The 67,602-nt window shown below is 55.0% G+C and overlaps 3 protein-coding genes across 31 annotated transcripts; all 3 read left to right on the top strand.

Moving 5' to 3' along the window:
* Positions 1–19,960: 19,960 nt before the first annotated feature.
* Positions 19,961–52,775, top strand: FAM193B (family with sequence similarity 193 member B). 24 transcript variants are annotated; one of them, XM_070076474.2, is made up of 13 exons: positions 20,868–21,006; positions 21,150–21,334; positions 25,850–25,910; positions 33,275–33,517; positions 35,268–35,499; positions 36,525–36,900; positions 41,233–41,434; positions 41,678–41,925; positions 42,357–42,596; positions 48,696–49,710; positions 49,863–49,938; positions 50,736–50,833; positions 52,384–52,775. In XM_070076474.2, the coding sequence occupies exons 8-12, from the start codon at positions 41,710–41,712 to the stop codon at positions 50,830–50,832; spliced, it is 1,644 nt and encodes a 547-aa protein (XP_069932575.1). In that variant the 5' UTR covers positions 20,868–21,006; positions 21,150–21,334; positions 25,850–25,910; positions 33,275–33,517; positions 35,268–35,499; positions 36,525–36,900; positions 41,233–41,434; positions 41,678–41,709; the 3' UTR covers position 50,833; positions 52,384–52,775. The 24 variants fall into 24 exon arrangements, 21 of the variants coding, with proteins under 21 accessions (XP_051699619.1, XP_051699618.1, XP_051699623.1 ...); XR_016235585.1 differs by lacking the exons at positions 20,868–21,006; positions 25,850–25,910 and adding an exon at positions 19,961–20,312 and having other exon boundaries at positions 33,275–33,380; positions 41,678–41,722; XR_016235584.1 differs by lacking the exons at positions 20,868–21,006; positions 25,850–25,910; positions 41,678–41,925 and adding an exon at positions 19,964–20,312 and having other exon boundaries at positions 33,275–33,380; positions 48,696–49,127.
* Positions 52,776–54,316: 1,541 nt separating this feature from the next.
* Positions 54,317–58,831, top strand: DDX41 (DEAD-box helicase 41). Its single transcript, XM_051843680.3, has 17 exons — positions 54,317–54,351; positions 54,449–54,559; positions 54,772–54,931; positions 55,011–55,085; positions 55,162–55,222; positions 55,324–55,460; positions 55,755–55,827; positions 55,930–56,083; positions 56,162–56,298; positions 56,931–57,093; positions 57,218–57,349; positions 57,506–57,577; positions 57,686–57,782; positions 57,905–58,054; positions 58,147–58,218; positions 58,334–58,444; positions 58,525–58,831. Exons 1-17 carry the CDS (start codon positions 54,325–54,327, stop codon positions 58,659–58,661), a joined length of 1,869 nt encoding a protein of 622 aa, XP_051699640.1. The 5' UTR covers positions 54,317–54,324; the 3' UTR covers positions 58,662–58,831.
* Positions 58,832–59,822: 991 nt separating this feature from the next.
* Positions 59,823–66,308, top strand: DOK3 (docking protein 3). Of its 6 annotated transcripts, none has more exons than XM_089335143.1 (6): positions 59,823–59,976; positions 60,411–60,699; positions 61,427–61,732; positions 63,910–64,009; positions 64,109–64,281; positions 64,415–66,308. In XM_089335143.1, exons 2-6 carry the CDS (start codon positions 60,634–60,636, stop codon positions 65,099–65,101), a joined length of 1,332 nt encoding a protein of 443 aa, XP_089191269.1. In that variant the 5' UTR covers positions 59,823–59,976; positions 60,411–60,633; the 3' UTR covers positions 65,102–66,308. The 6 variants fall into 6 exon arrangements, with proteins under 6 accessions (XP_089191269.1, XP_069932576.1, XP_008253697.2 ...); XM_070076475.2 differs by having other exon boundaries at positions 59,824–59,976; positions 60,510–60,699; XM_008255475.5 differs by having other exon boundaries at positions 59,824–59,976; positions 60,407–60,699.
* Positions 66,309–67,602: the final 1,294 nt, after the last annotated feature.

The raw sequence follows: 67,602 nt of genomic DNA, 5'->3' as shown, positions 1-67,602 counted from the left end.
CCCCACCAACCTCTCCACAGTGCTCTCTGCATCTTTGGTCTGTGAGAAGCAAAATTCTCTGCAGCCTCAGCCTCTCGTGTGCATTTTCCATTCACTGCTGTCTGAACCACCTCCAGAGTCTCCTCTGACCTCCCTCCTCCCTGGGTCTTCCCAAGTCAGGCCTCCCTGTTCCCCTCACTCCACCTTGAACCTGGGGCCTGGAGTGGGACACACTTCTCACTCCCAGCACTCCTCCTGCTCCACGCATGCTCACACTCCCCCACTGTCGCCTCTGTCTGTACTCCTAACAGTGGGCACTGCCAGGCCTTGCACTCCCATTCCCTATTTTCCTCCCTTGTCAGCCTCTGTTTTAATTCTGGAAGACTTTTGTTTGAGTTTCATGAATCAATCATTCCCTGAACATTCCTCCCCATCCCACACTGATCTCAGAGCATCTTTTTATTTTTTTAAGAGTTATTTATTTATTTGAGAGGCAGAGTTAGAGAGAGAGAGAGAGAGAGCGACAGAAAGAGAGGTCTTCCATCCACTGGTTCACTCTCCAGATGACCGCAACAGTCAGAGCTGGGCTGAGCCGAAGCCAGCAGTCAGGAGCTTCTTTCGGGTCTCCCACACACTTGAACCATCTTCCACTGCTTTCCCAGGCCATCAGCAGGGAGCTGGATCGGAAGTGGAGCAGCTGGGACTCAAATTGGGATGCCAGCACTGCAGACGGAGGCTTAACCCACTACGCCACGGCCCCGGCCCCTCAGAGTATCTTAATTCTGCTTCTGTGTCATACACTTACTCACAGCCGTCTTCCCAGCACCCAGTAGAGGCCCAGGTTAGCAGTAGATATGCAGGTATTTTCTGGATGAATAAACCACCATGGGTAGGAGCAAAATGGAGAAAGAGATGGACTCAGGTCTCTCTCACCTGCTTACTGTTCCAGCCAAAGGCCCTTTGCATCTGGGCTGTCAGAAGAGCTGAGGAAGACCTGTGCCTCTCCTGTCTGCCTTCAGCCCCACAGGCAGCCACAGTCATTCCCACAGCCTAAATGTAAGGACTCACCCTCCAGAGACCCCCAAGTTCCCTTGAGACCTGGGGTGGGATGGAAGATGCCATCAGCCCGGACACAGAAGACCAGAATTATCTTGGGGAAGCCCTGAACTGGGCAATCTCTCCCACCCCCGCCCTCATACCTGCAGAACTCCTGGGAAAGGCACAAGGCACTTACTTGGTGTCAAGGTGGCCCCTAGCATTTCACAGGCAAAGACAGATTTGTTTCTTCTCTCTTCTGAAGTTGATGAACAACTGTGCCCTCACCTGAATCCCTGAGAGGCAGCACGGGGTGCAGAAGGGAGCCTCGGTGGAGAGTTGGGGACCACCCCGAGCTCTCTGTGGTCCTTCCCCATTCACCCACGCTTCTCCCTTCCAGGCTGCGGCGTGGGTTCTCTTAGAGGACTACCTGAAGACTTGGCTCAGGCAGCCATGCTGGAGTCCAGGTTATGGTACAGATTATGGTTGGGGAGTGTGCCCAACCCAACACACCACAGCAGCGCACCTGTGGGTGCTCCCAGCCTCATACCCTCCACACACCATGTTGCCTGGCAGGGGAAGTGCCTGTCTTCAGAACAATTCCCATTCTCCCCAGCAGCTGGTTTCAAAGACTGTCCTTCCCCCTGCGCCGCCCGGCATCATGGAAAAGCCTTCCCTCTGCGTCCCAGAGCCTTCCCTCTGAGCAGCATCTTCTCTCCATCTGCTATTTCTGTGTTTTCTCCCCAGCTGGCTCAACCAGCTTTCACTGAGCTGTAATCCAGGCTCTGTAAAATTCACCGCTGAAAATCTTTAATTCAGTGCCACCTTCACTATTATTTCATTCCAGAAAATGGTCATCACCCCCCAAAAAAGAAACTCCATACTGTTAGCTATCAACCTCCCATTTCTTCCTCCCCCCAGTCTAGCAACTCATCTAACTTCTTTTTGTTTTAAGATTTATTTATTTATTTGAAAGGCAGAGTTACAGAGAGGCAGAGGCAGAGAGAGAGAGAGAGAGAGAGAGAGAGAGAGAGAGAGAGGTCTTCCATCCTCTGGTTCACTCCCCAATTGGCTGCAATGGCCAGAGCTGTGCCAATCCAAAGCCAGGAGCCAGGAGCTTCTTCCCGGTCTCCCACATGGATGCAGGGACTCAAGGACTTGGGCCATCCTCTACTGCTTTGCCAGGTCATAGCAGAGAGCTGGAGCAGAAGTGGAGCAGCCGGGACTCAAACTGGTGCCCATATGGGATGTCGGCACTGCAGGCGGCGGCTTTACTCAATACACCACAGCACCAGCCCCTCATTATTTATTTTTTATTTATTTATTTATTTATTTATTTGGGGGGGGTGTCTCTTCCATTTACTAGTTCACTACCAGCTGGCTGCAACAGCCAGAATTGGGCCAGGCTAAAATCAGAAGCTTCTTACAGGTCTCCCATATGGGTGCAGGGGCCCAAGCACTTGGGTCATCTCCTGCTGCTTTTCCCAGGCCATTAGCAGAGAGCTGGATCAGAAGTGGAGCAGCCGGGACTCGAACTGGCACTCATATGGGATGTCGGCACTGCAGGACAACTGTATTGTCCTAGTCAGCAGGTGGACTGCGTTTGAGGTTTTTTCTCTAGTTATTCTCCAGTGCACTACAAGCTTCAATTCACTTAGCCTGAACTATCTTTGGACTTTGAAACCTGGAAAGATGATAACCCGATGATAATAGTGGGCATCCTGGCAGCTGGAGGAGCGGGTGGAGCAGGGCGCTAAGTCATGTGATTCTTTGTTGTGAGGGGCTCTCCTGTGTACTGTTTGCACTTAGCAGCATCCCTGGCATCTGCCCTCTAGGTGCCACTGGCAGCCCTCCACTTGTAATAACCAAAAATATCTCTCCACCGTGCCAATGTCCCCTGGGGCCAAAAATCACAACCCTGTAAGAACCCCTGGCCTCGATAATTCTCTCAATGCCGTGTGATCTTCAAGTCACCCTTGAGCTGCTGAACCACCGTGAAAGAACAGATCCATGCCTGTTTAATGGCTGCTGGGTGCAAGTGGAAAATGTGTGTATGGGGGAAAAAAAACCTTGGACGGTGACTAGGGCACGGATAAAGGAGTGATCCAGAACATACCTGGAAGTTTTCCATTTGATACTGTATCCAACCCCTCAAGCCCATGCTGATGATGTTATAAGGTTATTCATAAGGTTTAGGACTTTCTGTTAATACTGATCTGGTATCCCAGAAGCAGGTGTCAGATGGGAAGCTGTAGCGTTTCTAGGGTGGACACTGGCACATTAGGTTAAACCTCACTTGGGATTCACATCCCAAATGAGGTTTGGGAGTGCTAGTTTGAGTCCTGACTCCCCTGCTTCCCACTCAACTTCCTGCTAATGTGAGTGGGATGGCAGCAGATGATGGCCCATGTGGGAGACCCGGTTGGAGTTCTGAGCTCCTGGCGTTGGCCTAGCCCAGTCCCAGCCCCAGCCCTTGCAGGGAGTGAACCAGCAGTTAGATCTCTTTCCCTTGGGCTTGGCATTGTGGTACAGTAAGTTAAGCTGCCACCTGTGATGCCAGCATCCCATATGAGTTTGAGTCCTGGCTGTTCCACTTCCAATCCAGCTCCCTGCCAATGTGCCTGGGAAAGCAGCAGAACGTGGTCCAAGTGCTTGGGCCCTTGTGCTCTCATGGCAGACCAGCCTCCTGGTTTCAGCCTGGCCCTGCCCTGGCTATTATAGCCACCTGGGGAGTGACTCAGCAGATGGAAGCGCTCTCTCTCTCTCTCTCTCTCTCTCTCTCCCTGTAAGTCTGATTTTCAAATAAATAAATAAATCTTTAAAAAATAATACTGAGCCTAGCCCAGTAACCGCTGTAGACTCCCTGTCTGGTGTGTGGACAGCATCACTCCCCCGACTTCCATCCTCTGTGCTCGTCTTAGTCTTCCCCAGGACCCTGGCCACCTTCCCCCAGCATGCTCTATTCCTGTGGTTGTGCGTGGGGTTCCTGAGGTGACTTACCGCAGGCATAGCTCCCAAACTCTCCCTTGACCTTCCCCCTCAACCAAGCATCCCATCTTTTCCCGCCTAAGATCCCTCAAGTGCCCCCCTTATTCCAAGCATAGGACACCTGAAATAAATGTCCCCTCCCTGCTTGTAACACTCTCCTGAAGCTGACGGAGCCCACACGTATCTCTGCTTGCCAACGGCCCACCACTGGGCCATGAATTGGGCAGGACGTTCCTGGGCCCGCTCCACTGGGGTTCGGAAGGTGCCCCAAGTTCAGAAACAGATTTCTTAAAGCCCTCTTGTATTTGCATGTTCAAGTCTAGTTATACTTGAATAGTTGCGAGTCCTGTAGCATTGCCCTCTGTAATGAAAATTAGCTCTTGCATATTGAGTTCTGACCACAAGCTCTGCTTCCAGTGTCCCACTAGGGCTCTGGATGTGTGAGGTGCGAGCAGGTACGTGACCTGCCTATCGGCACAGTGCTGTGAGATCTGGAGCCTGGGAGTCAGTCCAGGTCTGATCCAGAGCCCTGACTCTGTTCTCTGCCCCAGAGGCCTGCAGGTTCTCCGTTACCAGATATAGCAACCTACTAGTTCCCAAAACTCACAGAGGAGACCTCGGGATATGTTTGGAGATCTGGAGAAGCCCTATGCAATAAAAATAGAATAAAATTTGTGCTTATCCTAATTTAAAAATTTTCAGTAGCCATATTTTAAAACACAAAATGAAACAGGTGAAATTAATTTTCATAATATAATTTATTTAGCCAACTATATTGTAAATATTATTGTTTTAACATGGGATGTTTTGTATTCATTATCTCATAGCACATCTAAGTCTGGTGTTTGTTTTCTAATTACAGCCCTCTCTATTTGGCAGTCAGATTTCATTGGAAAAATGATCTGTGTTTATATTTTGCAAAACTTAGGGTTGGAAAAGTAGATTCCCATAGCAAGTTGTTCCAAGTAAACGTACCATTTTTTAATTATGTAAACAAGTGGGGCTGGTGTTGTGGCATAGTGGGTAGAGCCACTGCCTGCGGTGCTAGTATCCCATATGGGCGCTGATTCAAGTTCCGGCTGCTCCACTTCCAATCCAGCTCTCTGCTATGGTCTGGGAAAGCAGTAGAAGATGGCTTGAGTCCTTGGGCCCCTGCACCCACATAGGAGACCTGGAGGAAGCTCCTGGCTCCTGGCTTTGGATCGGCGCAGCTCTGGCCGTTGCAGCCAATTGGGGAGTGAATCAGCAGATGGAAGATTCTCTCTCTCTCTCTCTCTCTCTCTCTCTCTCTCTGCCTCTCCTCTCTGTGTATAACTCCAACTTTCAAACAAATAAATAAATCTTTTAAAAATTATGTAAACAAGCCGGCGCCGCGGCTCACTAGGCTAATCCTCCGCCTAGCGGCGCCGGCACACCGGGTTCTAGTCCCGGTTGGGGCGCCGGATTCTGTCCCGGTTGCCCCTCTTCCAGGCCAGCTCTCTGCTGTGGCCAGGGAGTGCAGTGGAGGATGGCCCAGGTGCTTGAGCCCTGCACCCCATGGGAGACCAGGAAAAGCACCTGGCTCCTGGCTCCTGCCATCGGATCAGTGCGGTGCGCCGGCCACAGCGCGCCGGCCGCGGCGGCCATTGGAGGGTGAACCAACAGCAAAGGAAGACCTTTCTCTCTGTCTCTCTCTCTCACTGTCCACTCTGCCTGTCAAAAAAAAAAAAATGTAAACAAGTTTCTTTTTCTACACTTTAAGTTAATTAAAATTTAATGATTTGGGGGCCAGCACTGTGGCACAATAGGTTAAGCCTCTGCCTGTGGTGCCAGCATCCATATGGGAGCTGATTCTAGTACCAGCTGCTTCTCTTCTGATCTAGCTCTCTGCTTTGGCCTGGGAAAGCAGTAGAAGACGGCCCAAGTCCTCGGGCCCCTGCACCCATGTGGGAGACCCAGAGGAACTCATGGCTCCTGGCTTAGGATCAGCACAGCTCCAGCCATGGTGGTCATTTGAGGTGTGAACCAGTGAATGGAAGACCTCCCTATCTCCCTCTCACCCTCTCTATGTCTCTCCCTCTCTCCCTTTCTCTGTCTGTAACTCAACTCTCAAATAAGTAAATAAAATCTTTAATGACTTGGTTCCTCAGTCACATTAATCCTCTGAGAATACTTCAATAAGTTCATGGGAAATAAGGTTAAAATATTTTATTTTGTTGACATCCACGCATAAAGGGAATCTTCAAAAACTTTGTTGAAAATGTGTATTATAGGGGTGGCGCTGTGGTGCAGTGGGTTAACGCCCTGGCCTGAAGCGCCAGCAACCCATTTAGGCAATAGTTCGAGACCTGGCTGCTCCACTTCTGATCCAGCTCACTGCTGTGGCCTGGGAAAGCAGTGGAAGATGGACCAAGTCCTTGGACCCCTGCACCCACGTGAGAGACCGGAGGAAGCTCCTGACTCCTGGCTTCGGAGCAGTGCAGCTCCAGCTGTTGTGGCCATCTGGAGAGTGAACCATCAGATAGAAGATCTCTCTCTCTCTCTCTCTGCCTCTCCTCTCTCTGTGTTACTCTGACTTGCAAATGAGTAAATAAATCTTTTTTTTTTAAGAAAATGTGTATTATTAAAAAACTATGCATGGATTTAAAAAAAAATTTGCACCAAGACCGGCGCTGCGGCTCACTTGGCTAATCCTCCACCTGTGGCGCCAGCACTCCAGATTCTAGTCACAGTTGGGGCGCCGGATTCTGTCCCAGTTGCTCCTCTTCCAGTCCAGCTCTCTGCTGTGGCCCAGGAAGGCAGTGGAGGATGGCCCAAGTGCTTGGGCCCTGCACCCGCATGGGAGACCCGGAGGAAGCACCTGGCTCTTGGCTTCGGATCGGCACAGCGCGGCAGCCGTAGTGGCCATTTGGGGGTGAACCAATGGAAAAGGAAGACCTTTCTCTCTCTCTCTGTCTAACTCTGCCTGTCAAAAAAAAAATTGCACCAAAATAAATGTATCCTTTAAATCCATTTTCCACGAACTTTGTAAGTTCATTCCCTCATATTTCAAGTATTCATGTGACTGGTGGCTACCATATTGTATAGCACAGATTTTGGATTTCCTTCTAAACCAGGGATGGGAGAGGAATTGGGACTGTACTGGGAAAAGCTACATTAAAAAAATTTATTTATTTATTTGAAAAACAGAATGACAGAGACAAGAGAGATCTTCCATCTACTGGCTCACTCCTCAAATGCCAGCTGCAGCCAAGGCTGGGCCAGACCAAAATCAGGCACTCAGAACTCCACCCAGGTCTCCATGTGGCTGGCAGTGGCCCAAGCATTTGGGTCATCTTCTGCTGCTTTCCCAGCAGCATCAGCAGAGAGGTGGATCAGAAGTGGAGCAGCCGGGACTTGAACTGGCACTTGGATATGAGAAGCTGGCGTTGTAGTTTACCTGACCCACTAGTCACTTTCCTATAATTTACCTCCTTTAGCTCAAGCCCATTTTTCATTTGTCTTGTCATAGTTCCATAATTTATTGCTCTTTGTTAAAATGGTATATGAGCCAACAGATCTTGTGTTTTTTTTTTTTAATTTGGATATTCATTTCTTTTCTTTGAGGGCTTCTATACACGTGTAAAAATTAAAATATTAACAATAAAATCTACATGATTTTTCTGTTGTTATTCTAACTTTTGTCAGTTCAACACAAAGGTCCCAGTTGCAGAACCTAACAGGGTAGAAGGAAAGTCTTTCTTCCCAGATGAGCTAATCAGCTCAACCTCATGGGGCTGCTGAACCAAGAAAATAATCTCCTCTAAACCTTCACATCATGCTTTCTCTCAAGCCTCATAACCCCCTTGGCTGTCCAGCATCAATGCTCCATATCCTAGAGGAAGCAAAGTTCAGACAGCGTTCCCATTATCAGCCTGTACCTCCTTCCACACCCCTCTATGGCTTCCACCCTCTGCTGGTCACAGTCCCCCCACCCCCCACCCCCGCAGAGGACAAGGAGATCAGACCTGAAAAACCACTGCATTGGCAGAGACCCAGACTGGGTTTGTGGAGCAATTTCCTCCCTCAGGTTGGATGATATCTTTTCCAAGTTCTTTAAAATAAATAAATAAGATTTAGTTATTTATTTGAAAAGCAGAGTTAGAGAGAGAGAGAAAATACATCTTAATTTTTTTTAAAAAAAGATTCTATTTATTTAAGAGGCAGAGTTACCCACAGAGAGAGGGATAGAGAGAGATCATCATTCACTGGTTCACTCCCCAATTGGCCGCAACAGCTGGAGCTGCACCAATTCAAAGCCAGGAGCCAGGAGCTTCCTCCGGGTCTCCCTCGTGTGTGCAGGGGCCCAAGGGCTTGGACCATGTTCTACTGCTTTCCCAGGCCACAGCAGAGAGCTGGATCAGAAGAGGAGCAGCCGGGTCTAGAACCGACTCCCATATAGGGTACCAGTGCTGCAGGCAGAGGACTAACCTACTGCACCACAGTGCAGGCCCCAGCAAGAAGGTTTTGGAAATAATCCGTTGTGGGATTAGGGCTCCTGTTAAGATTCAAGGTGAGAGTTCAGGGAAATGGGGCTTTGCTGAGGGGAAATTCACACTGTTCCTCTCTGCTGATGTCATCCACATAGCAGAGCGCTGTGATGTCTGAAGTCAAGGTCCCAGTGCACTGCGCAGAGCCAGAAAACAGACACATCCCTGGGCAGCAGAAGGTCAAGTTCATGAACTCGTTGGTGGCTGATACAAGCATTTGCTCTTTTCTCCCAGCCCTGAAGATGCCCTGTACTTCCTTTCGATCTGTACAATGTCTAAGTTTGGTAGAATATTTTGTGTCTGGAGTGTCTTGGCAACCCACAGACGCTTGAGACAACATCTCTCCAAGATGGCCCCTACCAGTTTTCTGAGCTTATGCTCCTGTATGGCCTCATTTGACCTGAGGACATATGGCTTCCAAGGCCAGGTCAGAACAGATACCGTCAGGGCCAGCACTGTGGCTTAGCTGGTAAAGCTGCCACCTGCAGTGCCAACATCCCATATGGGTACCGGTTTGAGTGCCAGCTGCTTTACTTCCAGTCCAACTCTTTTATGGCATGGGAAAGCAGTAGAAGATGGCCCAAGTACTTGGACTCCTACACACACGTGGGAGACCTGGAGGAAGCTCCTGCCTCTTGGCTTGGAATTGGTGCAGCCCTGGCCATTGTGGCCAACTGGGGAGTGAACCAGCAGATGGAAGACCTCTCTCTCTCTCTCTCTGCCTCTCTTTCTCTCTCTGTGTAACTCTGACTTTCAAATAAATAAATAAATCTTAAAAAAAAAAAAAAGAAGAAGAAGAAGAATTGGGGCCGGCGCTGTGGAGCAGCGGGTTAAAGCCCTGGCCTGAAGCGCTGGTATCCCATATGGGTTCTGGTTCTAGTCCTGGCAGCTCCTCTTCCGATCCAGTTCTTTGCTGTGGCCTGGGATAGCAATAGAAGATGGCCCAAGTGCTTGGGCCCCTGCACCCGTGTGGGAGACCCGGAAGGAGCTCCTAGCTCCTGGCTTCAGATAGGCGCAGCTCTGGCAGTTGTGGCCATTTGGGGAGTGAACCAGCAGATGGAAGACCTTTATCTCTGTCTCTGCCTCTCTCTGTAACTCTGTCTTTCAAATAAATAAAATAAATCTTAAAAAAAAGAAGAAGAAGAAGAAAGGTTAAGGAAAGGGAATTTTAAAAAGAACAGATACCATGAAGGGCGGGTATTTGACCTAGTGGCTATGTATCGGGCTGTTGGGGCTCAATTCCTGGCTCCAGCTTCCTGTTAATGCAGGCCCTGGGAGGCAGCGATGAGGACTTCAGTAACTGGGTTCCTGTCACCCATGTGGGAGATCTGGACTGTGTTCCCAGCTCCCAGTCTGGACCTGGTCCAGCCCCGGCTGGGAGCTGTGTGTGTGTGTGTGTGTGTGTGCCTGCTGTCTGCTTCTTTCTCTGCCTCTTGAGTTGCTTTTGTTTGTTTCTTTGTTTTGTTTTTGTAATTTCAAAAATAGGAGCAGGCACTTGGTGCCATGGTTAAGAGGCAGCTTGTGAGGGCCACATCCCATTTCAGAGTGCATGGGTTCAAGTCCTGGCTTCACTTCCAATTCTGGCTTCTTGCTAATGTGCACCCTGGGAAGCAGCAGGTAAAGGCTGAAGTACTTGGGTCCCTGCCACCCAGGTGGGAAGTCTGGACTGAATTCCCCATTCCTGGCTTTAGCCTGACTCAGCCCCAGATGTTTCAGACACTTGGGGAGCAAACTAGCAGAAGAACAATTTCTGTTTCTATCATCTATCATCACTCTATCATCTATCTCTGTCTCTCTGCCTTTTGAATAAACAAATAAAAATAAGAAAAAATATGCCTCAAACTTTAAAAAATCTGTTAAAGTTTTATTTATTTATTTGAAAGTCAGAGAGAGAGAGAGAGAGAGAGAGAGAGAGAGGCAAACAGAGCTTCCATCCACTGGTTCACTCCTCATATGGCCACAGCAGCCAGGGCTGGGCCAGACTAAAGCCAGGAGCCAGAAGCCAGGAACTTCATCTGGGTCTCCCATATATGTGGCAAGGGCCCAAACACATGGGCCATCTTCTGCTGCTTTTCTCAGGCCATTAGCAGGGAGCTGTATCAGAAGTGGAGCAGCCAGGATTTGAACCAGCACCCATACGGGATGCCAGCATTGCAGGAGGCAGCTTTACATGCTATGCCACAATGCCAACCTCTAAACCTTTTTTTAAAGATTTACTTATTTGTTATTTGTTTGAAAGTCAGAGTTACAGAGAGAGAGAGGGAGAGACAGAGTGAGATCTTCTATCCACTGGTCACTCCCCAGATACATAACCAGAGCTGGGCCAGTTCGAAACCAGGAGCCAGGAGCTTCTTCCAGGTCCCCCATGTTAGTGGCAGGGGTCCAAGCACTTGGGTCATCCTCCACAGCCTTTCCCAGGCCATTAGCAGGGAGCTGGACAGAAGTGGAGCAGCTGGGACACGAACTGGCATCCACATAGGATGCTAGCAATGCAGGCAGTAGGTTAGCCTGCAATACCACAATGCTGGCCCTGAACTTTATTTTTTTTACATGAAATAAATTCTTGTCTACTAACTCTAATGTCTAGGTCATCTCTGTTTATTTATCTCAAAAAAAAAAAAAAAGAGGGGGGAGGGAAGGGAGGGGAGAGGAGGAAAGGAGAGGAGGAAGGTGCTAGTGTAAAGGGTAGCACACACTCAGAAGTGAATGTGGGCTGCCTTCCTCCCTGAGGAGATGGGTTGGGTGTCTGCTGCCACAGCTATGCTCCTCTGAAGTTTGGGTCGCCACTTTATTGGTCAGGGGGCGGTCCCCTAATTGAATATACAAATGGGGTAGAGAGTGCGTGGTGATCTCTGGGAAGGTTTCAGCGTGTGTCCACACGGTGCTTGGCATACATGTGGTCAACATGACATGATGGGGGAGTGAGGCTCAGGTGCATCACGGGAGAGTGGCTATGCTGAATAGGCTGGGATTTTCATGGTGGGTGGCTCCTGCAAGGAGACTGCTGGCAGTGTCTTGGTTCCTTTTGTTCACTAACTAGCTCCCTGCCTCACCCTTATCAACATCACCACATTGAAGCTTCCAGCACAGAAGCCTTGGGGGATGTACTCAAACCAAACCACAGCACACAAGTATGATAAAGTTTAAATCACAAACCAGGCCCAGGGAGCGATGAACAGCATCACTGATAACAAAGTAGAACAGTTATAACAGCAGACTTATAGAATTTATTAAAACATATGGATTATTTATTTCTGGAACTTTCAACTTAATATTTCCTTTCTATGGTTGACCACATACAGAAACTAAAAGTGCATAAAATGAAACTGCAGATAAGAGAAACTGCAGATAACTGTACTAGATGAGACTCCTGAGCCTCAAACACAACCCCAGGGAACCCTAAATTAGCCAAGATTAAGTTTCTGCCACTCCAGCAGAATGGAGTTCAAAATAGAAATTAAGGTGAGGGCTTAATTACACTGCTTGCGCATGAGGATTTAGGAACAGAGACTCATCCTAGCTGGAGTAAATATTTGGGGGCAGAATTACTAAGAGGGTCAGGTGGATGAGGGGGTGGCATAGGTTCAGTTGGTCTTTCCCAGTTAAGGAATGGTCCAGAGACATGCTTTAATCTGATAAAGCAGTCTACTTCACTAGCAATTTATTATTCACGTCCTAGGAAGAGTATCTTTAAAAAAATTATTTATTTGAAAGGCAGAGTTACAGAGACAGAGAGAGAGAAAAAAAGACAGAGAGGTCTTTGATCTATTGGTTCACTCCCCAAATGGCTGCAACAGCCAGGGCTGGGCCAGGCCAAAGCTGGCAGCCAGGAACTTCTTCCAGGTCACCACATGGGCACAGGAGCCTAAGCACGTGGGCCATCCTCTGCTGCTTTCCCAGGCACATTAGTAGGGAAATGGGTCAGAAGTAGAGCAGCTAGGACATGAACCAGTGCCCATATGGGATGCCGGCATTGCAGGCAGCAGCTTAACCCGCTCTGCCACAATCCTGGCCTCAAAGAGTAACTTTTAAAAAATGGACCATTAAGGGACCAGTGTTGTGGCATGGTAAGTTAAGCTGCCATGCCAGCATCCCATATGAGTGCTAGCTATATCCATTTATGATTTAGTTCCCTGAAAATGTGCCTGGGAAAACATCAGGAGATGGCCTAAGTGCGTGGGCCCCTGCCACCCATGTAGGACACCAGGATGGAGTTCTAGGTTCCTGACTTTGGCCTGGCCCCAGTGCTGGGGACTGAACCAGCAGATAGGAGATCTCTCTCTCTCTCTCTCTCTCTCTCTCTCTCCCTGCCTCCATCTGTAACTCTTTCAAATAAATAAAATAAAATTTTTTAAAAATGCATCAAGGCCAGCGCCGTGGCTCAATAGGCTAATCCTCTGCCTTGCAGCGCTGGCACACCAGGTTCTAGTCCCGGTCGGGGCTCCAGATTCTGTCCTGGTTGCCCCGCTTCCAGGCCAGCTCTCTGCTGTGGCCAGGGAGTGCAGTGGAGGATGGCCCAAGTGCTTGGGCCCTGCACCCGCATGGGAGACCAGGATAAGCACCCTGGCTCCTGTCTTCAGATCAGCGCAGTGCCCGGCCGCAGCGCGCCGGCTGCGGTGGCCAATGGAGGGTGAACCAACAGCAAAGGAAGACCTTTCTCTCTGTCTCTCTCTCTCACTGTCCACTCTGCCTGTCAAAAAATAAAAAAAAATAATAAAAAAATGCATCATTAAAACTCCTCAATGACAGTTATGGTGACATGTAAGTCTGCAGAGCCTGAAAGAGGTCAAGGCAAAGTCCAGCTCACTTTGCCTCCCCTGGACATCTTTCTCATCCCCTGCTTCACCTGGACATCCTTCTCTCTCTCTCTCTCTCTCTCTCTCTCTCTCTCTCTTTGTTTAAGATTTTATTTATTTATTTGAAAGACAGAGTTACACAGAGAGAAGAAAGGCAGAGAGAGAAAAAAAGAGAGAGAGAGAGGTCTTTCATTTGCTGGTTCACTCCCTAGTTGGCTGCAATAGCCAGAGCTGCGCCGATCTGAAGCCAAGAGCCTCTTCAGGGTCTCCCATGCAGGTGCAGGGGCCCAAGGACTTGGGCCATCTTCTACTGTTTCCCAGGCCATAGCAGGGAGCTGGATTGGAAGTGGAGCAGCCGGGACTCAAACCGGTGCCCATATGAGATGCCGGCACTTCAAGCAGTGGCTTTACTTGCTTTGCCACAGCAAAGCTTTGCCCATCATTCTTCCTCTTGACCCAGGTGCATGACCCTCACGGGAAGGCCCAGTTTCAGCCTGGAATCAACATCATGCCCACTCCGACCACTTCTCTCACCCTCTCCAGCCTTGTTTCTTCTCCCCTCTGTCCATAGAGGTGGAAGAGTCCAGCCCAATTCTCAGGGTTAGAGGATCAAGGAGAGAGAATTGGTGTTCTCCCTCCCCAAAAAAATGCTTAATTAGGCCGCAGCCCAATTCCAGTTCAGGAGGAGATCTGGGAGAGGAAGGGACTCTGGATCAATGAATTTTCCTTTGCTATAATGAAACACCTGAGGCTGAGAAATGCATAAGAGGTCTATGTAGTTCACAGGTCTGAAGGCTGAAAGTCCAAGAAGTCCATTTGAGGAGGAATTGGTGTGTTTTTTATTGCAGGATCCCTTTGTGATTTTCTCTTTTCCATGTCCTTAGGCCCTCTCTGAGGAAGACTGGATCTCCTAAGCAATCCTATAAAAACAGGGATGCAGGGCCGGTGTTGCGGCTCACTTGGCTAATCCTCCGCCTGCAGCGCCGGCACCCAGGGGTTCTAGTCCCGGTTGCTCCTCTTCCAGTCCAGCTCTCTGCTGTGGCCCAGGAAGGCAGTGAAGGATGGCCCAAGTGCTTGGGCCCTGCACCCGTGTGGGAGACCAGGAGGAAGCACCTGGCTCTTGGCTTTGGATCGGCACAGCGCGGCCATTTGGGGGTGAACCAACGGAAAAGGAAGACCTTTCTGTCTCTCTCGCTCTGTCTAGCTCTGTCTGTCAAAAACAAAACAAAACAAAACAAAACAAAAAAAAAAAAACAAAACTGGGATGCAGATTTTTTTTTTCCTTTCAACTCCTCATTAACAACTCTCCGCGAGCCCACCGCACAGGTGAGAGGAGGCGGACAGGACAGGAATGCAAGCAACATGGCCAGGCAGCAAACCTGCGCTTTAGGACTTGTTTGGACGTGGGTCATAAATATCGCTTCCTCTTGGTGATGGAGTGTTGGCAGGCATCCCCAATTTTATGGCTGAATGGATCAGGTAACAGGGAGCTTGGGGGTGATGGTGTGGGGGCGGGCACATGGCAGGTATCCAATTTCAGCAGACCCTGGAGCGAGCCAGGAACTACTCCTCAAAAGGAGAGTAAGTAGTTGCTGAAGGAGGGCCTAACTTTGATCCAATGCTTGAGCATTTAAAAGCCAAAGCTAGAACTACTTACTCTACAGCCTGACCCACTCAGAAAATGTTCTCTCCCTTACAAGTCCTCCCCTAATGTCGGCAGTGTTTAAGGGACCCCGCAACTGGTCAAAATAATGTCCTTAGATATGGAGGTGTTACCTCCTAAGTGCACCAAGTACTGCACCTCTTTTTTTAAGTGGTGGGAACTTCGTGTTGCAGGGAACATCTCAGCAGACTCCAGACCCCCAGGATGTTCACCGAGTAGACAGGTGGCTGTGTGCCAGTGGAATTTATTGTCCACTTTCTGGCACACACGTCATACCACACAGGCACAAGGCATACCTGTTACTGCCTGCTTTCTAGGCCCATCAGAATGATGTGCCAGAGCTGATTAACCTCATGGCCACGGCACTGGTGACTTGATCAAAAATTCGTATGAAGGGAGGTGGCAGAGAAAGTGGCTTGAGAGGAGGAAGAAGCATGGTGGTTTCAGAGGGAGGGGATGTTGATGTGCAGCTGAAAGACTTCACAGGTTAACTTCTTCCTTAACCCACATGATCTACTTCTATTACAGACTCAAAACTTGTTTCCTGAGCAAGTCTTGAAACTATGGTTGATTTTTGACAGCGGATCTGTCAATCTCAGGTGAAAATGAGTACAACAGAATAGTCCGTTTTGATATATAAGAGTATGAACAAGTCTGTTCACGTTTTGCACAGTACCTTGCATTCTGTGAGTGCTTAATAAATGGGCGGGAGTTTTCATTTGAAACATATTTGAATTTTTAAAACAAGAGATTTTGTTCCTTTAGGGCAGGGGTGGGGAACCTTCTTTAATGCCAAGGGCCATTTGAATATTTATAACATCATTTGCGGGCCACCTAAAATTATCCATTTAAAACTTAGCCTGCAGGGCTGGTGCTGTGGCGTAGCCTGTGAAGCCACTGTCTGCAGTGCTGGCATCCCATATGGGCTCCAGTTCGAGTCCTGGCTGCTCTACTTCTGATCCAGCCCTCTGTTATGGCCTGGGAAAGCAGTAGAAGATGGCCCAAGTCCTTTGGTCCCTGCATCCGTGAGGGGGACCCGGAAGGAGCTCCTGGCTCCTGGCTTTGGATCGGCGCAGCTCCGGCTGTTGCGGCCAATTGGGGAATGAACCAGAGGATGGAAGACCTGTCTTTATCTCTCTGCCTCTCCCTCTCTCTGTGTATTAACTCTGCCTTTCAAATAAATAAATAAATCTTTTTTTAAAAAAATCATTTGGTCCAGGGACTCAATCCAGGCCTCCCATGTGACTGAAAGGGATCTAAATACATGTACCACCACTTGCTGCCTCCCAGGGTGCACATTAGCAAGAAACTATGATGGAGAGCAGAGGCATGGACTTGAACTCAGGCACTCTGATATGGAGTGCTGAGCCCTAAGTGCTGCGTTAACTGCTGCACCAAACGCCATTCCCAAAGCAGGGGTGGGGAGTGTCCGGTGGGCTATATTTATAAGCCTGCAAGAATCATTTGGTCCAGGGGGCTGGTGCTGTGGCATAGCAGGTAAAGCCGCCGCCTGCAGTGCCAGCATCCCATGTGGGCACTGGTTTGAGACCTGACTCCCAACTTCTGCCTCGCCCAGCCCTGGCTATCCTGGGCATTTGGGGCGTAAACCAGCAGATGGGAGATTTTGCTCTCTACCTTTCAGAGAAATAAAATTAAATAAATAAAATAAGGGGCCAGCCTTGTGGCACAGTAGGTTAGGCTGCGGCCTACAGTGCTGGCATCCTATATGGGTCTTGGCTGCTCCACTTCTGATCCAGCTCCCTGCTAATGCGCCTAGGAAAGCAGCCAAAAATGGCCCAAGTCCCTGAGTCTCTACACCCATGTGGGAGACCTGGAAGAAGCTCCTGGCTCCTGGCATCAGCCTGGCATGGCCCTGGCAGTTGTGGCCATTTGGGAAGTGAACCAGCGGATGGAAGAGCTCTCTCTCTCTCTCTTTGTCTCCCTCTCTGTAACTCTACCTTACAAATAAATAAACTTTAATAAGTAAATTAATTAATTTTTTTTTATTCCTTGAGCTGGTGTTGTGGCACAGTGGGTTAAGCTACTGCTTACGTAATCAGCATCGCATATTGGAGCACTAGTTTGAGTCCCAGCTGCTCTGCTTCTGATCAAGCTTCCTGCCAATGTGCTGGGAAGGAAACCCAAGGGCTTGGGCTCCTGCCACCAATGTGGGAGACCAGGATGGAGTTCCTGGCTCCTGGCTCCACCCCAGCCAAGCCCAGGTTGTTGCAGCCATTTGGGGGAGTGAACCAGCAGATGAAAGATCTCTCTCGGGGTGGGCGCTGTGGCGCAGTAGGTTAATCCTCTGCCTGAGGTGCCAGCATCCCATATGGGCACCAGTTCTAGTCCCAGTTGCTCCACTTCCAATCCAGCTCTCTGCTGTGGCCTGGGAAAGCAGCAGAAGATGGCCCAAGTCCTTGGTTCCCTGCACCCACGTGGGAGACCGGAAAGAAGCTCCTGGCTCCTGGCTTTGAATTGGTGCAGCTCTGGCTATTACTGCCATTTGGGGAGTGAACCAGCGGATGGAAGACCTCTCTCTCTCTGTCTCTCCCTCTCAGTGTCTGTAAATCTACCTCTCAAATAAATAAAAATAAAATAAGAAAAAAAAAGAAAGGTAACTTTATCTCCTTTTTTCTCTCTGTTGCTCTGCCTTTTAAATAAATAAATAAATAAATCTTTCAAAAAATACTTTTATTAATTTTTTACAAATTCCCCCCAAACCAAGTGCGTCTAGAGCACAGATATCCCTGGAGCCAGAGGGTGTGCTGCCCCTGTCACACAAACGCAAGCCCTGGCTGATGTTCGGTGTAGTAGTTCCCTCTTACCAGAGGCTTCCCCTCCCCATTGGCTGTGGTTAGAAAATACCAGGTTGCAGAAGTACACAAGTCGTAAGCTCTAAGTTGACACTGATCTGACTCAATCAAGACTTCAATGATGAAGTCTCAGCTGTCCAGCGAATGCACACTGCATATACCACCTGCCCAACAGGCACTCAGGAGCCATCTTGGACACCAGACCCACTGTGGTGGTACAGAGTGCTTGTGTTCAGGTAGCCCTTATATTACTTAGCAACGGCCCCAAAACACAAGACCAGTGATGCTGGACATTTTATTACATTATATTATATTTGCTCTATTTTATACTTGGTAATTGTTCATCTCCTATCGTAGCTAAGTTACAAATTAAGCTTTGTCTTAGTTATGCATGTATAGGAGAAAACAGTGTACACAGGACTTGGGACTATCTTGGTTTCAGAGGTCCACTGGGGTCTCAGAGCGTGTTTCCCAAGGACAATAGGGGACCGCTGCATGGAACAAGCATTGACTATCCACTGGTTGTCTGTCGGATGCCAACAATGGTGCTCATGTGTTACCAGGGTGACCACACTATACCTCTGGCTGCCTGTCGGATGGCAACAATGTGCCAGTGTGTTCCCAGGGTGACCACATCCAGATGAGTGTCAGTAACTGGGATCTGACCAAAAGGCTCTGTCCTTCTTCAAGGCCATTTTTCTTCCACTCTGGCCACACAGAGTGTGACTCACCTGCCTCGTTCAAACTGTTGATAGGGCCACTAATAATTCCTGTGCAGAATGAAGAGCTATTTCCAGTCTATGTTCTTGATTGTGAAGGAGAGCTCCAGAGCCTTCCATTTAGCTCTTCAGGATCCTGCCTCCGATGAGAGGGAAGCAACTCTACACAGCAGTGCAACCACCACGCCGTTTCAGAACACCACTGACCTGCACCCAAAATGTTCTACGGCTGTGTACCAGGAGCTGGCGCTGTGGCGTAGTGGGTTGAGTCTCTGCCTGGGACCAGTGCTGTGGAACACTGGGTTAATGCCCTGGCCTGAAGCACAGGTGTCCTATGTGGGTGCCGGTTCGAGGCCTGGCTACTTCACTTCCAATCCAGCTCTCTAATATGGCCTGGGAAAGCAGTAGAAGATGGCCCAAGTCCTTGGGCCCCTGCATTTGTGTAGGAGACCCGGAAGAAGCTCCTGGCTTCTGGCTTCAGACATGCCCAGCTCCTGTTGTTGTGGCCATTTGCAGAGTGAACCAGTGGGTGGAGGAACTCTCTCTCTCTCTCTCTCTGTAACTCTGCCTCTCATGTGCATATATTACATACAAAAACAAAGGGAGGGGGAAATCCTTTTTTTACAACTACACATATAATTATTAAATTTTAAAAAATGCATTTTATTTATTTGAAAGGCAGAAACACACAAAGAGAGAGGCAGATCTCCCTTCTACTGGTTCACTCCAAACGCCTAACAGCCAGGGCTGTGCCACGCCTAAGCCAGGAGCTCAGAGCTCAGGCCGCATCTCCCACGTGGGTGGCAGGCACCCAAGACATCTCCTGCTGCCTCCCGGGGTGAACTTTAGCAGGAAACACCCCGGCAGCTGGAGCGTGGGCGTCCCAAGCCTGGGCCCAACCGCTGCGCCAAACGTGCACCTCATCACTATGCCATTCTGAAGGCTCCTTTGTGTCCTCCAAACCCTCTCTGCTCACTTCTTGAGCAGGAGCCCGGGCACCCGCACTGATCAAACCGGCGTGGCTCGCCCCCGCCGACTCAGGCAGAGCCAGCCGCGTCTGGAACCCGCTGTCCCCGCACGCTGCCCACATGGGCCAGGAGCGCCGGCTGGAAAATGTCCCGCAACCTTCTCTATACAAGGTTGGCGACCAAATGGGATAACTCGTTACCCGCTTCTCTGTGTTAAGAGAGGAGTCAAGTGAGGAGTGTGAAAGTACCGCAGAAATGAATTCACTCATCCATTTAACGGGCAATTATTAAGCGCCTAAGGGCACATGGACCACCACAGCCTCGCCCACGTTCCCCTCGCAGGTCGCTAGCTCCAGTCCCGCCATGGGGAGGGCGTCTCCCCACGCCCCGCTTTTCTCCCACGGAACTCCGGGTGATGACCTTATTCAAAATGGCGCTGGCAGCCTCGGGGGCTAATGCGGCGGCGCGGACTCCGCGTGCCCTCTGACCTGCTGGCAGCGGGTGGAGGGGAGCCGGGCGCCGCCATATTGGCTGTTGTCCTGTGTGGGGAGCGGCGGCGGCGGCGGCGGCAGCGGCAGCGGCGTGAACGAAGCGAGGGAGCGGCAACGCGGCAGCATGACTCGGAGGCGTAGCAGGCCCAGCGGCGGCGCGGGCCGGCGCGAGCGGGCGCGGGCCACGGGGCTGCAGAAGCCCCAAGCGCCCGAGCCCCCGCCGCCGCCGCCGCCGCCACCGCCGCCGAGCCTAGAAGCGGGAGCGGGTGCAGGGCCCCCGGAGGCGCCAGCCGAGCCCGACCGCGACGGCCTCAGGGAGGAGGACGAGCCCCAGCTGGCGCCCGGCCCGCAGGTAGGAGCGAGCGAGGCGATTCCGGCGGCTCCGGGCTTTCATCTTCCCGGAGCGGGGCGGGGCGGGACCGGGACCGGGGCCGGGGCTGGGATTGGGATTGGGATTGGGATTGGAGCTAGTCGGGGGCTGAGGCTGTCTCTCCCTGGGCAGGAGTGGAGAATGGACCCTTCTCCCCAGAGGCGAGGCTCTGCCCGTCCTCCTACGACCAGGTTGAAGCCGTTCCCCACTGCCAGAGGCTAAACGTTCTGGCTGTCCACCCACCCCGGGACTGGGCTGTGATCCCGAGGCCACAGCTCAACTATGCGCCCGCCACCTCCCTCGGCCCACCTGCACCCCCACCTGCCCACAGGCCGTCTCCGGGCGCTGGAGCTTGCAAGGCTGCAGTCCCTGGCCTCTCCCATTGGGAGCAGCTCCACTCCTTCCCCCGCACTGCCTGCAGCCACTGGCCCCTGAGCAGCTGTGCCCCTGGCATCCAGAGCGTTTGGAGCAGATAGCATTTGGTGGGGTTCCTGCCCTGAGGTGAAACCTGCCCTCTCTCCCCAGTACCCATGTCCCACAAGGCGGCCCACTCCGACCCTCAGATCCCTGGTTTGGCGAATCCTGCTGAAAGGGAGCAGTAGGAGGATTCTCCAAAGCTTCCAGCTTGCCACCTGGAAGAAGGTCACATTCTTTTGATCACAGGAGATAATAGGAGGTACCCTGCCAGTGTTCACATAGAGGCGGGGTTGGCACGGGCCACAATTGCCGTGGGAGGGTTGTGGCCCCCGGGGCGGGTGGCTCGCCCTCAGCTTGCTCTGACAAAAGAGTTCTGAGTTGGTCTTTTGGCTGAGCCTGCAGAAGGAGGCAGGCTCCTGCAGGAGTCTTGGAGGGTCGGATGCAGCGCCGGATGAGGATGAGGCGTGGCGGAAGATGCGTTTGGCTCTGCAGACACTGCATCGGGCAGCAGGGGACTCTGGGAGGCTGGTGCAGCCAGAAGGCATGGCTCTTGACAGCCTTCTAGTAGAATCTCTGGAATTGTGCATGTGAGTGGGGATGCCGCTTGGGGTCCCTTTCCCAGAAAGCCTTCCCTGACCTCCCCGGTTAAGGCAGGCACCCCGTCCGTGTCCACAGCTCTCTGCTTCCCGCTGGTAGCTCTTGATGTTTCTGTCCCGGCACTGGACTGTGAACTCCACGGGGACTCAATGTCTTCCATCTCTGATCCTTCACGCCTAGCCCAGAGCCTTGCTGATACGGGGTAGAAATAACTAGGAGAATGAGAACGCATGACTCAGTCCAGGACCTGGGCTGATTGTAACCCAGTTTCTCTGCTGGTCTCCTTTGGGTCTCAGATCACATAGAGGTTTTTAACTAATGAAAACCACCACTAATTAAGAGTCAGAAAACTGACTTCCTACACCCCCTCCCCCAGGGAGATACCCAGGTTGGACCCCACACCTCCTGGGTCCTGCTTCCAACCCTGGGGCTGCTTCCCCTTCTAATCAACAAGGGGAGAATAAGGGGCCCCGGGGAGCTGACATTGTCTCCTTCCAGTTTGGCCCATATAACATTTTAGGGTCCCTGCCACATAGAGGAGCCAAAAAGCTTGGCTGAAGACTTGACCGTTCCATTTTTATTAAGGTCATGCCTTTTCCCAAGTGCTGTTAAGCTCCATTCACTCCGTGTACCTACCCCACTGCTTGACCTGCTAGTTGATTCATTTATTCATGCCAGGCACTTCACACACCTTACCTCTAGCTTCCTGCCACCCGGCTATTTCTCCCCAGTGTTTAGCACAAATGTGGAGTTGACTATTGATCGAATGATTCGTCTGCTTTTGTATATAAACCATGAGAGCGCAGGAAACATCTCAGTCACCATTGTAGCCCTTAGCCTGGTGATTAACAAACTAAATTAACAAAGGATCTACCTATTATTACCCTATTTTTCAGATGAAGAAACAGAAACCCAGAGCAGCTAAACAAATGACTCCCACTATAGGTTTCAGGCCAAAAAGCCACTGCCCAAATGACTCCCACTGCAGGTTTCAGACAAAAAAAAAAGGATGGGGGGGAACCCACTTCAGAGTACTTTGGGGGATTTTTACAAGGTATTTAAAAAAGAAAAAAAAAAGAAACACAGCTACAGAGGTGAAATAAACGGGCAAACTCTGTTCTGACTGTGCCCCACTGTGGATGCAGGCATGCCTTTGATGGGGATCTCTGGCTCCCACAACCCTCATAACCCTGTCTTATGTCCACAGAGCAGGTAAAGGAGACAAAATACAATGCCAGGTGCCGAACCAAATCCAAAGGCAGCAAATGAGACCACTTCCAGTCCACAGACTTGCGATGAGGTCTCAGTATACACATTGTTCTGTTTAATTTTTATTTTAACTTGAGTCAATATTTTGAAAACTACAAGGTTTCTCACAGGTCTGGTTTTGTGCCTCTTCTTAAAACTCTATAAACATCTGGCGATGCTGGGTCCAAACCCACCAGGCAGTCACTGCAGTCTGGGCAGCATCTGCCTTCGTTGGGTCCCATGATCCCACAGGCCTCGCTGGTTCTCTTTCAATGACCCAGAGGTGTGCAAGGTTAATTAGGGTTCCCAAAGGCTGTCCTTCTGTTGTCTCAGGCCACTAAGCCACATGAAGCTGTTCACTGAGAACCCAAATTTTCTTTAATGATGTAACAAGACCAAAACAGGTGCTGCCTTATTAGTGCGGGAAGAACAAAACCAGAAAGCAACTTAAGCAGCAGTCGAGGGAGGGAAGGTGCAGGCAGGGTTGAACTCCCAGCGCGCTCTCCCACCTTGGTGGCTGTGGGCCCATTTCCCCCTCTCAACCTCATCAACAACTGTACAAGAGTGTGAAGCAGCCCACTGAGACCTAGGAAGCAGAGGCACTTCCCCAAGAGGTGTCGGGGCTGTGCCAGTGGGACATCCGCAGCTGAGTGCCCTCGCCTGCCAGCCCTGCCCGCTGTCTTTGGTCTCTCTTGGACCATTCAAGAGTCCAGGTGCACAGTGAGCCCCTAGGAGACTTGCTAGACTATACACCAGTACTGGGGCAGGTGTGGAGACATCGTGTGGGCTCAGCTTACCCTTCTCCACCTCGTGTTCCCCTCCTCTAAGCACTCTGCAGCATCCCCTGGGACTTTGCCCAGGCTCGTTTAAAGGGACTCTTGAGACCCAGTTCTTCCATTGCTCAGAGTAAAGCTGCTCCCTCAAGGAATTGGAGCAGGTGATCAGTCAGTGTCTTTATTAAAACCATCTCATTAAGTGTAATTCACTCAGCAAGCATCAAAATGACCTCTGTGCCAGGGCCTTTATTTGGGGCACAGGTGGATGAGGTAGGCCCTGTCCTCGGGGGCCTTCCCCTTATAATCCCTGCCCACCCAGCCTGCGCCACTTCCATTGCCCTTGGAGGGAGTGATACAGAACAGGGGATCCTGCCAACTCTGCTGCTTTTTTGTCAGCCAGTAGAAACTGCAGAAATGCCAAAGGTTTTAAGATGACCCATCCACTCAGGGTTTTCAGTTTTTTATTTCCTTAAAACGCCCCTGAGCTATAATCTCAATGTCTGATATCAGGTGGATGATTAGGATCCTAACGCTCTCATTTACTACACCTAGCATTTTTGAGAGCAGGGATTTTAAGTCATTTTTAAGGTATGTGCTGTACATGGTTCTTAAACTATAATAAGAGAAGTTAGACTTCTCCCACTTTGCTCTTACCTGCCCCTACTGCTTTGCCAGGCTGGTGGCCACCATTTAGGCCAGCCATTGCACACATGCTGTGATACCCTGGCTTCCTCTCGCCTGGCGTTTGTGTATTGTGCAAACTAAGTGACCCCTCATCTGTCCCAGGTCCTGGGCTAGCTGGGAATGCAGGGAGGAATCAGACACAACCCTTGCCCACCAAGAGCTTTTAGTCTGGAGAATATGTATATGATAACTGCGTTGATGCTGGAAGAAGGTATAACTTCTGCATCCTCTGAGTCCTGGGTCCTAATAAATGACCTTTGGAAGTGTTTCAGCCTCTCCATTTGTTTCCTTAGGCACAGGGATGACAGTGAATCCAGGCTCACAGGGTCAGTGGTAGGGTCCAGCAGTACAAGTACCATGTGTCATGTGCTTCGCACAAGTGGGAGCTGTGATCAGTGGTGGCTGTGGATGCTTGGCACTGAGCATGCCCACGACATGGTGACCTCAAGGATAGGTCAGGGAAGGCTTCTCAGAGCCTGCAAGGCTGAGCACAAGTTCTCCAGGGGACAAGGCAGGAGAAGGTGTCTTAACCAAGGGATGATAGATACAAAGACCCAGAGAGGACAGCTGCCCAGCTCATTTTTAGAGTGCTGGGAGATCAGGCTGAAGAGGTTAGCAGGTTTGGGCTGCATCCTGTAGGCAGAGACGAAGCCATGAAAGGTTTTAAGAAGGAAAGTGAACACAAAGTTCTTTCTGATAGCAGGTAAGGAGGTAATTCTCTGTGGGAAAGGCAGTAGTGACTGCTTGATGCCATTTGTCCCTCAACCCAGCCTGGCTGTCATAGCCTCTGCTTTGCTGGGCACTGTCAGACCTGAAGAATGTGCCTCCAGGCCTGGATCTCAGGAATCTATTGTTGTCCAGTTGCCCCAGGTGATTCTGAGTGTGGCTGGATCTGGAAACTGAAGAGTTGAGGAGGCCCAGAGTGTTCCTCAAAGAATGGGACTCCCCAGGGAGGGCTTTTCCACAAGCAGGCATAGGAACACCCTTAGTTTAAGAAGAAACATGCAACCTTCCTGCAGTCCTCCAGGTGTCCTGTGAACAGAATGCTCCAGCTGCTAAGATTCCGTTGTGTGCCCAGTTCTCCCCCTGCCCACTGTGTGCCGTAGCCTCTGCTACAAGACAGGAACACAGTGACTCATGGGACATAGGCTTTGCCCTTGAAAAGTCATTTCTGTGGAAAGGATGGATTTCAACCACTAGAATCATCTCTTCCAGCAATATGTTTAAAAAGTGTTAGAACATTCCAGAACAAAGTCCAGTTCATTCTACCTGGGACGGAGGAGGAGGAGGCAGAGAGCAGCATGCATGGTGGTGTGGCTGGGCAAAGGGATGTCTCACTGTCCTCCAGGGCAGGCTGTGGAGAGGCTGAGGAAAGACATGCTCCGGGGGGAGTGCCCTGGGTTTGTGTCCTCCGGTTCCATCGCCATGCTCTCACCCTCATCGTTCTCACTGCAGGCTGCCCCCAGCTGGACAGCTGTGCGTCCTGTAGCCTGTGGAGGAAATGCCGCAGACCCATAGGCCACCGCCTCCGAGTCCCTACTCAAGGCTCTTAGCTCCCTTGGTGATTTCCTTCTCCATTCTGAAATGAGTAATTTCTGAAAAGTGGCCTATGGAAACAAAGGTGGAAAGAAGGGCCCCAGGGACTTACTAGGGAGTTACAGTCATGTTATATAATGTGGACCTGGGGGTTCAAGGAGGCCTTGAGGGTCACTTGTCTAGTCTTCTATCCTGTGCTTCAAGAAATAAATTTGGTTTGGGCAAGTCTCACTTAGTAAGTTTCCCTGTCATTTCTTCCAGGGCAGAAGAGGAAAGAAACTAACGGGTATTGAGCACCTACTGTGTGCCAGGCCCAGGCCAGGTACTTTACGTAATTTATTTCCTTCTGTCCTCACAACTCTGTGAAGCATGGTTTTATTCCCATTTCAGGAGTGAGGGGATTAAGGCTTAGATAACTGGGTACTGTTAAGAGTCTGCTGAAGGGAAGAATTGGGATTTGAACTCACAGCTGTGTTGTCTCCAAAGTTCATGCTCTGCATCCCTGCCGTGTGAAAGCTGTGCTTGGGTTAGAGTAGCGGAGTGGCAGTTGGCCTGAGGATGCGGGGGACTCAGCAGCGTGGGCCTTCTAGTGGCTTCTTGCACCAGGATGTCAGCCTTGTGGGGGTGGAGGCTCACTGCCCTGTCCTCGACTCGACTGTACACCCAGAGAGGTTCCTCCAGACTGGCTTTGTGGTGTGAAGCAGCTGTTCCACCTCCCGCGAGGGCTTGAGCCCACACCCCAGTGGGAATTTGCTCCAGGGCACTGAGGGGAGTTGTCAGCTCCTGAGAGTTACCTGCAGCTCTGGCTGCCGGCCTCAGGATGGTCTGCAGTGTCTTAGTTCAGATGGCCCTCTCATCAGGGACTCAGTGATACAGCCTGCCTGTAGCACAGCATGCTGGGGAAGGGGTTGGTGTGGCTGTCCTTTGTGTCAAGCAGCTGAGACGTGTGCCAGATGGACTGTAATCCTGTGTGTGTGCATTCATTCATCCAGTGAATGCCTGCTATGTGCCAGGCCCAGGACAAGCCCAGGTTCCTGGGCATACTTAGATGACCAAGATCCACTCTCTGGCCCCAAAGCACTCACATTCTACCAGCGACTCTGCACAGAATATATTTATGGCATGCTATGGTAGGTGCTGTACTAAAACAATGAGTTCTCCTTAGCCTGCTCTAGCAAAAGCTTCATTGACCCAGGATCTTAGTGGATGAGTTAAGAATTTGCCAAGGAGTAAATGTTTCCCAGCACTTAGTACAATGGTTGGCACAAATGGGGGCTCTGAGGAATATTTGTTGAGTAAAGGAACAAATCGATACTTGTAAGAATGAATGACGGTAGCTGGCCTGGTGAGTTTTTTCTAGGCTAGGGAGGAATCATTTTCTCTGCTTTTCAAAGGGAATTTTAGCTACTGTTGTTGTCTTCTGCCTGCCTTGGTGACCAGGAACCCTTGGAGTTGGGTGCCTTGAGAGAACAGAGAGCTCTAGCCCCAGGGCAGCTGGGTGGGTACAGCATGTGTCTTGGGGAAATCCTGGACAAATGTACACAGACCCTTGGGACTGAAAGGAATCCATAGGAGGAATGAGACCAGAATGAGTGCTGAAATTCAGTCTAGCTTCTGAGCAGTCCTTGGCAGCTGTCTTGTCTGGTGACCAGGGTAATTCTCTGACTTTCCAAATGGTGGGCCCAAGGCCAAGGTGGAACATCAAGTAATGCCACCAACGAGCTGTCCAGAGTGTGCTGCGAGCTGTGATTGTTGTTACCAGTACTGCCTAATGCACAGCCATGCTGACAAGTGCCACAAGAGACTGTCCAGATCAGCAACTCCTGCAGTGTTTAATCTTGGGACCCCTTTGCATTCCTCAGAATTATTGAAGATCTTGTATTTATATTGTGTATATCTTGATATTTACCAAAGTAAATATTAAAGCTGAGAAAGTTTAAAAATAATCACTAGTACATTTAAGAATAAAACTATCATAAATAATTTCTTATAAAAAATAACTTTTCTAAAATAAAAATTTAGAATAGTCTAGTTTTCATTTTTGCAAATTTCTTTTTATCTATCTCAATAGAATAAGGCTAGATTCTCATATGCCCCTGTATTCAGTCTGCTGGAATACACTATTATGGTTGAAGAATATGAAAAAAAAATCCAACCTCACATAGACATATAGTTGGGAAAGGGAAAAGTATTTTAGTAGCCTTTCAAGATGATTTTCTTCTTTGAAATCTGAGACCTATCAGTGAAGGTTTTTTACTCGTTTATATTAAAATCCATTGGTTTGTTTAGCACTTCATTTTCATTTTATTTGAAAGGCAGAGAAACAGAAAGAGACAATCCACTGATTGACTCCCCAGGTGCCCACAACAGCCAAGGCTGGACCAGGCTGAAGCCAGGAGCCTGTAACTCAGTCCAGGTTTCCTGTGTAGTGGCAGGGTGCGCATTAGCAGGAAGCGGGAATCAGAAGTGGGGCCCCGTGTTAAACCCGGAACTCGAGTATGTGGTGCAGTGTTCCAGGCAGGTGGTAGCTGGAAGTGGGGCCCCATGTTAAACCTGGAACTCGAGTATGTGGTGCAGTGTCCCAGGCAGGTGGTAGCTGCCACACCAGCGCTCAGGACACCTGCCCACCCCCGCACATGTGCTGTAAATGGATCCTTGACCACTGACTTTGTAATATGCTCCTGTCATTTGGGAAATAGGTTCACTGATCATCCAAATGTTTTCCCATCCTATTTTCTGATACCAAGAGATAATGTGTTAATGTCACCATCAGTTTCATCAGCAAAGTCTTAGGAAGCTGTCAGGCTCATTTGGTGGTGGTCACAAGCTTTCCAAACTCCAGCTTCCATCAGAAAGCTTGAATTTATCATTGACCACAAGTAGTTGTTTTCCTTGAGATGATGGGCTCATTTTGTTTATTTTTTGAGTATATATCTTTGCATTAGCAAATGTCTGCATTAGCAAGAAGCTGGAGTCCGGATCTGGAGGTGTGCATCTGATATGGGATATGACCATCTTAACTGCTAGGCCAAACTGCTGAGAACTCCTGGATATAATAACTGCAGATACTGGCCCCATTCTTGGGTTCTGGCTCCTTCTACTCTGGGGATGTAATCTCCTGCAAGGAACCCTACACTCTCCAGAGGAAGTTCTGGCATTGCTCAGAGTAAATCAGAATTATCTTGGTGCATTTTGGGACAGATCCCAAACCAGCAGAACCTCTAGAACTTTTCCTTGCTTTTCTCCTGTCTTTTGCCTGAGCCTGCTCCTGTACCCTCAGCAGCTCTGAAATTTAAATTGAGGTGAGCTTGAACAGTTAGTTGTTGCCCTGGGCTGCTGGTTTTTTGTTTTGGTTTATTTATTTATTTATTGAAGGTCAGAGTTACAGAGAAAGAAGCCAGGGAAGAGAGAGATCTTCCATTCACTGAGGTTCACTCCTCAGATGGCCGCAATGGCCCCTGCTGAGCTAGGCCAAAGCCAGTAGCTAGGAGCTTCATCCAGGTCTCCAACTCAGGTGGCAGGAGTGGACCATCTGCTGCTGCTTTTCCCAGACTATTAGCAGGGAGCTGGATCAGAAGTGGAGAAGCCAGAACAGGAACTGGCGCCCATATGGGATGCCAGCATCAGTCATTTCCATCAGCCTTTGTGATGGAGGTAAATAATTGGCTTTCATTCACACAGTAAATGGCTGACCATTGTGAGGGGATACCTTGCCAGGTGCTAAAAATAGAGTTTGAGGACAGCAAGTTCTGGGTTGACAGACTCTTCAGGCATAAGGAGTCAAAAATGCTAAAATTTGAAAAATGGCAAGAGGTCACAGTCAAAAGGAACTCTGAACCAAGAACTTTTCTCTGTATCAAAGCAAAAATCTGAAGGAACAGGGCTTAGGATTCTCACCACCCTTTCTGGCCATTGCAGGAATGAAAATATCACAGAGACATGTTCCTGGCTCCACCAGGCATTATGCCCAGCGTTAGGCACCAGGGTCTAGCGTTAAGACAGGAGCTTTGGAGGTGGCCCCTCCAAACTGGCTGGACCAGTTTGAACTTAAGTTGACCAAACTCAGGATCGTGGGTACACTGGTCTCTAGTGCACACTTAGTAAGAGCAGAGCAACCAAGGAGCCTAGTGAGCAGACTGTGCCGGCTGCCTGGACCCCTCGAGCTATACTGTCAACATCGCCCATGTCTTAGCCTCTAACAGCTGTATGCCAGGGGAGTGGCAGCCCTGCTTCAGTGAGAGCTTAGTCTGCTTTCTGGGCCCTGGTTTCTTTCTTAAACTGAGAAGCCACTCTGTCCTGTAAAGTTAATTCCATTAATGGCTAATTTCATTTATTTGGTATACTAGTTTGGCTCTGCAGAGAGTCATACTATGTTTCCATTTACTGAGGGTATCATTATAATATGTGAAGGATGGATTCCACACCTGAGATTGGAACTTTGCAGGTGGAGGTCCGGGGTGGAGAAATGGGCCTTTCTGTGCAGGAAGTGGTCATTTCAAGCAGTGTCTCACCAAGCTGCCTGTCAGCTGAATTGCTGTGGGGACATGTCACACGTCTGATTTTGCTACCACATGCCCAGCTCAGCCTGTGCTCGGAGCCTCACCCTGTGCCATACTGTGAGGGATCCAGACAGGAGTCAGAGCTGGTGCTTCTCACCTGGGAGCACAGCCTAGTAGAAGGGACTGCAATGGAAGGCACAAATGCTGTTGCCAGGGCAGTGTGCTGGGAGGTCAGAGCGGGCAAGAGTGCACGGCAGCCCAGACGCTGGGAAAACCCTCAGGACCACCGTCCTGTTTAGGCTGGCCTTTAAGCTAGGCCCGCCTGGCCACATGTGTTGGTAAACAGAGGAAAGAGGGATGTCTGTGCAGAAGTGGGAAGGTGCTGAGAGTGTGTGGAACTTCAGGATCACCTCATGGGGTTGAGGGCAGAGGTGAAGATACCTAACAAGCCACCTTAAATTCGTGGCCCGCGGAAAATCCTCATGCTCTTACACAGTGACATTTATTCTTCCCTGTTGCCGCCATCATGTTGTCGCATGGTGCCACATGTTGCACCTGGCAGTGGACTTGGAGCCTTAGCACATTGGATTCTTACAGACAGGCAGACAGCTTAAGAAGAACTTGTCCAGCTTCAGGCAGCTGTCAGTGACGGGAGGCCCAGGGTTAATGCCGAAGCTAGTGTTCTCCCCACTGTGCCCCAACCCCTCCCACAAGTGCTTGGCACCACCTGCAGTCACATTGGTCACACATTTCACTCATAAGAATTACATATTTTCTTTTTTTCCCCAAAAAATCTTTATCTGAAAGCAGAGTTAAAGAGAGGAGAGACAGAGATCTTCTATCCTCTGACTCACTCCGCAAATGGCTGCAACAGCCAGGGCTGGGCTGGGCTAGGCCAAAACCAGGAGCCAGGAGCTTCCTCCAGGTCTCCCACATGGGTGCAGGGGCCCAAGGAATTGGGCCATGTCTACTGCCTTCCCAAGCCACTAGCAGGGAGCTGGATGGGAAGTGGAGCAGCTGGGACTTGAACTGGCGCCCATATGGGATGCCAGCGCTGAAGGCCATGACTTAACTTGCTGTGCCACAGCGCTGGCCCCTGTACATCTGCTTTTGAAAAGAGAAGCAATGTTTATTGTACTTTGTCTCATATATTAGACATTGGAATGCTTGGGCATGCCTACAAAATTATGTGTAGTGTATTTTGCATGCCGTGGAAGGGACTTTAAGAATAATCTTACTCATCCAAGGTTTTCATCTTGCATAATGACTTTAGAACCTAACATCCAAAAAAAAAAAGAAAATTCTATTTTCTTGTTTTTGTCTAAGGATATGATCATCGTTATAGGGAGAGGTGCTTGGACACAAGCCTTACCTCCTGTACTTGGAGTTACTATGAAACCTTGTACCTATGAAAGGTTCCTTGGGCCAGTTCTCAGAACAGCCTCTTCTGACTTAACTTACCCAAACAGTATCCTCTTCCATCAGCCTCCCACCCATTGCCGTCAGTTCCCATTGCAGCTCTCACAGAGCAACTGCCTGGCTCACCGAAGTGGGCCTTGGCAGGAACTATTTCAGCAGTGTCTGCTTTGATTTCCACGTAGAAAGTTTCTCTGGGACACTTCCCCAAGTTCCTTGTGCTTCCCCCAGTGTTTCATTAGGCTCCTGGTACTACCGTTTGGTGGACCAAAGGTCAAGGACTGAGGTCAGTCTAAGTGTAACATTACAGATAGGATGCTCTGATGGCACCTCATTGTGAGGTACTTTCATGCCAGAAGAAATGATAGCATTTGTTTTATTGCTAGAATGAAGATTATCCCCTTGTTGTTCCCTTAGGCCTGTGCAAATACATGTTATCTCATAGTGAGTAAATTTAGAAGGGTGTATCAGGGGCCAATTGTGTGATAAATCACCCCAGAACTCAGTGACTTAAAACAGCACCATTTACAGTTTCCCGTGAGGCCAAGGCCAAACCGGTGTTGCTGTTGATGCAGGAAGGTGTAGCCTCTTCTCAGCTGGGCTCTCACCTGTGTCTCTGCTCAGACTCAGTCTCCTCTCGCATCTCCCCAGCAGCCACCCTGCTCATGCTCTCATGTTAGGGCAGAGGGGCCAGAGTAAGCAAGCCAGCCACGCAAGAGAGCAAGCAGGGCACGCACACTCTTCCACTGCTGCTGGCAGTGAGTTTGCTAGCATCCTATTGGCCAAAGAATGTGACGTGGCCAAGCGCAGTGTGAGTGGGAGGGGGCTATAATGTAGCAGGGAATGGGAATAACTGGGGCCATTAAATACAGTCAGCCTCCTGGTCAGGAGCCCTCAGTGTGAAAGAACACCTGTACACTTGGACTTCTGGGTCAAGTCTCTCCTAAGAAGGGAAAAAAAAAAAGGTTACATAAGGCTGTGTGCTGGACCTGCGTATGGGCCTGCACAGCCTAGCACTGTGCCTGCTTGTGCAATGATCCTCACGACAACTCTGCAAGGTAGGTAGGAACTGGAGCTCACAGAAGTTAAATAACTTGCTCAAGGTCACCCCACTGACACGTGGTCAGGCAGGGATTAGCACTGCGTGTCTGTCTGACCCTAAAGCCCAGGTTCTTTGCACCATGCTCGCCGCCAGAGTCTGCCTTGCCTCAGCTCCCACACCATTCGTTTTCAATCGAGTGGATGCTGTTTGACTAGCTCTCCAACCCCTCCTTCAAAACATTGCCGCAGTCCTGAAGGAATGGTACAGCGCTAAGAAAACCCATAGGTTCTCCCAAGTTCTCCGTTGACTGGAAGCTTTCCGCCAGAGTGGGTTCATCTGTAGGCTGTACAGGCAGCTTGAGAATTGTCCTAGACATGCTGGGGGTAGGGGGTGGCTTCTCTTCTCACCTCTAAGAGCTGAACTCGGGGCCTTAGAACATTTGAGCACGAGCTTTGGAGTCAGACTCGCTGGGGTTCGGCCGTTCGCTAGCTCTGTAATCTTGGGCAACTCATTTAACTTCTTGAAATCTGTTTCTTCATCTAAAAAAAATGGGAATAAGAACACCTCATTTGCAGAGCTGTTACAAGGACTAAAATTAAATTATGTCTATAAAGTGCCTAACCCAGTGCCTGGCACGGAATAAGTGGCATCACTAACACTAATGGTAGCAGCATTTCGAAGGAGAGCCTTTCCCCCTCCTGGGAAACCCTGTTTCTGTCTGTTGGACAGGTCCCCCCCACCGCCAGCCAGTCTGTGCAGACTTGCTGCCTGCTCTGTCACCGGGAACGGAAAGGCTGGGAAGAAGGCCCTTCACAAAATGGACTGGTGTTGCAGGGTGAGAAGCTGCCCCCTGACTTCATGCCAAAGCTCGTCAAGAATCTGCTAGGCGAGATGCCTCTGTGGGTCTGCCAGAGTTGCCGAAAGAGCATGGAGGAAGATGAAAGACAGACAGGTCGAGAGCATGCAGTGGCGGTAGGTAACCGCTGACAGGGAGTCTCCACATACAGGAGGCCGCCTCCCCAGAGCAGGCAGGCTATCCTTCCCCGTCCTCTGTGGTGGCTTTCCTGGTGCACCCCACACCCGGGCGCCGAGAGGCCGCTGGGCTGCCCTGACGGCACTGGTGGCTCGGGTCCACGTTTAGGGGAAGAGGAAAGGCCCTCGGCAGAGTCTATGTGCAGGATGAGGGCTCACTCCTAGGTACTGGTGGAGTATAATCCCGTCTTCTCGTGGGACCCTGCTGCCTTCAGCTCTGTAGCAGCTCAAAAGCCATCTAGTGCTGCAGAGAGAACACTTTGAGGGCCTGAAATGGTCTCACTTGAGATAACCGGGGGCCATCTGAGTCTGCCATCCTGTGAGACACGGTGGCCAGAGTCTCCTCGTTCTCATTGCGCTGCAGACCTTCTCTTGACTCGGGACTGATGGCACTTTAGGACTCCTATCCTCCTGTAGGCAGCCTCACCACTCTCCGAGGACTCCTGTCCTCCTGTGGGCCGCCCTCACCACTCTCCCAGGACTCCTGTCCTCCTGTGGGCCGCCCTCACCACTCTCCCAGGACTCCTGTCCTCCTGTGGGCAGCCTCACCACTCTCCCAGGACTCCTGTCCTGTGGGCAGCCTCACCACTCTCCCAGGACTCCTCTCCTCCTGTGGGCCGCCCTCACCACTCTCCCAGGACTCCTGTCCTCCTGTGGGCCGCCCTCATCACTCTCCCAGGACTCCTGTCCTCCTGTGGGCAGCCTCACCACTCTCCCAGGACTCCTCTTCTCCTGTGGGCCGCCCTCACCACTCTCCCAGGACTCCTGTCCTCCTGTGGGCAGCCTCACCACTCTCCCAGGACTCCTGTCCTCCTGTGGGCCGCCCTCACCACTCTCCCAGGACTCCTGTCCTCCTGTGGGCCGCCCTCACCACTCTCCCAGGACTCCTGTCCTCCTGTGGGCAGCCTCACCACTCTCCCAGGACTCCTCTCCTCCTGTGGGCCGCCCTCACCACTCTCCCAGGACTCCTGTCCTCCTGTGGACAGCCTCACCACTCTCCCAGGACTCCTGTCCTCCTGTGGACAGCCTCACCACTCTCCCAGGACTCCTGTCCTCCTGTGGGCAGCCTCACCACTCTCCCAGGACTCCTGTCCTCCTGTGGGCCGCCCTCACCACTCTCCCAGGACTCCTGTCCTCCTGTGGACAGCCTCACCACTCTCCCAGGACTCCTGTCCTCCTGTGGGCAGCCTCACCACTCTCCCAGGACTCCTCTTCTCCTGTGGGCCGCCCTCACCACTCTCCCAGGACTCCTGTCCTCCTGTGGGCTGCCCTCACCACTCTCCCAGGACTCCTGTCCTCCTGTGGGCAGCCTCACCACTCTCCCAGGACTTCTGTCCTCCTGTGGGCAGCCTCACCACTCTCCCAGGACTCCTGTCCTCCTGTGGGACACCCTCACCACTCTCCCAGGACTCCTGTCCTCCTGTGGGATGCCCTCACCACTCTCCCAGGCCCTCGATCACAGGTCACCTCTGCACCTGCCACAATCTGTCCCCCAAATCCACCTCCTGCAACTGGGAGCACCACAGCCCCCTCCCAGCCAAAGCCTGGCCCTGACTTGTCCTTCCTTGTGCTTTGGCCATGGCGTAAGGGGCCTGGAGGAGGGGCCTCCTGTGGGGTAAGCTGAGGCAACAGAGGGTCACCCCCACTGTTGAGTGTCTGACCATGTGCCTTTTTCTTCCCCCTTCTCCAGATCTCCTTGTCACACACATCCTGCAAATCGCAGTCTTGTGGGGGTGACTCCCCTTCCTCTTCCTCGTCCTCTTCATCGTCCTCCTCCTCCTCCTCGTCCTCCTGCCATGGGAACTCAGGAGACTGGGATCCCAGCTCGTTCCTGTCGGCACACAAGCTCTCAGGCCTCTGGAACTCCCCGCACTCCAGTGGGGCTGTGCCAGGCAGCTCGCTTGGGAGTCCTGCCATCCCGGGTGAGTCTCCAAGCCTAGGAGAGCCCCAGGAACCATCCTTGTAGACAGCCACATTTCCATGCAGAGGAAGCCAGTGATGGAGTACTAAAATCACTTAAAAGTGGAGCTGCTGTGACAGAGGCGAGGGCAGCCCAGACTCTGACTATGGAAGTGAAGTTGACACGACTGCTGGTAGGGGAAAGTTCTCATTGGCTGTGACAGCTGTTCACATTGGATCTCAGAGGGCCTGGCAGGCACCTTCTGAGTAGAAGTGGAGCCTGGGAGGCCTTGAGGGAAATAGGACGTAGATCACGTAGCACCAGAGCCCTGCAGCGCCGTGGACAACCTGGGGACCCTGGTTCCCCAGGCCTCATTAAGGGGCAGGTGTAAAAACACTACGTTCTTCTACAAGAGGGTGGCAGCATGGGCTGCCCTGAGTATTAGCTAATTTAGTAGCTGTAGAAGCCACCTTTGCTCTGAGATAACTCTCAGAGACCCAGAGAAGAAACCCTTGGGTTACTGATTTTTTATGTAAATATGGTTTCTGGTCCTACTTCTGAGTGGAGCAATATTCAGATTAGGAGAATTTAGCAGCACATAATTCCAGTTACTTTGGTGCATGAGCCAGAAAGACTTATCAAAGCGTTGTCCTCCTTCTGGGGCCCCTGGGGAGTCGGGCATCCACTGGCTGCTTGGATCCACGTGGCCCAAGGGTACAGCCCAGCCTGCTGTTTCGCTGGCTTCTGCCCTGGACCCAAGGAAAACCTGTGCATAAGCAAGTCCTTGCGGGACCCTGAGTGAGAACACACACCTGCTGTTCACACCACAGCAGCAGCAGCATGGGGCCAGGACTCCCGCCGCTTTCTCCCTTGGTCCCGGGCTCCTCAAGCCCATCTAGCTATGCTGCTGCCTCTAGAGTCCTCCAGCCCCCGGGCTCCTATGTAAGAGGCGCTGCCCAGAGTAAGCAGGATGTGGCAGTGAAGCTGGGGTTTCCTTCCCTGCTCTGGACTCCCACTCTGACCCTTTTTTCCCCACTCCACCCACAGGTGAGGCTTTTCCCGTCTCGGAGCACCACCAGCACCCAGACCTCACTGCTCCCCCTAACAGCCCCACCGGCCACCATCCCCAGCCAGCATCTCTGATGCCGTCTCACCTCGGCTCCTTCGGCTCACCACCCCACTCACACCTGCTGCCCACCACCCTGGCAGCGCCCTTCCCCACCCAGGCTTCAGAGTGTCCTGTGGCTGCCGCTGCCGCCCCCCACCCCCCAGGGCCGTGTCAGAGCCCCCACCTGCCTTCCACCAGCATGCCGCTCCTGAAGATGCCACCGCCGTTCTCAGGGTGCAGCCACCCCTGCAGCGGGCACTGTGGCGGGCCCCTCCTCCCACCTCCGGGCTCTCAGCCACTCCCTAGCACTCCCAGGTAAGCCAGTGGCCTGAGGGACATACTCCCTGCTCGTTTCCAGTGTTGGAAAACTTTGCCAAGGGTGACCTAGAGTGGAAATTAAAGGATAAGGCTTCTCATTGTTTTTTCAATTATAAAAGAAATGTGCTTATTATTATTTTAAATTTTTATTTATTTGAGAGAGAGACACACATGGACACAGCTCCCATCTGCCCGTTCATTTCCCAAATATGCACAAGGGCCCCCAGCCAGGAACTGGCAGCCTAGTCCAAGTTGCCGTAGAGGGTGGCGGGAACCCAGGTACTGGAGCCATCTCTGCTGCCTCTGAGAGTCTGTATTAGCAGGAAGTTGGAGTCAGACAACTTCAGAGCCAGAAAAAAAGACAGAGCCAGGTACTGAGGCCAGGTGCTGTGGTGTGGGACCTGGGCCTCTTAATCCCTAGGCTGAGTGCCCACCCTTATCTTTGGATCAATTCAAAAATATATGAAGAAGGAAAAAGTGTTCTCACCACCTAAAAATAAACTTGTAACGTTAAGGTGTGTCTTCTTCAGGATGTTTCTATATACAAAGAATAATTAGGGGGCCGACGTAGAAGGTTCAGCCTCCGCCTGCAGTGCCAGCGTCCCGTATGGGTACCGGTTGGAGTCCCAACTGCTCCACTTCCAATCCAGCTTCCTGCTAATGTGCCTGGGAAAGCAGCAGAATATGGCCCAAGTGCTTGGGCCCCACATGGAAGACCTAGAAGAAGCCCCTGGCTTTGGCCTAGCCCAGCCCTGGCCGTTGCAGCTATGTGGGCCTGAACCAGCAGATGGAAGATCTCTCTCCTCTCTGTTCTCTGCCTTTCAAGTAAATAAATAAATCTTTCCAAAAAATAAAGAGGAATTAGGTGCATTTTGGCACAGCTGTTTGATGTGGCAGCTCTCCTTTAACATTGCACTGTGGTCACCTCCCCAGGGGCAGTTCTTCAGAGGACGTTCCAGTGACTGCACGGTATCTTACTATGTAGTTCTGCACAATTTACTATTCTCCGCCCACCCCCTTCCTGACATTTAGACATTTTTGTTGTTAACCCATGGTAAATAAGGTGAGCATAGCATCTTTTTTTTTTTTTTTTTTTTTTTTTGACAGAGTGGACAGAGAGAGAGAGAAAGGTCTTCCTTTTGCCGTTGGTTCACCCTCTAATGACTGGTGCAGCCGGCGCCAGGAGCCAGGTGCTTCTCCTGGCCTCCCATACGGGTACAGGGCCCAAGGACCTGGGCCATCCTCCACTGCACTCCCGGACCACAGCAGAGAGCTGGCCTGGAAGAGGGGCAACCGGGACAGAATCCGGTGCCCCAGCCTGGACTAGAACCCGGTGTGCCAGCGCCAAAGGTGGAGGATTAGCCTATTGAGCCACGGCGCTGGCCCGTGAGCATAGCATCTTTGCACCTAAATCTGTCTGAATGAGAAGTTAGGTCCCTTGGGGCGATTGCTGAAAGTAGCTTAAACTGAGAAAGGTTATATTTTTAATAGAAGAGAAAGTTTCAAAAAGTTGATGGCAAATGGAATTAGAAGTTAGTTTTGGTGCAAAAAAAGTTTGAAATCCAGACATCGTTTTTTATTTTTAAAGATTTATTTATTTGGCCGGTGCTGCGGCTAATTAAGCTAATCCTCTGCCTGTTGCACTGGCACTCCAGGTTCTAGTCCCATTCAGGGCACCGGATTCTGTCCCGGTTGCCCCTCTTCCAGGCCAGCTCTCTGCTGTGGCCAGGGAGTGCAGTGGAGGATGGCCCGGGTGCTTGGGACCTGCACCCGCATGGGAGACCAGGAGAAGCACCTGGATCCTGGCTTTGGATCAGCGCGGTACACCGGCCACAGTGCACTGGCCGCGGCGGCCATTAGAGGGTGAACCAACAGTAAAGGAAGACCTTTCTCTCTGTCTCTCTCTCACACTGTCCACTCTGCCTGTCCAAAAAAAAGTTTTTATTTATTTATTTAAATGGCAGAGTTACAGAGCAAGAGCTCTTCCATCTGCTGGTTTACTCTCCAAGTGGTTGCAACAGCCAGGCCTGGGCCAGGTCAAAGCCAGGAGTTGGGAGCTTCCTCTAGGTCTCCCACATGGATGCAGAAGCCCAAGCACCCGGGCCATCTTCCACTTCTTTCTCAGGCATACCAGCAGGGAGCTGGATCAGAAGTGGAGCAGCTGGGACATGAACCGGCTCTCATGAGATGTTAATGTCACAGGCAGTGGCCCAGTTGGCTGTGCTATAATGCTGGCCCCGCATACTTTTTTATAATATGCCCTGAACTTTGAACTTCCCTGGTCTCCCCTGTGGGTTGCAGGGGACTCGAACCAGTGTTCTTACAGGATGCCAGCATCAAAGGCGGCAGCTTAACCCGCTCCATTGCAACACTGCCCCAAACTGGCCCCAGATAATTCCATTCCATGAACTTTTTGAAGTATTCTTGGATTTTTGAAAGTGAATTCTTTGGAGAAGATAGATGTGTATTTTTACATTATAGTTCAGCTGTGTGTCTGTTATGTATTTATATTTTCCCACTCTGAAATCCTGCCCTCCCTGACCTGGCCCCTCGTGATGGTTCTCTGCCACACACACGTCTTTAACACACAGCGTTGCTGGTGTCTGTGGCTTGGCATCCTCTGGTTTCCACCCCATGCCACTCCAGCAGCATGTGTGCTCCTGCGGGCTGTTGTTAGTGGTCAGCTTTAGAGGCTGGTGAGTGCTAACCATAGTTCACTCACTTCACTGTGCACCAGTTGCTGAGCCTGGCAGTCATCCCAACATTTTGGCATTGTAAATAATGTCTCTAAAGATGTCTTTGTCTTTAAAACGTGTTCCCTCTTCTGGATTCTTCCACTTGGAATGGATTTCTCAGGGTGAAAAAAGTTCTCATCAAAGCCGTTTAGGGTTTTATTTTTCTATATTCTCAGCAACACAGGAATTTTCATTTAAAAAAGAAAAAACAAATTTATTAATCTCATAGATGAAGAATGGGGACTTTAGAATACACCACAGGGCTGTGCTGTGGTGTAGCGGGTAAAGCTGCCACCTGCAATGCCGGCATCCCATATGGGCACTTGTTCAAGACCCAGCTGCTCCACTTCCAATCCAGCTCTCTGCTATGGCCTGGGGGAGCAGTAGAAGATGGCCCAAGTCCTTGGGCCCCTGCACCCATGTGGGAGACCTGGAAGAAGCTCCTGGCTCCTGGCTTTGGTCTGCCCTAGCCCTGTCCATTGGTGACCATTTGGAGAGTGAACCAGTACATGGAAGATTGTCTCTGTCTCTCTGTATTTCTGCCTTTCAAATGAATAATAAATCTTTAAAAACAAATACGGTGCAAGCACCCGTGGTAGTGGCTCCTGCCCGGCCTCCCTTTTTAGCCCTTTCCTCATACATAAAGTTCTTTCTAGGAGGGGGCTATGATGGCCTGCCCAGCTCCCTGCCACCTCAGCCTTGGCATGGGGACCGGCCCTGGTGGCACTTCAGCTGCTAATGGCCCAGTTCAGGGCTGTGTCTCATCCTTTCTTAGCCTATGAAAATATTGTTAGAAAACCACCCCCTCCCCCGCAGGGTTCCTGAAATCCAGAGACAGAACACTGTCAGGGGGAATGTGAGCTCTGCACAGACCAGGCCCACATTTGACCACTGGCCCGGCAAGGCAGTCGAGCCCTCTGAGCTTCGCCCTCCACCCCTGCAGACTGGGGAACCTGACACCTTTCACAGGACCTGGGTTGGTTAGAAATGGTGCAGGCAGCAACTCACAGGCCATGAGCCAGAAGACACATTAGCCTTTCCTCAACTCGGTGTCTCGTGGATATGGCAGCCTCACCCACTGGTGTGCAGCAGTGGACCCCGTCACAGGCACCTTGGGAAGTGGAAGGACAGGGGCCTCACTGACCACCCTGAGGAGCCATAAACCCACCTCCTGCTCAGGTGTCTGCTTACTGAGCACCTCTGTGCAAGGTGACTACGCTGCACACTGGGAACCAAAGATGGACATGGCACCTCCCTGCCCTTGGGGACTTCACAGTTGAGTTTAAGAGGCAGATAGACCATTGCCACAAAAGATTAGCAGGACAGAGGGGAGTGTGTCGTGCCCTGGAAGGGGTGTAGGCAGTGGGGGCCAGCAAGGGAGGCACCAGGGAAGCTTCCCGGGAGAGTAGTCTGGATGTGTATGATGGGGCCTGAGGGACAGCCAGGGTGCTCACCCCGCTGTTGTGAGAGGTGCTGACGTGGGCTGACGGTTGTGGGTCTGTGTACGGTGAGACAGGCGGAGGGCAGTGCAGTGGAGACACTGCAGCCTCCTGTGGCGTCCTCTCACCTTTGGCCCTGTCTTTCTCCCTGTCAGCAGGGACCCAGGGTGCAAGGGGCACAAGTTTGCACACAGTGGCCTGGCCTGCCAGCTGCCCCAGCCCTGTGAGGCGGACGAGGGGCTGGGCGAGGAAGAGGACAGCAGCTCCGAGCGAAGCTCCTGCACCTCGTCCTCCACCCACCAGCGAGATGGGAAGTTCTGTGACTGCTGCTACTGTGAGTTCTTCGGCCACAATGCGGTGAGTGAGTCTGCCCGGGCCAGAGAGGGCTGGGGGCCAGCCAAGGTGAGCAAAAGGAGCACCCTGCTCTCCCCAGAGAACCCCCTTGCTTGTGGTGGTCATCACCACACTGGGACCCCCACGGGTCCTCACACCTGCGTCCGCTTGCTTGTGCCCCACAGCACACTGGTGAGGTTGGGGGTTTAAACATTTCTGCTGCCTTTGTTCTCGTGGTTTCTCTTAAGATTGACTTTTTTTCCTTAGGCGAAAGGAAAGGAAGTGGCAGAAAGAAAGCTATGATTCTGATGAGTATGTATACGTGTATAATCCCAGAGAAGGGAACGCTTGTGCGTGATGAAGGCAGAGTGGAAGCAGAAAGTCTCTCAGTTCCCCGAGTGTGGCAGCCTGCCGAGGGCCAGCCCATGAACGCAGACAGCGCCAGGAGGGAAGCTCAGATCAGAGCACCTGCTGCCTCCGGACAGGGGGAGGAAGCAGTTCAGAAGTCTCATAAGGTGAAGAGGAAAGGGCTGCTGGCTAGGGCAGAGCAGTTGAGGCGAGGAGAAAGGAAGTAACCCAGTTGCTGGTCACCTTTGAGCGAGGGGTTATTCTTTACGCTCATTTTAGAGATGACAAAATTGAGGCTCCCAGAGACTCGGTGGCTCGCCCAAGGTCATACAGCTTCCAAGTGATCAAGCCCAGGCTCAAACCTGCTTCCCTGGCTCCCCAGTCCGGGTTCACCCAGCTCTGCCCTGTTCCCCTCCCACTCCCGGCACCTGTTGCCACCTAGGCTGGAGCCCGGCTGAGGATGGAGCCGTGTGGCATTGATGGCTGGTGGTAGACAGAACAGTTGTCTCGCTCCTCTGCGCATACTTGGTGCCAGCGGGTGGGAGTGCTATAGGCCGGAAGGCCTGGGGTGTAATGTCGGCACCTCCCCCTCCCCCAGCCACCCGCTGCCCCGACGAGTCGGAATTATACCGAGATCCGGGAGAAGCTCCGCTCGAGGCTGACCAGGCGGAAAGAGGAGCTGCCCATGAAGGGGGTTGCCCTGGGCGGGATCCCTGGGGAGCCCGCCGTGGACCACCGAGATGTGGATGAGCTGCTGGAATTCATCAACAGCACGGAGCCCAAAGTCCCCAACAGCGCCAGGGCCGCCAAGCGGGCCCGGCACAAGCTGAAAAAGAAGGTGGGTGTGGGGGGAGCTCAGCTCTGCCGCCTCTCCCCTCCGAGGAATCCCTCGCCCCAGCCCCCAAGACTTCTGGGGTACACATGGTGCTGGCCGCCGACGGCCTTGGCACAGCTCACTGCTCTGGGAATTTCTGGATGAGTTTGGGAGGCTTCAGGGTCAGGGAGCCTTGGGGGCAAGCAATTAGAAGGACAAACCACGCGCTGGTCTTCGAAACTGCTTACTGGATTCCTCTAAGCCGAGGAGGACTTGCTGCAGTCGGTCGGTCACTTCCTCATTCAGCAGACGGCTCTACTCTAGAGACGGGGAGCCACAGTGTGGCACAGTTGAGTTCTCACTTGGAAGTGGCTCAGTCCAGTGGGGAGACTGGCACAGAAGTGGACCAGCACATTTGTCTGTGCCAAGTGCCAGGGTGAGGGGAAGCCCCCTCCTGTCTGGGACACGGGGAGTGAGGGCTCTGCCAGCAGTGCGGGCAGTGTGTCCACAGTAGAAGATAAGGACAACACCCAGGCCAGCAGAGGGGCAGGGCTGGCCCTTCTGGGCCCTGCTGGAAAGCTTTGACTCCATCCTACAGGTGAGGGGAGGCCATGGATGGTTCTTGGCAGTGTCTGCCCTTGGTCAGATCTGGATTCTAAGATGAGGGAGTGGCCACATGCAAGGTAGATTGGAGGGGTGGTCCCCCAAGTGGGAAAACCTTTTTGATGCCTCAGGCAGGAAGTGCTGGGCCAGAGGAGAGAGAACTGAGGGTGGAGTCAGAGCAGAAGTTTTGTTTTGTTTTGTTTTGTTTTGTTTTTTCCCCCAGAGGAAGCAAAAATGACAGGCCTTTTGAGCTGATGGCAGGACAGGAGATGGAGTTGGGGATGTCTCCCCAGTGGTTCCTTGGGAGCAGTAAGATGATGGTGCCTTTCCCTGAGCCAGAGGGAGGCTTACAAAGACTCCGGAGTCAGCCAGCCCACATGGCTCGGAGGTGCCACGGGAGGAGTTGCAAGCAGAGATGTAATTGAAACTGTGGGGATGATCTCTTCTTGGCGCTGAGGGTAGAAGCTGCTGCCAGATGCGCCTCCGGGCTTGGTGGCCTGTCCCTTGCGGCTTCATGACCTCTCTGCCTGCCCACCGCCATCAGTAGTGCCACAGTCGTTGCCGCCTGTGGGGGCCTGGCGTCCAAACAAATCGGAGCTTGACAACCAGCTAGTTCCAGTTCCAGGGCAGTCAGAAGGCCCTAGTGCTCTGGAAGACAGAAGTGACTCTCCATCTTTTTCCAGCCCAAAGGACAACCAGGACCCTTCTGCAGCCTAAAGTAGTGGTCAGCATTTTCCTGCGCCCAGCCAGGGGCGTTGTAGGTGGGCTGCAGTGGTCTCTGTGGCCTTTTCTGGCATCTTCCCACAGCAGTTCCAAGTTACCGCTGGTGTCAGCTTCTCAGGAAGCTTTACTCCCTCCCCTGTACTGGAACCTTCTTCCCGTATTCCCACCACCTCTTGCGTATCTGTCTTGGCTGCCGTTTGTCTTGCTGTCCTCACTCATCCAAGGCTCCCTGCACCCATAACATCAGCTAAGACAGTGTAGGAGCAGGGGTGCGGAGAGACCATGCAGCCCTGCCTGTTCAGACTTGGTCGTCGTGGGGTCAGAGGCAGACACAGGCATATATGCAGGCAGTTACATGCTCAGGGGAGGGGTGATTGTGGTCACTGCCTGCTTGTACAGCAGTCTCCTCCCATAGGCCCTTGCACCTCCAGGACCTAGCCACTTCCGGGCTGTCCACCAAGAATGACTACCTTGTAGCTGGCCAGTGAAGGCCGCTCTTTCCTCCTGCCTTGGGAGATGGATGAAGCCAAGTGTCTTCCTGCTCCAGCATCCCAGTTCCAGTCCTGGTATCTCTCTCCTAGTGTACTAGTCCCTGGCCCTTTGAAACTGCACCCCTGGCTCTGTCATTTTTAACCTCCTGGTCAGTCTTCTTCGTTCACTGCAGACTGTGCCCTGCCCCATTGTCTTCTTCCCAGGCTAACCTAGCATGCACTCGTTCCAAATGAGTGAGTACTGGCAAGACTGCAAGCAAAGGAACCCATGGCTCACCGTCTTCCCATTGGCCCTTCTGCCACACCCACTCGGAAAACCTGCAGCCTGGGTCCCTTCTCCACCTTGAGGAAAGCGCATTCGGGAATCTGTGGTGCCAGCCATGTGGTCTCCCACTGGCCTGTGCCGGACACTGCCTGGCTGGCCTCATGTTGCTCCCAAGTCTCCTTGCTCTCCCATCCGTGTCTGTCAACACAGCCTCTCTCTCAAACCTCCAGGCCTTCCCTACCCCCCATCTTAGATTTTGGCAAATAGCCTCACTTCATATGTCAACAAAGAAAAAAAGCCATTGGGTAGACATTCTCTTAAGAGCTTCTTCTCCTGTCTGTAGACTTTGTTCTCTGTGGTGAGAGAAGTCATCCTTGGCACACCCAGCCCCCACTCCGCTTCCCGCCAGACCCACAGGCCTTTCCGCCTCCTCCGCTGTCTGCTCGGGGCTCCGGCCTCTCCTGGTGGTTCCTGCCTCCTTTTTTTTTTCTTTCTTTCTTTCTTTTTTTTTTTTTTTTTTTTTTTTTTTTTGACAGGCAGAGTTAGACAGTGAGTGGTGAGTGAGAGAGAGACAGAGAGAAAGGTCTTCCTTCCGTTGGTTTAGCCCCCAAATGGCCCCCCAATCCAAAGCCAGGAGCCAGGTGCTTCCTCCTGGTCTCCCGTATGGGTGCAGGGCCCAAGTACTTGGGCCATCCTCCACTGCACTCCCGGGCCACAGCAGAGAGCTGGACTGGAAGAGGAGCAACCAGGACAGAATCCGGCGCCCTAACCGGGACTAGAACCCAGGGTGCTGGCGCCGCAGGCGGAGGATTAGCCAAGTGAGCCGTGGCGCTAGCCATCCTGACTCCTTTTCTGAGTGCAAACTCCCTCAAGCTTCTAACTCTCCCAGCCCCATTCCCAGTCTCTTTTGTTCTCTCACAGCCACATTTTTTTTCTTTAAAAGATTTTTTTTTTAATTTATTGGAAAGGCAGAATTACAGAGAGAGGAGGAGAGGCAGGGAAAGAGATCTTCCATCTGCTGGTTCGCTCCCCAAATGGCCACAACCTCTGGGACTGAGCCAGGCCGAAGCCAGGAGCCAGGAGCTTCTTCCAGGTCTCCTGTGTGGGTGGCAGGTTGGGCCCTCCTCCTCTGCCTTCCCAGGCACCTTAGCAGGGAGCTGGATTGGAAGTGGAGCAGCCGGGTCTCAAAGCAGTGCCCGTATGGGATACCAGCCTTGCAGGTGGAAGCTTAACATGCTACGTCACAGCCACATTTCCTATAAAAACAACCTTTTAATTCACCTCTTTACCTCCCCTCTTGTCCTCTCACAGCAAAGTGCTCTGCACCTCCAGCCCTACACACAGCTGCCAAGTCCAAATGACACTCCATCTTGTTTGTCCCCTAAACCACCTTCAGCTTCTCACAGTTACCCTTTCCACCTCCATCCTCAGCCCTGCAGGGCCAGGGAAGTGGGCGTGCTGTCCTCTTCAGATTTCTCCCTTGCCTCTGGCTGCTGTTCAGCCTCCTCCTGGGGGGGGCTCTACCTCCCTCTGGAGGGTGTCTCCCTGGGGAAGAGAAATGCTCCAGTCTGTGGCTCACGTTGGCACAGTTTCCTGCTGTAACCGGGCACCTGCTCGCGGATGCCCCACAGGCACCTCAGACTCGCACATTCCACACTGACTTGTCGCCTGATAAGGAAGAGGCATGCTGTTCTTCCTCTGTTGTCTGTCCAGCTACCGGCACCACTGTGCTGGGCACCGGAAGCAGAGCCCCGGGTGCCGTGCTGGGGCATGCAGCGTAGGGCAGCGGGCCTTGGACTTGGACCTCAGTTTGAAGGCTAGCTCTGCCACACTTGCTGTATGACCTTGGGCAAATCCCTTCACCTCTAAGCCTTGGTTTCATCGTCCATGAAATGAGAATGGCAGTAGAACCCGAGTCATGGTGGTTGTGAGGATGAGAGGAGTGGTGTTGGGGCAGAGCACCTGACACACGAGAGTGCTCGGGTTAGTGGGAGCTACTAGAGCAGCCACAGGGGTTAGCGGTGCCGATTTCCTAATTCGTTCTCCCAACCCTGCTGCCTCCCCAAGGAGCTCACACCTATCCTTTCTCTCCCCTGCTGCCACTTCAAAGGCCTCAGTGGCCACACATTGCCCTGGGGTCACACCTCAGGCCTCCGTAACCTGTGGCCGCAGAGCTCTTCCTGGTCCTGCCCCTGCCTAGCTAGCCCAGCCTCTCCTTTCTGACCTTCTCTGCCCTACCCAGCTGCACGGGCTCCAGGAAGTGCTCACTGGCTGGAATAGGAGCACTTCCTCTAGGTTCCCAGCAGGTCCTGTGCCTTCTTCCCTGTAGCACTTGTCACCGTCATGAGTTTTGCTGCCTGTTGGCATGTCTGTCTCCCCCAGCAGACTAGTCCCGGGGGGCAGAGATGTGTATCCTGTGTGGCTGAGCCCCCAGAGCCAACCCTGTCTCTCAGAGGTGATGGTTCAGTAACTGGTGGTCACTCGGGACTGGAAGCCCTAGGAACTTCTGAAGGTCAGACCTAGGGGTCCTGTCATGACTCTGCCACTGCTGACCACGGAACCCTGAGCCAGTTCCTTCCTCTCTGCTGAGCCAGGGTTCATCATCTGTAAGTGGGGGAGCGTTATGTATCAGGACAGGTATAAGGACTGCGGGGCCCAGCATGTGGGAAGTGCCAGGCTCACAGCGGGCAGGAGATATGTGTTTCAGTGCTTTCTGTCTCTTGCCACCAAAGCATATGTGCCCTGCCCCCTGCCCGCCACTCCCTCCATCCCGGTTCTTTTCAGCAAGATTGCTTTCCTGAAATGAGCTTTTGTACAGAGCCCCAGCCTACAACTGTGCTGGTGCTGGGGAGGAGTGGAGCAGATGGCCCGGGTCCCTCGTCTGTGCCCATGGCTGAGCTGCTTCTGGCTGAGCCCCCTCTGCCGGGGCACAGCACTCATGTAGGGGAAAGGGCTTGCCCCATGCTCTCAGCCATCCTCAGAGCCCCCCGCAGGGAGAGCTGCTTCTCTCTGCTGAGTTACAAAGGGAGAAAGGTTCCCAGAGAACAAGTGATTTGTCCAAGGTCCCCCGGGGACAGCTAACCTTGGTTTGTTGTACAGCCAGTGTTCAGAAGAGATGAGAGACTGCTGGGGCATGGGCTCACTTGCTTGGCGCTGACTCTGAGGTGGAGGCAAGCCGCCTTTTCTGTCCCTCCGTTCCCAGACCATCTGGAACCTGTGGTGGGAGTCATCATCCACCACCTCCTTCCCGAGGGTGTGACACCTGTCCGTCTCCTGGAGTGCCCTGCACTTGGGCAGAAGGGTGGCGGTGGCTTGGAGCCCACAGACGAACTGTGATCCTGCCCCTCCAAGCCTCCTGGTCTTTACTCGAGTGGAGGGGCCGCTTCTTCACATCTAGCTGTGAGGGCTCCATGTGGCCTCTGTGCTACGCCATTGGACACACCGTAGGCGTGGCCTTGGTCACCTGAGGCCAACCAAGGGGAGTGACCTTTGTACAGGCTAGGTGCCCTCTTGGCCAACACCCAGACCCAGCTTTGGGCCACCTGCATTTGCAGCCGCCAGAGCAGTCTCATCTGCGGTGACAGCCTCACTGCCCCCATCCTCCTTCTGAGACCCTCAGGATGCCCTGGCTTCGATCCCTGACCCCCTGCACAATTGGAGGGAATGCCCCGGTAGACGTGTTCCTACTTTAGGCTTCCCTCCTGGATGGTTGAGAGATCTCTGAGGCCCAACAAGGGAGCAAGGGCACTGTCGAAGTTCACCCAGGCTCAGGCCCGGCAGGAAGTACCCCTTGCATCCTCACCCACTCGGGCTGGGCCTGACCCGGGGTCCTGGTGAACAAGCTGTGACAATCCTGGCCTCTGTGGGTGTGCCCATGCCTCCACCCAGCATGTGGAGCTGCCCTTCATCCTCACTCCTACAGGGTGGCACACAAACCAGGATCAGGACGTCTTGTCTCCAGCAAGTTGGCAGCAGAGCCGGCTCCAGGCTGCTGTGGCAGGTGTCACAGGCACCTGCTGAGACTGCCTCTTGTGTTGGCAGGAAAAGGAGAAGGCCCAGTTGGCAGCAGAAGCTCTGAAGCAGGCGAGTCGTGTTTCTGGAAGCCGGGAACCGAAGCCTGCCAGGGAGAGGCTATTGGAGTGGCCCGAGCAGGACCTGGATCAGGTCAACAGCTTCCTGAGCAGCCGGCTGCAGGATATCAAGAACACTGTCAAGGACTCCATCCGTGCCAGCCTCAGTGCGTGTGAGCTCGGCAAGGACAACAACGGTTTCCCTAACGAGGGGGCTGTTGAGCCTGAGCCCCAGAGTCTAACCCCCTTGAACCTCAGTGGCTCCTCGGAGCAACGGCCTGACATCAACCTTGACCTATCCCCCTTGACTTTGGGCTCCCCCCAGAACCACACGTTACAAGCTCCAGGCGAGCCAGCCCCACCATGGGCAGAAATGAGAGGCCCACACCCACCCTGGACAGAGGTGAGGGGCCCTCCTCCTGGTATCAGCCCCGAGAACGGGCTGGTAAGGAGACTCAGCACCGTGCCCAACCTGTCCCGGGTCATCTGGGTCAAGACGCCCAAGCCAGGCAACCCCGAGGAGCTGAGCCCAAAGGAGCTCCCCACCTGCAAGCAGGAGCTGCCTGAGCCTGTGGTCACAGGTGGGAAGCCGCGGAAGGGCAAGAGACAGGGCAGTCAGGCCAAGAAGTGTGAGGTGAGCATAGCCCCCCGAGCCCCAGCCAACCTAGAGGCCCCCAGTGCCAAGGGCCAGGCCCCTGGCCCCAGGCAGCCAAGCAAGGGCCCAGAACCTCCCAAGGTGGGCGGCTGTGCTGAGGCTGGAGAGGGGAGCCGGGGGAGCAGGCCAGGACCAGGCTGGGCCAGCAGCCCCAAAACTGAGAAGGAGAAGGGCAGCTCCTGGCGGAACTGGCCCGGTGAGGCCAAGGCACGGCCTCCAGAGCAGGAGTCTGTGCAGCCCCCAGGCCCAGCAAGGCCGCAGAGCTTGCCCCAGGGCAAGGGCCGCAGCCGCCGGAGCCGCCACAAGCAGGAGAAGTCGGCCTCCTCCTTGGGTGAGTGCAGCAGGAACCGAGTGGCTGACCCCCCCACCCCAGCCAGGCCGTGGGGTGGAGGGTAGTCCTGGTGTGTGGGCAGCGCTGCCCCCAGAGCATGACCCCAGAGGCCCGGCCATGGGCACTGAGCCCCCCTGGCTGTGTCTTCCTAGACGACGTGTTCCTGCCCAAGGACACAGATGGGGTGGAGATGGACGAGACGGACCGCGAGGTGGAGTACTTCAAGAGGTACATGTGCCCCCCACCTGCTCCTGCTCCCCACCCCCGCCCTAGGTCCCGCCCACCCTGGAGCTTGGTGCTGGGCCACTGAGCTCAGGAAGGCCTGCTTCCTCAGCGCTGGCCCTGCCGCTCCTCCAGTCCCTCCTCCAGCTGGCCTGTCGCTGGGGTCCTGGGGGGCCACTTGGCAGGGTGGGCATGTGGGAGGATGCCAGGGATAGGCAGGAGATGTGGCAGGCCCCCAAACCAGGGCTTTCTCCAGCTTGATTCATTTTTACTTACCGCGCTGTGCCTGTGCTAAACTCAGGACAGTCTACATGGGGCGAGAGATCCAGACTGACAGCCCAGAGACGGAAGCTCTTAGGAGCTGTGGGGTGGGGGGTTGGAAGGAGGACTCTTAAACCACGCTGAAGGTAGGGTAGGCCAGGAGGCCGGCCTAGGAGGGCGATGACCAAGCTGGAACCTAAAAAGTAGGAACTGAGCAGGTAAAATGGAAAGGTGTTTGTGACAGCAGGACCAGTGTGTCTGAAGTTTTGAGGGTCAGGAAGGCACAGCCTGCTTCCAATACAGCTAGAGTAAACCCTGAGTGGAGGAGGGGACTTGCATCCCACGGCAGTTATCCGTTCCCCATGGTTTGTGGACAGTGGTTGCTAGGGCATGGCCGGAGAGCGCCCAGGCCCACCTGCCCTGCAAGCCAGAGGGAGTGTGGAGCTGGCCTGGTGGCTTAGTGAGGACACATATGGGGTCTAGCAGAGGGTTCTGGTGAGGAAGGGAGGGCCCCTCTGAATGGTATCTTCCAAACCCAACAGGTTCTGTTTGGATTCTGCAAAGCAAACGCGTCAAAAAGTTGCTGTGAACTGGACCAACTTTAGCCTCAAGAAACCCACTCCGAGCACAGCACAGTGAGGTAGAGCCTGTACACCTCTCCTTGCGGGCCACTGCCTCTGTGGCCCCACCTGCTGTACTCTGATCTCCCGTGGGGCACGGGAAGTGGGCTTTGGGCTTAGCAGCCCTGGCCCCATGCACCACAGCGACTGCACTCTGGCTACGGCCTGCTGGCCGTCCTGTGGCCGTCCTGTGGCCTCTCACTGAAGGCCCTGTCCTCCATCACGCTCCCTGGCCAGGCCCTCCCTGAGCTTTCTTGCGCATGCTCTGAAGGGCCCCTTCCCGCACAGCTGCTCCTGGAGCATCAGCACTGGGGCTCAGCCTCTCTCACCTGCTGCTGCCCAAAGTTCCCAGACCGCGGTAGGCCCCCTGGGGCCACACCGCCCCTGCGCCATCGGGCTCAGGGCTGAGTGCTGCTCACATGGCCTGGCTCTGCTGCAGGCTACCAATTTGCTTAGCTGAAGCAGTGTGAGAGGCGGTCAGCAGGGCCGACAAGCAAGCGAGGTCCTGTAGGCCACTAAAGCGTGGAGGGCCCAGTCGGAGCTTCACAACAGGACCCGTTCAAGAGGAAAGCAGTAGCTGAGCCGCTTTCGTGAAGAAGAGACCCAGCCCCCAGGTGGCCCTGACCTCCCAGCCACCCGTGTGGGTCCTTTTGTCTGCGGTATGCAGAGTCAGATGACATTCTGGAAACGGAAGACTGGAGAGGGCACCGTACATTAGGCAAGGGCACCTGGCCAGCAGGCCTTGGTGCAGGGCCCGGGGCTGGCTGGCAACTGCACGGCTGCCCTCAAGGCAGTGGGAGGCTGGGGCAGGTGGACTGAGTTCAGGGACAGCACTCACAACGACCTCAAGGATGTCCCTACCCCTTCTCCACTAGGGCCAGCTCAGCCTTAGCTCCTGCAGCACGCTGTGCTGCCCGGAAGTCAGGACCATCTCCCGCAGACTCCCCTCGGCCCTCTGTTCCGAGCGGGCTGGGCTCCCTGATTTTTTGCCAACCCAACATCCACACCCCAAGGCACATCTTCTGGTGCCAAGATGCACCCCCACCTCACGTGCACACTAGGCAGGAGTAGATCCTGCGCACTTCACCTGTTGTCCTTGTGAGAGAGAGAGAGTCGCACCTCCTGCAGCCTAATTCCACTGTCCTCTGGGAAGTCACGGGCAGCCGTCTTCTCCCACTCGGTCCTCTTGGCCTTTCCCTCCTGTCCTCCGTTCCAAGACTAAAGAAGTCCCCCCTCCCCTCCAGGAAACACTGTCCTTTCACCCCCCCTCCAGGCGAGACACGGAGCCCTGCCGTGTGCCCACAGGGCTGCCGGACCCGACGCTGGCCAGCCAGCCCAGCTATGCCCGCGGGAGGACAGGTGCTGGAGGCTGTGCCGTCACGCAGTCCTGGCTGGGACTCCCCAGGGACTGCCCCACACGTGACCAGAACCCCGGGCCAGGGGCTCTGTTCACTCACAGGGTCTTAAGCTACATCCTCTGCTGGGGTGGTCCCATGAATCAGCCTTTGCAGCCAGCTGTTCGTGGGAGGCTGGGACCACCCTGTGATCCTACTCGTTTGTTCCTTCCCAGGCGCTCGGGGCTGAGCTGCTGCAGGGTGTCCCAAGACCCCGACTGCCAGCTGAGGTCTGGGGTTTCTCCCTCCACATCCCCCACCCACCTGCCGAAGACCCTTCCTGCTGCCGCCGTCCTGGACCAACCAAAAGCTGAACGGATGCTGTGCTGTGCTGGGGGCCCTCAGGACCTCGGCGGAGCCACTTCCTGGTGCTACGCAGCCTCCACACTCAGAGCCCAGGGACTGGGCTGGCCTGGGGCGGGGGCTGATGGTACTGCTGGCCCGACACTGCTTTCTGTTTCCATTTTGTTTTTGTTTTTGTTTGTTTTTATCTTTTTTTTTTAATTCTTTACTTTTGATACTGTGAAGATCTTTCATGCTGAAAGATAAAGCAACATTTGGACACGGAGTTGGTGTGTTAGTGATTCGCTGGGCTGGGTAGGGAGTGGGGTGAGGAGGGCGGTCATCTGCAGCCCTGGCCTCTCCCAGTCCTCACTCCATCCTCTTACCCATTTTATGCTAAGATGGGAACGTGAACTCGGGCTGGCCGCCGAGGGCTGAGCATGGGTGTCAGTGCCTTTGCCTTGGGTTGGGAGGGCTGCGGTGGGGCCGCCCCTTCCCTGCCGTCTCAGCCCCCTCTCTGCAAGCTTGGTGAGTCGGAGGCTTTGGACTCGCCTCTGTGCAGCTGGAAGCCGGAGAGGCCTTTGTGGACCGTGTGGCTGTGCCTGGGTGATTGGGGGAGACGAAGCTTGATTTCCCCATCGGAATAGGAATGCAGCCTAGGGATCTGACAGCTAAGGCGGTAACGAGCCCTCTGTCGTTGAGGCGAACTAGCTCATCCTCTCCAAGGATGCCTCACACACTTGTTTCCTACTCCTTGCCACCAGGGTGGTTTTCTCTGAGGCCAGCTCAGCTCGGGCTTCTGTGGGGACCATGTTGCCTGGAGCCCGTGCCCACAGTCTAAGGGCCCTGGGAGGGCCTCCTCTAGGACAGGGACACAGCGCCGACCCTGCGGCCACTTTCCTGTGAAACCTCCGTGTTCCTGAGCCGTGTTCCTCGCCTTTGCGCTTGCGCCAGGCTCCTGCCCTACGTGGAATCGGCACCACTCCGATTCAGAAGGTGCAGGTTTGAGGGAGCAGCCCGCAGCAGCACAGAGGCAGACTGCCGGGCCCCGGCATCGGGACAAGCGGAGTCCAGGGCTCCAGACCCTGGCGACCCCTCCCATCCCACCGGAGAGGCCCTCGTACTGTGAGAGCTCCGGGAATCCGCTTTCCCTGCCTTCGTGGGCCTCGTCTTCCCTACAGTATTGCGTCTCGGCCTCGAGACCGCACTGCCGGGCGCTCACCACACAGGCGCCCAGGTCGGCGCGGAGCGGCCCACTCGTTCCTCAGAGGCCCGAGGCTCTGGCCTTCGCGCGTGCCCAGCCCACGGCCTCCTGGTCCCCGAGCTCCGCGGCAGCGCGGGCAGTAGTCGTTCTCTCGCGTACACAGCTTCGCCAGTACCGGGGGTGAACCGGTGGGGTCGCCCGGGAAGCCCCGCCCGCCCCGCCGGGATCCCACTGGGATCCCGACGCTCGCCTCGTCCTCCAGCGCCCGGCCGCTAGGCGGCCTCACGTCGGCAGGGACTGCCGATGACGTCGGGCGCCGGGCGCGGCCGGACGCCGAGCTGCGGAGCCGCGGTCTGCACTTCCACCCGCGCAGGCTTCCAAGCTGCCAGTGTCCCACAATGCCTTGCATGGCACTTTCGCCCTTAGCCCCACCCCCCGCGACAGCCGCTCAGTCTGCCACAGGAGTCAACGCCGTGCCTCACAGCAGCCTCAGTAGAGGAAATTTGTCCCTCGGCGAGACCCGTCACGCCGAAGTCGTTGCTAGGCGCCGACTCCGCTTCTTCACATCTGATTGGATCTCACTCGAGGCAGAGGCGTGGTCCGGCTGTGGCGCGCATGCGGGCAGCAAAGGATGGAGGAGTCGGAACCAGAGCGGAAGGTGGGACTGGGGCTGCGGAGCGCGCGGGCGGGGCGCGGGAGTGGAGGTCGGGGTGGGGTTGGCGACGGCCCGGGGCCTGACTAGTGCGTGTGTGCAGCGGGCTCGCGCCGACGAGGCGAATGCTGGAGGCAGCCATTCCGAGGTGGAGGATGACGGCGACGAGGACTACGTACCCTATGTGCCGCTGCGACAGCGCCGGCAGCTACTGGTGAGGGGGCGTGAGCACCCGGTCTTGGTGGGTGGGGGTGGCCCCTGCCTGCGGGTGTAGGGGGAGTGAGCGTCAGTACACGGGAGCATGGCTCTCGGGCGAACAGGGACCTGATATGGGGCAGGCCAGCTCTGTGCCTGGGGCCGTGGGACCCTGGGCCCGACACCCCACTCCGCCGTGGGCTCGACTCTCATGGGTCTTGGTGGACTCAGCTCCAGAAGCTGCTGCAACGAAGGCGCAAGGGAGCCGCGGAGGAGGAGCAGCAGGACAGCGGCAGCGAGCCCCGGGGAGATGAGGACGACATCCCACTGGGCCCACAGTCCAACGTCAGCCTCCTGGATCAGCACCAGCACCTCAAGGAGAAGGCTGAAGGTGGGCCAGGGGGAGGCGGGAAGCCGAGCCCGAGCCCCTGGGTTGGCGTCTGGCCAACATCCTTTGTTCCTTTCCTTAGCTCGCAAGGAATCCGCCAAGGAGAAGCAGCTGAAGGAAGAAGAGAAAATTCTAGAGAGCGTGGCTGAGGGCCGAGGTATGGCGGCAGGCAGGGCAGCGAAGAGGTGGGTGGGATCCCGGGAGCTGGCCCTGAGCCTCGTGTGTTCCCTCAGCACTGATGTCAGTGAAGGAGATGGCCAAAGGTATCACGTACGACGACCCAATCAAGACCAGGTGTGTCTGTGTGCCAGCCCCGATGTAGCATGGGTGCGGCGAGAGGTGCGGGACCGCCCACCTGAGGCCCACTGCGCCTGAGCCCTGCCTCTCACCCTCAGCTGGACGCCACCCCGTTACGTGCTGAACATGTCTGAAGAGCGCCATGACCGTGTGCGGAGGAAGTACCACATCCTGGTGGAGGGGGACGGGATCCCGCCGCCCATCAAGAGCTTCAAGGAGATGAAGTTTCCCGCAGGTGCTTGGTGGCGGGGAAGATCCCCCATCTGATGGGCAGCCTGGGAGTCCGCTGTCTCGGCACAGGATGCTGCCTTCCGGTGGGGGTGGAGGGATTTGGGATACGGGTCTCTTGAGGCCCCTCCTGTGCAAGTTTATCGCCCTGTGCCCTCGCTGCACTGCAGTGGGGGAGTAACTTTGGGTGTGGACCTAGGAGGGAATCCCAGCTCCACCTAGCTAACAGGCCTTGGACCAGGGGTGGGGACTCGGATGAAGACTTGTGCCACAGGAACGAAGCCTGGGTTGTCTTCCACAGCCATCCTGAGGGGCCTGAAGAAGAAGGGCATCCATCACCCCACGCCTATCCAGATCCAGGGCATCCCCACCATGTGAGTGCGCGCCGTGGCCCTGAGGCCTGCCAAGGCGGCGGGGAGGAGCTGGATGTCTGCGCCACCTGCTGACCCTTACCCAGGCACTGTCCTCTCCCACAGCCTCTCCGGCCGTGACATGATAGGCATCGCCTTCACGGGTTCAGGCAAGACGCTGGTCTTCACCTTGCCCGTCATCATGTTCTGCCTGGAGCAAGAGAAGAGGTTACCCTTCTCCAAGCGCGAGGGGCCCTATGGACTCATCATCTGCCCCTCTGTGAGCTAGGCGGGGCTGGGGGGCGGGGCCGAGACCAGAGCCACCTCCCGGCGCCAACCTTTGCCGTCATGCCCACAGCGGGAGCTGGCCCGGCAGACCCACGGCATTCTGGAGTATTACTGCCGCCTGCTGCAAGAGGACAGCTCGCCTCTGCTACGCTGTGCCCTCTGCATCGGGGGCATGTCCGTCAAGGAGCAGATGGAGACCATCCGGCAGTGAGGACCCAGGCCCTGAGGACACCCAGTCTCATGGGGTGGTTGGTTGGGACAGAGCGATGTAGCCATCACTGTGGGAGTGCAGTGGATGGAGGGGCCCATCCTGCCACGTGAGAGCAGGAAACCAGTGAAGACCCTGCAGGAAAAGTCATCTTTGAATTTTGAAGGGGGCAGCGCATCCAGAGAAGTCGGGGTCATTCCGTGGGGCCAGTCAGGGGAGCCGAGGCACTGCTAGCAGGGCTGGATCCCTTCCCACACAAATGAGACGTCGCCACCTGCTCCGGACCAGGCGCGGAGGCCACAGGCAGGCCGGACGTGCCCAAGGAAGACGCAGGCACAGATGGAAGGAAGTGTGACCTGGAACGTGAGCCCCTTGAGGGCGGCCAGAGAGGGATTCGGGACAGCCTGCAGGGCAGAGGGGTTTCCAGGAGAGGGGAGGAGGAGGTATTTGCCAGGCGGTAGCTAGAGGCTGCAGCCCTTTCTTCACCAGACGTGTGTCCATAGGGCAGCACGGCAGCTCGACAAGGGATAGGCCAGGAGATGCGGGAAGGGGGCGTAGGACAGGCCAGAGGCGAATGTGGCCTCTTGGTGGGTGACGGACACCTGCACTCGGTTCTCTCCCTGGTCCCCAGTGGCGTGCACATGATGGTGGCCACACCCGGGCGCCTCATGGATCTACTGCAGAAAAAGATGGTGAGCCTGGACATCTGCCGCTACCTGGCCCTAGACGAAGCCGACCGCATGATTGACATGGGCTTTGAGGGGGACATCCGCACCATCTTCTCCTACTTCAAGGTGCCTGTCCCTGCTGGGCAAGGGCGCCCCTGTCCCCTGCTGTCCGCACACACGCTGAGCCCTGCCCCGCCCCCACTCCGCCTCTGCTTCCCCAGAGCCCACACCCCCCCCACCCCCTCCTCAGGGCCAGCGACAGACGCTGCTCTTCAGTGCCACCATGCCCAAGAAGATCCAGAACTTTGCCAAAAGCGCACTGGTGAAGCCAGTCACCATCAACGTGGGCCGTGCAGGGGCCGCCAGCCTGGACGTCATCCAGGTGGGTAGGGCCCCCACCCCCACCCGCAGCCCCAGCTGGGAGTATGCCTGGTGGCACTGAGGGTTTCCACTGGGAGCTCCTGGCCTTTGGGGGCCAGGGTGTGGCAGGGCCACGGTCAAGAGCCCAGCCCAGGATCAGCTGACCCTGTGGTGGCAGGAGGTGGAATACGTGAAGGAAGAGGCCAAGATGGTGTACCTGCTCGAGTGCCTGCAGAAGACGCCCCCGCCTGTGAGTGCCCAGGGCAGGCTGGGGCCCGCCCCAGGACGCGGGAGCAAGGGCAGTAGGGACAGCAACTGGGCAGGGTCAGCCCTTGACGGGAGTGGCCTTCCTGGACAGGTGCTCATCTTCGCAGAGAAGAAGGCCGACGTGGACGCCATCCACGAGTACCTGCTGCTCAAAGGGGTCGAGGCTGTGGCCATCCACGGGGGCAAAGGTCAGGGTGGCACATGCATGGGCACAGACCCTCACCTAATCCCCTGCCCTGCCTGGCCAGCCAACTCGCTGCTATGCCCCAGATTCCTCCCGTGGCTCTGACAGCTCCAACCCACCCCCCAGACCAGGAGGAGCGCACCAAGGCCATTGAGGCCTTCCGGGAGGGCAAGAAGGACGTCCTCGTGGCCACAGATGTGGCCTCCAAGGGCTTGGACTTCCCCGCCATCCAGCACGTCATCAATTACGACATGCCTGAGGAGATTGAAAACTACGGTGGGGACCGGGGGCTGGGGGCAGCCCTGGCAGGGGAGAGGCCAGGCCCTGGGCTCAGGGCAGTGGGCCAGAGACGCCATTTCTCTCCACAGTGCACCGGATTGGCCGCACTGGGCGTTCAGGAAACACAGGTATCGCCACCACCTTCATCAACAAGGCCTGTGGTGAGTCTGTCTCCAGAGCCGCCTCAGCCCTGCCCCGGGCCCTCTCCCTGTGGCCACTCAGGTTCTGGCCGCGGGGCCCAGAGTGGGGCCTGAGGATTTCCCCTCGCGCCCGCAGATGAGTCAGTGCTGATGGACCTCAAAGCCCTGCTGCTGGAGGCCAAGCAGAAGGTGCCGCCCGTCCTGCAGGTGCTGCACTGCGGAGACGAGTCCATGCTGGACATCGGAGGTGACTGGCAGGGAACCCAGAAACAGCCGGCAGGGGGCCCCGAGGGCCGGGACCCCACTGACCTTCCCCTGCACCCTCAGGGGAGCGCGGCTGTGCCTTCTGCGGGGGCCTCGGCCATCGGATCACCGACTGCCCCAAGCTCGAGGCCATGCAGACCAAGCAGGTCAGCAACATCGGCCGCAAGGACTACCTGGCCCACAGCTCCATGGACTTCTGAGCCGACTGCGTGCCCACCTTCTCTGCGAGAGGCCTCGGGGCCCCGGGCTCCAGCCCCCAAACAAGAAGCCAGCATCAGCCCGGCGGGCCTGGGCCGCTCCCTGTGCCCCCAGAGTTACTATTTTTGTTCCTCTTCACCCCAGCCGCCATTAAAGCGCAAGTTGTCATTTCTTCCCCAGCCTGTTTCTGTGTTTCACCTGGTGTAGGACCTTGGGCCTTGCGCAGGTCTCATCCTCCGACTCCCAGAAGCCCTCAGGCGAGGTGTGAGCCCCTTGAAAGGCCTCAGGCAGACTCCCCGCTGGGGGCTCAGGGTGTCTCAGGGCCAGGCCACATTGGTAGGCCGCAGGGCAATGGCTGGGTTCCGTGGTCTCCCTGGCAGTTTGTCAATCACCCCCGACCCCCATCAGCCTCACTCTTCCTGTAAGTTGCTCCCAGGGCTTCACCCCCCCCCCCCCCCCCCCGGGAAGCTACCCATTTGGAAACCCTCAGCTCCATTTGCCAAGGAGGCATCTGATGGCCCAGGAATGCTTTCAGACCAAAAAAGTGCCCCGGCGCTGCCCCGTGCCCAGTGCTCTGTTGGCCTCGGCACCCAGGCGAGCCAGGCAGAGGACTGCTTGGGCTGCGCTCAGCTGAGCGGGGGAGACTCACAGAAGCGTGAGCATCGCAAGGCCGCTGGCCGGAGAGCCAGGACTTTGGCGAGAGGAGAGCAGACAAGCGGCGCCAGCCGGGCTGGGTTTCACCCGGTTCCCTAGTGCCAGGTTTTCTGTTCGCAAGGCCGCATGCTGATCCCAGCAGGACAGCTGTTGCTCAAGCCCTGTTTGTCACTTGGTGTGTGGCCTCGGGCAAGTTACTTAATTTCCCCGAGCCTTGGCTTCCTCATGGCTGAAACGGCCACGAGGGTGTGAAGGGCCTGGAGTCGGGCTGGCGGAGCTCAGTACTGCCCGGGCTCCTGTGGGCACACAGCCAGGTGGCCAGGACCTTCGAAACTGTGTCCTGGCTGAGTACACGACCCCAGGATGGCGTTCCTCAGCCTGGTTACAACATTCTTTCCCCTTGGTGACAGCCACACAGACCCAATATTGGCCACCAAGAAAGCAAGATGGAAAAAAAAAAAAAGGCACCCTGGGCAGGAAGCCACACTTAAAAAGTTCACGTGACCGCTTCTGGGGGCCACTGGGGACTACCACGCACGCCCATGTGGCTGGAGCCGCTCAGGTCTGGGTGCCTGAAGTGCCGGGTGGATACTATGACATCCTTTGTGTGCTGTCAAGACAGCAGGGAGTGATCAGGGAAGGCCTCCAGGAAGAAGCGGCAGGGTGAGCGATGATGCCCTGGGGGAGCTGGCTGGTGGGGGGGTGCAGCTGAGGGAGGTGGAGGTGGGACACTTGGCTGGCCAAGAGCTAGGCCGAAGGAGGGAGGTCAGGGTGAGTTGGGGCTGCTGGAGGCAGGCAGGCCCAGGTCACAGAGCAGAGCCATGGGGAGCTGCCGGGGCTGGCTGTGGGCAGGGCTGTGAGGAGCCAGGGGCTAGGCTGCACTGTGTACTTCAGAGAAGCAGAGCAGGACCCAGTATTTGTAGCAAGAGCCTTGGGGTGAGGGTAGGGCTGTGCCCTAGCTGGGGGAGGGTCAGAGCTGATGACTCAGGGGCACCAGCACCAGCACCAGCCTGTGGTCAGACGCTCACATGGAGCTGACCCAGGTGCGGCACAGGGGTCACTGCCTGAAGGTGATCTGAGGCTCCTTTGCCAGGCAGATGGAGGCACCTTGGGTCAGCCAGGACGCCCAGGGAGAAACGCGTGCGGCCCCTCAGCCCTTAACCGAAGGCTGGACTCCCCTCCCCCCCGGTCTGCAGCTGCTTCTCTGGACAGAGGGAGGGGAAGTGGCCAGAAGGGGAAGTGTGAAGAGTTCCTGTCCAGCCTGTCGCCTGTCACCAGTCTCCTCGGGTCTTGGGAGCAGCCCGTGGTCCGGCTGTGGCCATGGAGTCGCCAGAGACCCCGGTGAAAGACGGCCTCCTGTACCTGCAGCACGTCAAGTTTGGCAAGGTGCGACCCTGGCCGCCAGGCGGCCGCCCGGGACCAGTGGAGCCGGAGACCTCAGCCTGTGCCCCAGCCCCGCACCAGAGCTCTGGGAGGGAGGCCGGGTGGGGGAGTGGATGGAACCGGGGTCTTGGCCTGAGAGTGCTGCCTCTCTTAGGGATGGGGGAGCCATGCGTGGGGAAGGGTCTAGAACCAAACTCCTGCACAGAGGCAAAGCCTCGTGGCCACCTGAGCCACCTGGTAGGGGCCCTAGGGTCCCTGGAGGGCCGGGGGCTGAGCTGGGGGAGACCCTCGAGGTGGAGTCCCACCTGCAGAAGGGGCCCCCCTCCTTACAGCAGGCCCTGCACCCGGGCTGCTGCCCAAGCAGATAAACGGTTGCTTCCTTTGCTCGAGGCTATTTGCATGTTTCCATCCTGAAGCTGGGGCCTCCCCTCAACCCCAGCCCATGGCCCAGGTGTCCTTGCTTTGGTTGAGGTAGGGAGAAACTGACACCAGGGCAGGGTCAGGTGGCCTGCCCTGAGAATCCATGGCAGGGGGATAGGCATTTGAGGGACATGCGTGCACCCAGATACTTATGGAGGTCATAACAGGGGGCGGAGGGGAGGAGGAGGAGAGCCCTACTCAGCCTAGTCCTTGCAAGGCCTCCTTCCTGGTGCTCCCAGGGGAGGCAGAGGCAGCCTGGGTAGCCAGGAACGTTTGCTGAGCTGAGCCTCTCTCCACGCCTCTCCCACAGAAGTCCTGGCGAAAGGTATGGGCCCTGCTGTACGCGGGCAGCTCGTCAGGCGTGGCTCGACTGGAGAGCTGGGAGGTCCGGGACGGGGGTCTGGGGCTGACATGCGACAGGGCCACAGGACCCAGCCGGCGAGGGGAGCGCCGGGTCATCCGCCTGGCTGACTGTGTGTCCGTGCTGCCCGCCGATGGCGAGAGCTGCCCCCGGGATACTGGGGCCTTCCTGCTCACCACCACCGAGCGAAGCCACCTGCTGGCAGCGCAGCACCGCCAGGCGTGGATGGCCCCCATCTGCCAGCTGGCCTTCCCGGTGAGTGTGGGCAGGTGGACGCGTGCTCCGGGGGCGGGGGCGGGGGCGCTGGCTGGGGCCACCTCATCCCACATAGCCTGTCACTCAGCAAACACGTGAACAGCAAGGTTGGGAAGCAGCCCGGAAGCTGTACAGCGACCCTCAGCTGGAAGATAAAGAAGTGTAAGGTGGCGTTGGAGTTGCCAGGGGAATGCCAGGCAGGCCCCCTGGAGGAGGGGACGGTGGACCTGAGTGCTTACTGACCAGTCACCAGGCGAAGGTCTGTGCGTAAGAAAACAGCATGAGCAAAGGCCCTGAGGCAGGGGAGAAAATAATGTGTTCAAGGGCCAAGAAAGCAGGCTGGTGTGGTGAGAGGGTGAGGACTGGGGAGGAGAGTGGGAGGGGCCAGGCAGAGACTGGTGGGAGCCAATGAAGACCCCACATGTGGCCAGGTGCAGCTTGGGATTTTATTCCACGTGAAAGAAGCCTGGGAGAGTGTAAGCCAGACTATGAGCGTTGTAAAAGAATATAGGGCCCGTGGTGGTTCCCCAGAAAGCTAAATGTAGAGAGACCAGAAGACTCAGCCATCCCAGCCCCAGGTGCAGACCCGAGGTGTTCCCACAAGGCTCCCGCATGAATGCTCACAGCAGCAGGCCCACAACCCCCAAGTGGCTGTCAGCTGCCAAACACAAGGGTCTGTGCACACAAGGGGGTGGATATTGTGTGAGCATGGGAAGGAAGGTGGTCAGGACATGTGCTACAGCACGGATCAGCCCTGGACACACACCCGTCCACGTGGAGCATAGCTTACAGACCGTAGGGGCAGAACACAGAGCCATGGCTGCCAGCAGGGGGGAGTGGATGGGCCCAGGGTTCCCACTGGGTGATGAAGACGTACTGCAACTGGAGGATGACGATGCAACTGCATGACTACTGAAAACCACTGGATTATACACGCTAGTTATCATGGTAAACCCGTGTGGTTTGGTTTCTTTCTTTATTTTATTTTTTTTTTTTTTGTAAGATTGATTTATTTTGAAAGTCAGTTATAGAGAGGGAGAGACAGAGAAACTTTTCATCTACTGGTTCACTCCCTAAATGGCCAAAACGGTCAGAGCTGGGCCAGGCCAAAGCCAGGAGCCTAGAACTCCTACGTGGAAGACAGGAACCCAAGCACTTGGGCCCATTTTCCTGCTGCCTTCCCAGGCACGTTAGCAGGGAGCTGGATCCAAAGTGGGGCAGCCAGGACCAGAATTGGTGCTCTGATTAGGATGCCAGCATTGCAGGCAGCAGCTCGCCCACAAGGCCAGCCCAAGGTTTTGTATATTTTATTTATTTATTTATTTTTTAAGAAAATGAACAGAAACAAGGAGACCTATGAGGAAGCTGTTGCCCTTGACCCTGGCCATGCTCTTTGGGCCAAAGTGGTCATGGTGGAGGTGCTGGGAGTGAGAAACAGTTGGAAGGACACGCTCAAGGCCTAGGGCATTCAAGGTTAAGGGCGGCCTGTGGACAGTGTGGGAGCCTTGCTCCCTGGCCAGCTCCCACCCACGTTCCACATCTAAACTTATGACCCCCCCCCTTTTTAAAGATTTATTTATTTATTTGAAAGTCAGAGTTACACAGAGAGAGAGAGAGAGAGGTCTTCCATCAGCTGGTTCACTCCCCAGATGGCCGCAATGGCCGGAGCTGCACCGATCCGAAGCCAGGAGCCAGGAGCTCCCTCCAGGTCTCCCACATGGGTGCAGGGGCCCAAGGATTTGGGCCATCTTCTACTGCTTTCCCAGGCCATAGCAGAGAGCTAGATCGGAAGTGGAGCAGCCAGATCTTGAACCGGCACCCGTAGAGGATGCCGGCGCTTCAGGCCAGGGCGTTAACTTGCTGCACCACAGCGCTGGCCCCAAACTTCTGCCCCTTGGATGCACCAAGACATCAGGGCCCCAAGGGCTGGCCCAGTCCCTAGCTAAGCGCCTGCACCTCTCACCCACTGGATGTAGCTCTTTAGCCCAGCTCACCACCCTCAAGGGGGAGCCCCATGGAAACAGCTCAGAGGGTGCCTGGGGTCACCCAGCATATGGGGGGCAGCACTGGGATGGCACCTAGGTCCTTGGATGCCCTTGCTTGTCAGGATACTGACCTTGGAAGCACAGGGGAGGAGCGGGGGTGGATGCTGACCTCTGACCTACATGGTCCCCCAGGGCACAGCGGAGCCTTCCTCGGGACCAGGGGAGCTTGCGTCACCTAAGAGAGGCAATATCCCCATGGAGGAAAACTCCATCTACTCCTCCTGGCAAGAAGGTAAGCCAAGGCAGGGGAGGCCAGGGCGGCGTGAGCCCTGGCACGTGCAGGGCTGGTGCTCTGGAGGACTGACAGGGTGCCCTGGCCGCCTGCCTGCAGTGGATGAGTTCCCAGTGGTGGTGCAGAGAGGCGAGGCTGCCATGCGCTGCCAGCTACAGGGCCCCTACGTCCTGGTGCTGGGCCAAGACGCCATCCAGCTAAAGGGCTCTTCCGGTGCCCAGGCCCTCTACAGCTGGCCCTACCACTTCCTGCGCAAGTTTGGCTCTGACAAGGTGAGTTGTGGGCACGGGAGACGGGGCAGGGGGTGGCCACCCTCCCCACCCCCTGCCGTGGGAACCTGCAGCCAAGGGTAAGGGGTGGCCAGTGCCCGGCCGCTGACCCCCTGCTCTTGTCGCCTGCACCCAGGATGTGTTCTCCTTCGAGGCCGGGCGCCGCTGTGACTCCGGGGAGGGACTTTTCGCCTTCACCAGCCCTCGCGCTCCTGACCTGGGTAAGGCTGTGGCTGCTGCCATCGCCCGCCAGCGGGAGAGGCTACCTGAGTTGGCTGGGCCCCGGCCCTGCCCCCTGCCGCGGGCCACCTCCTTGCCCTCCCTGGATGCCCCAGGAGAGCTCCAGGAGGTCCTGCCAGGGCCCAGGCCGCCCACCTCCAGGAGGGCACACAGGGCCGACCCCGGGCCCCAGAGCCTCCCACTGCTGCTGGGCCCTGAGCCCGATGAGCCGGCCTCCAGGCTGTATGCCTCCGTGTGCAAGCGGGCCAGCGGGCCCTCGGATACCACGGAGCACCTCTACGAGAACATTTGCTTGCTGGACGCCAGCCCTGGGCTGCCCGATGCAGGCCCCAAGTCCCTGGAGGGCAGTGGTGGCTGCAGCCCCTCAGCCAGCTCCATCTACCACAACAGCGAAGACCTGAGCTGGCCCAGCCCGGCCCCGGACGTGAGTCTGGAGACCCAGTACCGCCGGCTGCTGGAGCTGGAACTGGACGAGGCCGGGGGCCCCGGCCGCCCTGGGGCTCAGGCGGGCTTCAAGGCCAAGTTAGTGATGCTGCTGAGTCGGGAGCGGAGGAAGGGCCCTGCCCCCTGTGACCGGCCCTGAGCGGACACACCCCCACAGTCACTCTGGCCTGCCTGCAGGGACCAGGCAGGGGCACCTGGGAAGCGACTCACCCCTGCCCTTCCTGCCCCTCATTCAGTGAACACAGTCTCTGATGAAGCTCGCTGGGGCCGGCTCCCCTGGCTTCCGCCTCGTAGCCTGCAGTCCAGCCACCCTCACTTCAGCTTCCTGGTTGCCTTTCATGGGTTGCCACGGGCACACAGACCCTCTTGTTCACTGTGGCAAACGCTGGTAGCGCCCTGGGGACAAGGTGAGCTGGGCCTGACCTCTGCTGCCAATGGCTCAGATGTACCCGAGCAGCCGGGCAGGGTGCAGACAGGGCCCCATGTGGCAGGAATGACAGGACAGCCAGGTGGGGCCCTCAGCAGGGGGTGGGCAGGGTTGGCAATGAGCAGGCTGTCCAGGCTGAGGATGGCATGCATGGGCCAGAGCCAATGAGGACTGGACACAGAGGTGCTCTGGGGCAGAGGGGAGAGAGGCAGACAGGAGGGTCTGCGCCTAGCCCTGCAGCCTACTAGGTCTCATCCTTGGGTGAGGAGCATGGATAGACTCAGGAAGCAGCTATGGGGAGGCTGAATTTGTGGGCATGAAACGGGCGATCAGGAAGCCCAAACTGGGGAGAAGTTGGAAAAAGCTTAAATCAGGACACGCAGGGCGGGTTAAGCCCCTGCTGGGGACCACGGCATCCCTTGTCACAGCAGAGTCCCAGTGGCCCTGCTCTCACCCACCTCTCTGCTAACAGCCTGGGAAAGAGCAGAGGATGGCCCAAGGGCTTGGGTCCCTGCCACCCACCTGGGAGACTCAGATGGAGTTCCTGGTTCTTGTCTTTGGCCTGGCCCAGACATGGCTGCTGTGGGCATTTGGAGAGTAAGCCAGGGCCTGCAGTGCCGGCATCCCATGTGGCTGCCGGTTCGAGTCTCCGCTGCTGCACTTCCAATCCAGCTCTCTGCTATGGCCTGGGAAAGCAGTAGACAATAGCCCAAGTCCTTGGGCCCCTGCACCCGTACGGGAGCTCCTGGCTCCTGGCCTCGGATCAGCACAGCTCTGGCTGTTGTGGCCAACTGGGGAGTAAACCAGCGGATGGAAGACCTCTCTTTCTCTCTCTCTCTGCCTCTCCTTCTCTCTCTATGTGACTCTGACTTTCAAATAAATAAATCTTAAAAAAAAAAAAAAGTTATGACACCCAAAACACTTGTTCCTTGCTGCAATTCAACTCACAGACTTTGGGGGGACCCTCAGGGCTCAGCTTCCTCAAGTGTAAATTACATATTAGGTCTGTTCCTTTAGGGAGTCTTACTGCACGCCCACCTGTGCCAACGGTGTAGCCCGCTAATAGCTCTCCCCAAACGGCACCTTCACTGCTGGGACGGCCATCTTCACGACTCCTCCCGCTGCGTCCTCTCCGCCCCCATCACCTGCAGTGCCCCTCGCTGCTTTCCCGGGAGGCCCCTTGCATGGGTCCACCCTTGTCCCGCTTGGCTCCTGGGCTCCACCCCTCGTGCGCTGTCCTTACGTGGACTTGCCTTGCGGGCAGAGCCCGGTCTCCTCCGCGCCTGCGTGCTGGCCTCGGCGCACAGCCCCCGGGTGCGGGGGGGGGGGCGGGGGGCGGGGGAGAGCGTGTGAGCGGGATGGCCACGCCCCCTCCCACACGGGCTGGCCCTCCGTGCTTCCCAGGGACCCTTGGCTCCGGCTGGCAGCTTCTCTCCACCCAGAGACTTCTGCGTTTTCTCCTCTCCACCCTCGCCCTCTCTACCTGTCCGTGATGGCCTCCCACCACACCTGGACGTCCGCCCCCTGCCCGTCCCCCTGCACGCTCTGATCCCAGCTCCTCTCACCTCCCTCTCCCGGCCCCTTCCCCACCCGCACACAGGTGGGACGAGCCTTCCCTGGCCTCACGTGCCGCCCCCCAGCTGCCTCCCCTTTCCGGTCCTCTGATTGCCTTGTTCCCCAGGACGACAGCATCTTAAGTGCTGGGCTAAATGCCTGCCCTGGAAATGGTTGTAGAAGGCTCATGCCTGCGCCCACACCCAGGGACTCTCAGTACATCAGCTGGGTAGGAGGAGCCTGCGCATCAGCGCTTAGATTTTGATTTCTCAAAAATCAAAATGCGGGTGAGTGCACCCAAAATTGAAAGCCACGGTCTTCAGGCTTCACAGATCATCTTAATGCTGACGGCTCCCAAAGGCCTAGCTTCAGCACGGGCCTCTCCCCAGAGTGCAACGGTATACTGGACACCCGGACATCTAAAAGGCATCTCCAGCTGTAATGTGTGAGGTGGGGGTGGGGGCTTCCTGCAATACTCCCTCTCTGTGCTGCGGAATAATGTCCACGGGGAGGCAGCTTTCTGCCTCATGCATGCAAATCCTTCCTGACGGGTAAAATCTCACAGTAAGTTAAGGCTAAGAGCTCCTGGTCAGGGTGGCTGCAGCAGGGACCTCCATCATGCCTGGCGGCAGGTCTGAGCCCAGTGCTCACTCTGACCC

The sequence above is a fragment of the Oryctolagus cuniculus genome, chromosome 6 (genome assembly GCF_051225735.1).
Source record: "Oryctolagus cuniculus isolate XC-2025 breed Fujian yellow rabbit chromosome 6, ASM5122573v1, whole genome shotgun sequence".
Classification (NCBI taxonomy): Eukaryota; Metazoa; Chordata; class Mammalia; order Lagomorpha; family Leporidae; genus Oryctolagus; species Oryctolagus cuniculus.
This window is presented reverse-complemented; position numbering and strand designations above follow the sequence as displayed.

What these genes read in the sequence shown, in the direction of transcription:
- FAM193B (XM_051843658.3), top strand. Translation starts at nt 20,085, where the DNA reads ATGACTCGGAGGCGTAGCAGGCCCAGCGGCGGCGCGGGCCGGCGCGAG. An exon ending in AGTTCTTCGGCCACAATGCG is followed by an intron (nt 41,435 to 42,356) that starts GTGAGTGAGTCT and finishes CCCCTCCCCCAG; the next exon opens with CCACCCGCTGCCCCGACGAG. An exon ending in GGCACAAGCTGAAAAAGAAG is followed by an intron (nt 42,597 to 48,695) that starts GTGGGTGTGGGG and finishes TTGTGTTGGCAG; the next exon opens with GAAAAGGAGAAGGCCCAGTT.
- DOK3 (XM_089335143.1), top strand. Translation starts at nt 60,634, where the DNA reads ATGGAGTCGCCAGAGACCCCGGTGAAAGACGGCCTCCTGTACCTGCAG. An exon ending in TCTGCCAGCTGGCCTTCCCG is followed by an intron (nt 61,733 to 63,909) that starts GTGAGTGTGGGC and finishes ATGGTCCCCCAG; the next exon opens with GGCACAGCGGAGCCTTCCTC. An exon ending in GCAAGTTTGGCTCTGACAAG is followed by an intron (nt 64,282 to 64,414) that starts GTGAGTTGTGGG and finishes GCCTGCACCCAG; the next exon opens with GATGTGTTCTCCTTCGAGGC.
- DDX41 (XM_051843680.3), top strand. Translation starts at nt 54,325, where the DNA reads ATGGAGGAGTCGGAACCAGAGCGGAAG. An exon ending in GGAGATGAAGTTTCCCGCAG is followed by an intron (nt 55,461 to 55,754) that starts GTGCTTGGTGGC and finishes TGTCTTCCACAG; the next exon opens with CCATCCTGAGGGGCCTGAAG. An exon ending in GGCCATCCACGGGGGCAAAG is followed by an intron (nt 57,783 to 57,904) that starts GTCAGGGTGGCA and finishes CCCACCCCCCAG; the next exon opens with ACCAGGAGGAGCGCACCAAG.